Source organism: Syngnathus scovelli, chromosome 4 (genome assembly GCF_024217435.2).
Source record: "Syngnathus scovelli strain Florida chromosome 4, RoL_Ssco_1.2, whole genome shotgun sequence".
Taxonomy (NCBI): Eukaryota; Metazoa; Chordata; class Actinopteri; order Syngnathiformes; family Syngnathidae; genus Syngnathus; species Syngnathus scovelli.
This window is the reverse complement of record NC_090850.1, coordinates 15426669-15496761: the sequence shown is the minus strand read 5'-3', so window position 1 is coordinate 15496761 and position 70093 is coordinate 15426669. Positions and strand designations below refer to the sequence as shown.

General features: G+C 40.6%; 6 protein-coding genes and 1 long non-coding RNA gene across 12 annotated transcripts; 5 read left to right on the top strand and 2 right to left on the bottom strand.

Annotated features, from left to right (window-relative positions):
- Positions 1–13957: 13957 nt before the first annotated feature.
- LOC125967476 (GPI ethanolamine phosphate transferase 2-like) lies at positions 13958–19833 on the top strand. Of its 6 annotated transcripts, none has more exons than XM_049718619.1 (14): positions 13958–14161; positions 14429–14530; positions 14600–14805; positions 15192–15398; positions 15599–15787; positions 16212–16350; positions 16493–16705; positions 17036–17253; positions 17419–17700; positions 17778–18163; positions 18284–18472; positions 18570–18879; positions 19025–19188; positions 19285–19833. In XM_049718619.1, exons 1-14 carry the CDS (start codon positions 14143–14145, stop codon positions 19496–19498), a joined length of 2838 nt encoding a protein of 945 aa, XP_049574576.1. In that variant the 5' UTR covers positions 13958–14142; the 3' UTR covers positions 19499–19833. The 6 variants fall into 6 exon arrangements, with proteins under 6 accessions (XP_049574576.1, XP_049574577.1, XP_049574575.1 ...); XM_068650541.1 differs by having other exon boundaries at positions 13971–14095; XM_049718620.1 differs by having other exon boundaries at positions 13958–14530; positions 19348–19833.
- A 1656-nt stretch (positions 19834–21489) lies between these two features.
- Positions 21490–32619, top strand: LOC125967273 (chromodomain Y-like protein 2). The gene is made up of 7 exons (XM_049718206.2): positions 21490–21823; positions 26233–26809; positions 28096–28313; positions 29329–29501; positions 29754–29964; positions 30041–30184; positions 30260–32619. The coding sequence occupies exons 1-7, from the start codon at positions 21800–21802 to the stop codon at positions 30416–30418; spliced, it is 1506 nt and encodes a 501-aa protein (XP_049574163.1). The 5' UTR covers positions 21490–21799; the 3' UTR covers positions 30419–32619.
- Positions 32620–32816: 197 nt separating this feature from the next.
- cmc2 (C-x(9)-C motif containing 2) lies at positions 32817–34455 on the bottom strand. The gene is made up of 4 exons (XM_049718207.2): positions 34245–34455; positions 33735–33843; positions 33593–33664; positions 32817–33509 (listed from the first exon to the last, which is right to left on the bottom strand). Exons 2-4 carry the CDS (start codon positions 33813–33815, stop codon positions 33426–33428), a joined length of 237 nt encoding a protein of 78 aa, XP_049574164.1. The 5' UTR covers positions 33816–33843; positions 34245–34455; the 3' UTR covers positions 32817–33425.
- Positions 34456–34974: 519 nt separating this feature from the next.
- cenpn (centromere protein N) lies at positions 34975–38019 on the top strand. Its single transcript, XM_049718615.2, has 10 exons — positions 34975–35298; positions 35923–35968; positions 36052–36111; positions 36277–36350; positions 36435–36608; positions 36689–36790; positions 36899–36953; positions 37032–37141; positions 37202–37325; positions 37665–38019. The coding sequence occupies exons 1-10, from the start codon at positions 35128–35130 to the stop codon at positions 37766–37768; spliced, it is 1020 nt and encodes a 339-aa protein (XP_049574572.1). The 5' UTR covers positions 34975–35127; the 3' UTR covers positions 37769–38019.
- A 524-nt stretch (positions 38020–38543) lies between these two features.
- atmin (ATM interactor) lies at positions 38544–43965 on the top strand. Its single transcript, XM_049717954.1, has 4 exons — positions 38544–38832; positions 40223–40348; positions 40455–40654; positions 40744–43965. The coding sequence occupies exons 1-4, from the start codon at positions 38599–38601 to the stop codon at positions 42497–42499; spliced, it is 2316 nt and encodes a 771-aa protein (XP_049573911.1). The 5' UTR covers positions 38544–38598; the 3' UTR covers positions 42500–43965.
- A 236-nt stretch (positions 43966–44201) lies between these two features.
- LOC125967175 (uncharacterized) lies at positions 44202–48367 on the bottom strand. Its single transcript, XR_007480677.1, has 4 exons — positions 48227–48367; positions 47622–47796; positions 44975–45154; positions 44202–44889 (listed from the first exon to the last, which is right to left on the bottom strand). It is a non-coding gene; the product is annotated as an uncharacterized lncRNA (long non-coding RNA).
- Positions 48368–49018: 651 nt separating this feature from the next.
- LOC125967174 (protein phosphatase 1 regulatory subunit 3E) lies at positions 49019–52705 on the top strand. Its single transcript, XM_049717955.1, has one exon. It carries the CDS (start codon positions 49019–49021, stop codon positions 49943–49945), a length of 927 nt encoding a protein of 308 aa, XP_049573912.1. The 3' UTR covers positions 49946–52705.
- Positions 52706–70093: the final 17388 nt, after the last annotated feature.

Genomic DNA, 70093 nt, shown 5'->3' with positions numbered 1-70093 from the left:
TCTGCTTTTTGCAGATGACGTGGTGCTGTTGGCTTCTTCAGGCCGTGATCTCCAGCTCTCGCTGGAACGGTTCGCAGCCGAGTGTGAAGCGGTCGGGATGAGGGTCAGCACCTCCAAATCCGAGTCCATGGTCCTCGATCGGAAAAGGGTGGAATGCCCTCTCCGGATCGGGGATGAGATCCTGCCCCAAGTGGAGGAGTTCAAGTATCTTGGAGTCTTGTTCACGAGTGAGGGGAGGATGGAGCGTGAGATCGACAGGCGGATCGGTGCAGCGTCGGCAGTAATGCGGACCCTGTACCGGTCCGTTGTGGTGAAGAGAGAGCTGAGCCAAAAGGCAAAGCTCTCAATTTACCGGTCGATTTACGCTCCTACCCTCACCTATGGTCACGAGCTATGGGTCGTGACCGAAAGAACGAGATCTCGGATACAAGCGGCCGAAATGAGTTTTCTCCGCAGGATGTCCGGGCTCTCCCTTAGAGATAGGGTGAGAAGCTCGGTCATCCGGGAGAGACTCGGAGTAGAGTCGCTACTCCTCCACGTTGAGAGGAGCCAGATGAGGTGGCTCGGGCATCTTATCAGGATGCCTCCTGGACGCCTCCCTGGGGAGGTGTTCCGGGCATGTCCCACCGGTAGGAGACCCCGGGGACGACCCAGGACGCGCTGGAGAGACTATGTCTCTCAGCTGGCCTGGGAACGCCTTGGGATCCCCCGGGATGAGCTGGATGAAGTGGCTGGGGAGAGGGAAGTCTGGGAGTCCCTCCTGAAGCTGTTGCCCCCGCGACCCGACCCCGGATAAGCGGAAGAAGATGGATGGATGGATGGACATTATAGAGCGCAAACAGCAGTTCACAGTTGTAAGCACTTTATAATGGAGAGACACCTTTTTTACTCCACGGATCGATAAACCACATCGGAGCCTTTCTGTCTGTTGAGATTGAGAATATCTTGTCAGTCTTGAAGGAAAAGCTCATAGCTGGGTACATGGCACACATGAATGGCTGTATGTCCCTTGAGCTTTTTAGGTTAAGACAAATGATGAAAAAGGCTGAGGGCTGAGCTAACACTTAATAGCAAACACACAAGACAATACAAGAATTGATCATTTGTGCCATCAGAGATTAAAAGGCTTGTAAATCGCCAGAGACCATGATACATCGGCTTCATTTTGAGACAATAAAGTAGATGTCAATTTAGAAAAAAAAAACTACGACCTGTGTTTTTTCATTAGTTTTGTTCCATACCTACTATTTTATAGCTAGACATAATGACTGAAAACAATATCTGACACGCACACACATACACATGACTTTTTTTTTTAAATCGCATTTCTCAGATTACGTTATTCCATTTATCATCAAGCTGACAGAAATTCTCTGAAGAAATTAAAACAATGATATTAATGAAGTTAGAACTCTGTGCTGTGACTGTATAAGGTCAAAAACAAATAAATATGATTTGGCCTATCAGTCTCACAGCTACGACTGTTCCGTCATTCTTATTTCCTGCCTGGTAATAAGCACCTGAATGCATAAGAGATGTTGCTCAAGTTCTTCCTGTCTATATTAATGTTTTATTTAGTGTTTTATATTATCATAATCAAAGTCCCAATAAAAAATAGCAAAGCAGAATAAAATATACATATCAAGTGACAGCCTAGTTCCGTAACCTGTCCCACACAGAATCTTGATGTTATGTTAACAAATAAATTAGCATTTAAATAAGTCCTGCATTTTATTCTTCAAGGTTATGTTGTTATAGATATTAAATTAGAGTGGGCCTGCGTGTTTGGATGCTTGTGTCTGTTGGAGCTTGTAGGTGTGAGTCCGTGTGTATTTGTGTGTGCGTGTCTGTGTGTGGTCCGTACGCTGCCAACCGACAAGTCCCCCAGAGAGGTGTTAAAGCAGGTTTATTTTGGGCGGGTTTGGAAGAGAGCCCGATGGATATGTGCATGTTTCAATGTGTGTGGGTTACTGTGACTTCAAGCAAAGCTGACCGGACCTTACTACGGGGTTATAGTTTCTGGAGTTAAGTTGCCTTGTGTTTTCAAAAAGGCAGGTCCAGTGGCTTAGCTTGCTTTGGAAGATTAAGTTGGTTCATCTCCTAAAACGGCTGTCATAACAATTAAAATATGAGCTCTGATTGCACCAGTGCTGCAGTCATTGTTGGAAGAGCAAACAATGACTCAATGCAAACAACATCCCAAAGGGTGCCTCAGTGGGAAAAATCAAAACAGAGTTTTTGAAATTAAAACAAAGCTTCAGTGCTACCCCAAATGCAGTTGGTGAATATTTTTAAACTAGCACTTGAAATACATGGTCATTACAACAGTAAGATAGTTTGCCAGAATACATTTTACATATGTGAGGGTCCTTAAGAACTCTATACTATACAATAAATACTCTTCATTTAAAAAGTACTGAAATTTGGTACAATTGATATGTTATGAACACAACATAAATTGCAAAAGGTCGGTGATTATCATGTGATTTATTTGGGTTAAAAAAAAAAATCACACAAAGTATTGGGATTGGAATTGGCAAGCATTATTATTGAATCAAATAGATTTTTTAGCTATCGCCCATCTCTACGATTTGATTCCACTGGGTTGCATTAAAATCTACAAATGTTTTTTTGTTTTTGGCCACAGTTCATTGTAACATTGAGCCCTGGTTCATAGCATTAATTGTCGTCTTTTCGTCAACAAAAGGCCACAAAATAGTTGTACTAAAACTGTAACAGAAGGTCCAACCAACTGATGGCAAGAAATTGGCACAACTTTGTTGTCACACAATGACGTGGCATTTATGTCAGCAGTACACATATTAGATCGATAAGTTGCCAACAAACACTTGTTCAGGGCTCACCGAGTTTTAAACGGTAAGGTTCTAGGATTACCTTTAAAACAAGTGTAAACAAACATCCAAACTTTGATTCCAACAGTGAGTTTGCTCAGTGCCGGAGGGATTAATGATTGAAGGAATAGATTTGTTCATACACTGATTGCATTTTTTGCATGCAAGGACATAAAGTGACAGCAATAAACCGTGGACCAGATTACTGCTGTCTACATGTATGATATTGTTTTCATCAAAAAAATCCATGATATGTGAGCGACCGGGACGCAATGTGCCCCTCCCCACACCCCCAGTCTCATCCTACATGTGTTTGAATCAGCATAAGATAGTCCACAATTAATCTCAGAGGCAAACTAATCTCTCCTTTAATATAATTGATTCATGAACCTGCTCAAACCATGTTGTTTTTAATCTACCCCTCACCGGCTGAGCAGTCATAATAAAATGTGGATTAACTTGTAAACTGGATGTTTTCTCTCTCTCTCTCTCTCTCTCTCTCTCTCTCTCTCTCTCTCTCTCTCTCTCTCTCTCTCTCTCTCTGTCTCTCTCTCTCTCTCTCGAATCTTAAGGCAGATCATGGCTCACAGTCGACAACAATAAATATGTATGCTAATTCACATCCTCATGAAGTATTAAAAAAAAACACCCATGATATTACACATGCAAAAAAGCAAACAAACTCATATAAATGCATCCAGAGACATTCACATATAGTGCGTACCTCAGGCAGTTTACAAATTTATGTCATGTATAATAGATCCAGGCTGGTTTTCAAATTGGAAATTTGCACAAGGCATTTGGTCTGTTTAAATTTATCCCCAATCAAAAGTAATGTAATTCCCTTTAGTAAATTAATTGCATTCATTCAAGCTTAAATATCATTTTATGCTAAGAGACCATACAAAGTGCAGCACAGATAACTCAAGAAAACAACAACCCTCAAAACACAATTTAGAAAACAATTTTCCAAAGAAAAGGAAAAAAACATTTTTAATTCAGTATTGTGTCAAACATAAGGCAGAGGGGGCAGATCTGGCCTAACTAAAAACTAAAAAGGCCAAACTGAAGATAATTTTACCACCAAGTACATTTCGCCACCTTATCAGCAGGCCGAAATGTTATGGAATTGTGATCTTGTTTGATTGAGTATGTTTAGCAAAAATAAAATTCCTTGTCAGAAGGACGTTTGTTTTTATATACAGCCGCTCCTTCGCTCTTCAGTCAGTATATGCTTTGATTTTCTGTCATATGACATAAATAAGATAATCTGGCATCCTTGGTTGAGAAGGACAAGAACAGCATTATATTCGCGTGTCTACTACGTGTCATCGCTCCCTCTAGAAAAGACGCTACCTTTGAGATTCTACGAAAAAATGTAAGTTGAAAAGGTGGATAACATCAACCATGTTATGGTGAACCTCCAACCTTTAAAGGATGGGTGGGGTTGGGTGAACTGATATACTGTAGATTGTGTGGAGCTGCAATGATTGAAGCCATGTGAATGTGGTGGTCTGGCCCATTAATCCATCAGAAATCAGACCACACTTCACATCACCATTTGCACATTCCAACGCTCACTGATCCATCACAGGCAAAGACAACCTGGAAGCACTCAGACCCCAAAGTAAACCATTTCCTGAAGCCCTATACCTCCACCCATGGCCCAAGCCAGACATTTATTTGTTTTGCATCGTTATCCTGCGTAGTTTGGGTCATTGCAAAAACTAACTAGGGAATTTACAGGGCCAGGTTTCAAAGTCTGGGTGCATAGCGGGGCCGTCTGATATGTTCTCGTGGGTTTGGGACAGGAAGTAAAGATTTACAAATGGACTGGAGTTTTCTTGAAGACTTGCCAATGTTAGGTGGGCTACTGTTATTCCAAAGGAAGAAAAAATCCTTCCCCACCCTACAGACGCATATCCTGTACGTCCATATTCACGACACGTTATGACGGGAAACACTGTACAAAAAGTCGGCCTTAAGATCTTTACATCCTCCTGGTACAAAAAAAGGGTGGGCATATATCAATGCAAACCATCTCAGCCACATATTTTATTCAGCTACGTTGTTGTAGATGCGAATGGGAGTTGTCTAATCAAATAAAATATCTCTAGTTGTTTTGTTTTTTTGTTTGTTTGTTTCCTAACTAAAAAGAATAAATAGATAAAAAAGCCATTTAGGAATTTAGCAAATTCAAAATCAAATTTTAGGGAATGTAGACAGGCAACAAATGACGATTTTTATTTTCTCAACGTGGAGGACACTTTGCATGATTAGATTAAAAAATATGTATATTTTACATTTCATATTTTTGTGACTTTAGACATGATATTTCCTAGGGATGCAAACACGGCAGTGATTTCAAAGAATGGCCCAGAATGTATTTTTGATTCACCATTACAGACACTTCCTTTTGTTGCACTTCAGCGACAAGATATCTTTGCAACAAATGAATATGATACATATATCAAAATGACTCAGCCATGTTTTGGGCATTCAAAATGGGTTACTGTGATATTGTGGCTTTTTTAAGGGTACATTTTTTCTACTGCAAAATTACAGAAGAAAATAATTGTAATAATGTTATTCTATAAGTACTGTTTTTAATGCTAACGTGCTTGAGGTGAGGAAAAGGGCTGGCCACACTGCTTCCCTTTTGTATTTATATTCACCTCTCTACCCGAATGTTTCCCACTCACTTGAGTCACACACACACACACACACACACACACACACACACACACACACCCTTCCATCCCTCAAGTTCACTCTTACACATACACGTGCACACACACGCACAAAAAGTAAAAGAGGACTTGAAAGACCTGTTTCAGGTGTTTGAACTCATCATTACCAACTCCAGCCTGGGGATCTGCTCTACTTGACAGTCTTGTTGATAGATTGTAATTGTGCAGTGGCAATTGATTGACTGGCCCTCACTTGGCGTAATATGCATTTATTGGAGGTTACAGGTAAAGGGAACAGCAGTAATGACTTTCCTCCGTGTCCTTTGGCAAATGACCCTGGCGAAACAGACTTCTTTACAAGCTCTGATGGACACTTTGCAATATTCAACGAGGGGCAGGATATTTTTGCATTTCACTCTGAGATGTAACTGCTGACAAAGCAAGAAAATCTTCAGTTTCCCTTTTAATCAAATTTCAATTATTCCTACGGCAAAGAGGTAACACTCGTTTTGGTTGTCTATGTGTTCGTTATTTTCCTCCAGTAGCTGCAGGTAATTAATCATCCATACGTTTTTAAATATCTCCTCAGTCAGTACTTTGTCGCCTGGGAGTGTGAGTGATTACCAGCGAAATAAATAAATGACATATTCCAAAGTGCGGAAAATACACATATGGCGTCTTCTTTGAAAACGTGGTGCATTTGAAGCGGAAGCGGAAAAGAAAAAAGGGATATCATGAATGGAAGTGGAAAAGAAAAAAGGGATATCATGACTGGCGACTGACTTGGAATGTTTAGGTGCAGCTAACGAAGTTGTAGAAAAAGAAATGTGCAGTAGTGGGTCAACTGTTTATTTTCTTTCTTTGTTTTTTATACCTTTTTTTTTATTATTTTTTTTTAAAAAGCCAGGAACATAAAGAGGGGAAAAGATACTTCCTAAGCCAAATCAGTTTGGAACAACTATGAAATAGTGCCTGCATTGGCATTTTTTTTGCGTCGGTTATGTGTCTAAGAATATTCAAAGACAAATATGAGTAAAGAGTGAAGGTTTAAAAAATTGTAATCATAAGCGAGCGGTAGCCAGCCTGAGTTGGAGGATGTTGAGAGGGCATTAAGGTCACTAGATGAAAAGATCAAACCACAAGTCACATTAAATATCTGGAACACTTGTGGATTATGTTCATACCATATACAAAAAAAATATAGTGCATATTGAGTGGCGAGGACATTTTGCACAAATCATCATTCTTTTGTTACAAGGAGCAAGGGTGCTTAGAGTGGATCTAAATCCAGAAACCAAAAACCTGTGAGTCTGAGATGTTTGTCATACTCTGTATAACACTAAAATGGTTATATTTTATCTTTATGATGAGTTTGAGCAGGGTTGACCATGATCCCTGATTAATATTATACTAACACAGGCGTATAAATGGTGTCTGGTTATTGTATTAAGCCTCGGCCTCCTGCTCTCTTTACTGGTCCCAGAGGAGGATGGGCATTGAGTACTAATTGGTTCCACAGCGAACCATAACACGCACCCCACCTAAGAATGCCCGCCTTGATTTTATTTATTTATTTATTTTTTTTTATTTTTTTTTTTTACAGGACTCTAACGAGTGTTTTGCAAACAAAATAAAGGGGTTGATAAGAGGTCGAGTAGGCAATTGATGCGGTTACTAAGTGGTTAATTTGCATTCTTTGAGAATATTCAACAAGGGGAGATGGTGGGTAAATTGGCCAGTGTTTGGGGGATTATGGTCATAAATGAAAACATAAACTCAGATACACATTTAATGAGGGATAGGCTTAATTTGGCGAATCTTACAGTTGTATAGGCTTTCACTTTAGTCAATTTTCATATATGTCACAATATGGGGAAAAAAACATTCACCATGTTTGTACTTTACATTAGGGTTGCTGGGATACCAAATATTACATAGCAATTTCTAAAAAAGGATATAAATCCCTACCAAAGGAGAGATTTCATAAGATTTTTTCATAAGATGAAAAAAATGAAATGAAATGAAATGAAATGGGGCTCTTTAGATAAAATGAAGATGAAGGTGCTCAATCCCATGAAAACCAAGACCATATCATTCAAGGTTATGAAACTGCTGCCCCTGTTTCATCTGCTTCTCACTACTGTGGTTGGTCTTTGCTCTGTTGTCATTTGAGGAGCCAACTACTAAAATCCCTGTCAGGAGTGAAAGAGTGCTTTCTATTCCAGTCCCCTGTGGCAAATTTCCTAAAACATACATATAAATTGTGAGATCATTTTCATCAGATGTCTCCCTGGGGGGGAATCTGTTATTATAGCTTTCGTCACAAGCATGCAAGTGTGATGAGTCTGGTTTTTAAAACTGTACAGTAAATATGCACAATAAGACAGATTGATACTGGCGTGTGCACCCGTCTTTTTCACTGTCTGACATCAAATATAAAATAAGTCATTTAAAATTTTCAGCGTGTAAATCTTTGTGAAGACACACAGGCCTTAACTGGAAATGTAACGTAGCATTGACAAACTTGCCAGTAATGCTCGGTTCAGAGTTGCGTGCTAAAACAATCCACCAATTAAAATTAAACTTCCCAACTCTAGGAGGAGCCTGGAGCAAAAAAAAAAAATAAAAAATAAAAAAAAGAAGTTATCCCTTACTGCTACTTTAAAAAGAGAACACGGGGACAAGTTACAGCGTAATGGGACATTCCAAGCAAAAGACAAAACGGTCATATTACGACGTACAGTAGAGCCTCCATTCAGCCTCTGAGATTTGGTAATTTTGGAGCCACTTGTGTATTGTTTAATCAGCAGCGTTATCATCACCACTAGTCCTCCTCCCCTTCACAGCAAAAGTGCTGAAGCAGGTGAATTACTAGGCAGAACTTCACAGTCCTCTGGTGCATCTGTCAATTGTGCTACTCGGCTGAATCCACAACCCCTCGGTAACCTTTTATGACCACCTCGCTCACAATATTGCCCCTAAAAATACATGTACCTTGCAAACGCAGCTCTACCGTCGGTATTTATTTTGGATGCCTCATATATTGAGCCTTAATTCTGAAATTAATTATGTTTATTGCTTTTGCACGGCGATGATGCGAGACCATGTTGGTGGTTGGCGAATCATTCGGGGCAATAGCCTTATCTAATGGGGCTATAATGCAGGCTTGATTGGCTCGATCTGTTGGGGGGAAATGATGGCCCCCTCCACGGCCCCTCCGGCCACAGCGCCTCGGGTTTATATCTGAGAATGTGTTGCATAATTTCCGCTTGTTTTACATGGCTGACCTACAGGATGATGTCTTTATTGCAGTTAGATAATCATAAGGCTTCTGATCCTTAAAATCATCCCCTGATTCTAGTAACGGGAAAAGAAATTGACTTGTCATTCTATGCTTGTCACATGTGTATTAGAAAACTACTTGGGCAGACATGATCGGGGAATACGGCAGGAAAATTTCCACTGTGTAAAGTGATGTTCCATCGACAGTGCACTTAACCCTCGAGCAGTGTAGATAAACATGAAATGGCTCCTTTATTCCATTTTGTTTTATTCCTTTATTCGTGCACGCCGCTCTCAGAGGAGCACTGGCATCGATTGCTGATTTAATGAAAGCGGTCCTTCCACTCCACCATTCCTCACTCTTCCTCCTCCTCCTCCTCCAGGTCTGCTTAAAATGGCTCTGTTAATCAGATTTCTGTTAAAAGCTGTAAATAGAACCAGAGTTGTGGTGGTGAGAGAAACTCTCGCTCACTCCTCTTGACAAAGTCTTCTTTCTGTGATTTGGGTTTATTTTTCCTCTTTGACACTATCCCAAAAAAATGGATAGACACTTAAGGGATCATCTCTCAATGTTGTGTATTAGTTTGGTGAATTTTGATTGACACTGTCAAAGAAGTAAAATATTTATGGTAGTGGTATGGATAAATAATTATTTTAATCAAGACATACATTTGCAAAATAATGTCATTTTAATTTATAGATTAGAACATGTTTTCTTACGTAAGCAGCTCTTCCATTTTTCTTTTTTGTAGGTCTAATCATCACATCGTTTCTGATGAATAGCCAGGCAAAATGATCACGCACTACATTACAAAAACTCTTAATTAGCAGGCGCTTCCTCAATCAAGCATCTAAATTACATTTGTACAGTCCAGTGATTACTGACCAAGGCGGATTCTTGAGCTGCGTAGAATAGGCGAGGCCAATAAATGGCCCCATCCAATGAGTGACCACTCAGTGAATGAATCATGTCCCAATAATTAAATTGTATGGCATAGTAGAGTGTTAAGTTTAGTGGATGCGCATTGAGCTGCTCTGACTTCTCAATTGGCTTTTAAAGAAATTAAGGGATGGATTTGGACAATAATTACTCTTTTGCGGACCATTTATTCCATCTAACACCACCACTCTTCTTCTTTTGCCTCTCCCAGTTCCTCTACAGACTTTAATCACTTGGAAACACTTACAATGTAGTGTCAACCAGTCATTCACTCAATAACTGAAACTTGATTACGTCAGCAACAACAAATGTCACAAACAAATGTGTGTTTGTTTGTTTGTTGTGTACATATGATCATACTTAAAATGTAAAAATAGCCTCAAGCAAGGAGTGTATGTTTTCATTGTTTGTTGTTGGCAGGATTGAGCAAAAGCTACTTAATTGATCTCCACAAAACTCTGTACAGGGGTGCGGTGCATGAGCCAAGGAAAGAACATTAAATTTTGGTGAGGATCCAAGAGAGTTCTTTGTGACTCATACATTCATCTTAATTATAAAAATTCCAGCATGTGCAGGAGATTTGATATCTGGGAATGTGTAGAATTTGTTGGTGATCGGTCCTTGGCGAAGTCAGTGCTCTACTCAGAGTCGAATAATGTAGTTTTTTTTTGTTTTGCTGTTCTAACAATAACTGCTTTTTTGTTTTGTAAAATTTAAACGGGTTTTCCTGATCAATCAGTAGGATATAAGCCATAAGAATCATTCAACTCTGAAGAAGAATACCGTCGCAATTTTGTGGTAGCGTTCTCAACACTCTGCAGAAATTACCCATAAAGACATCCTGGAAGGGAAAAAAGAAACAGTTATTTCCACTCCTCAATACAGTAGATATAAAAAAATCGGCTTCCTGAAGTCAAGTAGCCTTATGATAGACGAGCACTTCTTTGCACGAGGCCGCTGTATTGTGCATGCTGTGAAGTTTATTTTATAGTGTCCATGATAGATGTTGTTTAGAGCGATTTAAGCGGCCCTTATGCTGGTGTCAGCATCTGACCCCTCCGCAGTGATAAAGCTATCAGTAAGAGAGAGCCCAACCAGAAGTGAAATATGGAGGGAGGGACAAGTGTGCCAGATAAACTCCTGCATATTGGGCACCCGCCAATTGTGGGACGGGAAAGCGTTCACTCTTATCTACATAAAACTTGGGAAGTCGGCTAGTCGGGGGATTGGGTGGAGGGAGCAGTTAAATATCTCCCAGAGATGAGTTAAAATGAGGTTTTACAGGTTGTCAAAAAGAGGACTAAGCATAAACCAAATCTTCATTATAGCTGAAGTAAAGTGGCTAATTAAATAATAGCATGTGTCCCATTATAGTATTGTATGCATGTATGTCCAGTCAAAAAAAAAATATATATATATATATATATATATATATATATATATATATATATGTGTGTGTGTGTGTGTGTGTGTGTTGGGGGGGTGTTACCCAGAAAAGACTGACCATACATGCATTCAACATGGAGCATAATATTAAATGTAACCAATGAGATAATATTACCAACAAAATTGTGATTGACACACAATTAAAAAAGAAATTCCAAATGGAAAGCAACATGTGACATTATCAAATATTAGAAACAAGTCAACTCCTTTACTATTGCAGCATAAAAATAATTCTGCAGATGCAATTTAAATTGATACCTAACAATCGAGAGTAATCTTGTTGTGACATAATGACTTCTCAAGTGAACATCAAGTTTAACAACTCAGTTTTGCCCAACTTTGGAGTTGTATTTTTCTCCCAAAATGTGCTGTTATATTTACAGTAGATACAATTTCAGCAGAGGATGTAAACTGTAAAGGCTATAGAATTCTTACAAACCCAGTGGGACGCAAAGGCTACCGACTCAATCTCTCCTGCAAGCTCTCTAATACAGACACTGCCCCAAATGAGTAGTTGGTGTTGTTGTGTGAAATTGAGACTTATTGGTTGTAATCAGGAAATGCGACAGGCCGGCTTCTCCTTGGGGGGGGGGCAGGTCACCTCTAATCCCCAACCATCTTCCTGTTCTCATACTCTGTTTTATTTCACATTTCTGTCCACACCCACAAGACTCGTCATCTGTCGACCAAGTGACTCACTGGATACACCGGTCGACCAAATTTCCTGCTACGTGACTTTATTGTGTGTCTTTGTCCCAACCGCCAATACTGCTGGGAGATATACTGTATCAATACAGTTTGCACTTTGTCCACGCATCTGGAACACATTACACACAATGTCACAGTGGTGGAAGAATGGCAGTTTTGAATACTCATGAGAATACATTGTATGTGTAGCAAAAATATTTTAATTCAATATGTTTTTAAGCAAGAGTTGCTAGTCCATCTACTATGACTGGTTAAGATTTCCAGAATTAAAAAAAAAAATTCAACTGACATTGAACACTTAAATAATTTCAAGTGACTTGAACAATTCAGCAAGTGTGTGTGTTGCTTCCAAAGGCCAATTTTAACATGACAGAGGCATCGGTCTCACCACGGGCCTCCTCAATGTCAGAGGATCACTGCACTGGAGGAAGTCACTGTTGACACACTAATTATAGCTGAATTATTCATTTGTACTTACTTGCACCTTTAAAATGAACTCCATATGGCAAGTTACTTTTTTTTTCTATTAGTGGACAATAATCACTTATGGCTATTCGGGTCACATTTTCAAAGACAAAGTTGCTGCAATGAGATGTAATCAATGTAACAGAATACTGATTAATAACGCTAACAATTTGAATTCAACTAAATGGGAAATGATCGGCATAGAAAGCTGTATTAATTTGCTCTCAAAATGTAGTGTGTAGTGTTTTTGAGGTTTGGGGGATTTTCATAATATTTACAGTACTTGTATGCCCTCTACTGGACAGGAACTGACCGATGCACTTGTCGCTTGCTATTTGTAGTGTTTCTCTCTAGTCTAGATGACTGACTTTGACTCGCAACCAAATGAAAATGTGGATCTGTCGGAGGGGCCATGCAAGCATTTATTTTCTATATGGTTATGGCCACTGCACCCTGGATGAGGCTAAACAACATAAACATTTTGGATTTCCATTGAACAAGTCTCTGCTGGATATCTCCTTGTTAGTGTGTATTATGCATGTCAAGTAATAATGATAAGACAACAGTTGCCCCCTTTTTATTTTGTCAATACAGGACCATCTTTGAATCAAAACCAGCAGGGAAGCTGTGACTCCAGTATTTCGTAAGACAATATTGCCATCTAGTGAAACTAACTGTAAATTGCTCTATCATGGGAAAAGACACCGTGAAGAATTTGTGGACAGAATGGCGACTCCAATTGGACAGAAAAAAATAAAGCCTGCATGGCACATTCAGTATAGGCCAGGGTTCGGCAACCCAAATTGTTCAAAGAGCCATATTGGCCCCCAAAAAAACAAAAAACATACCTGTCTGGAGCCGCAAACATCTAAAAGACTTTTATAATGCAACATTATGTAATGTCCCACATTACTTATTCTGATTTTTATTGATAATACTGGCCCTGTAATTACTTTATATGGGATCCATGTTTTGTAATTTGGCCCACGACTAATGTTTAATATCATCAAGGAATTGTACTGCATTTATTTTGTCAGAGGGAATTGTATAGAATGACTTTATTGACATTGCACAATAGGTATACAACGAAGTATTGACTTTGTATCTTTTAGCTCGGAATCACATCAAGTCAGTTTGTTGATTGGTCATATCCCCCAAACTGGCTAGCCTAATTTTTATATACTATATTGATTACGTCTATTGAGAATATTTGATAAAATAGTACAAACAGTTTTTGATGATTAAAATAAAAATGTATATGTGTTTGCATTCTATTATCTCAAACAGATATGATTTTGAGTGTTTTATCACAACTGTGTGTAATTTATAGCTGAAAATCACATCAAACATTATTTTGCCAGGCAGAATATATTGTAGTCTTTTTGTATCAATGTTATATTTTATTTAAATATTATATTTTGGCAATGATGACGCCACACACTTCTCGTCATGCTTTGTAGTGATCGTTCTTTGTAAATAGCTAAAGAGAATCAAGGTAAACAATACTCTTTGTGTGTGTCGTTTCCTATGAGTGTGACTGTCATGTCTTTAAAAATTACACAACTAAAGAAATATTCCATGTGACAGACCAAGAAGGATATATATAAGCTTAAAGCCTAACTTATGTGAAGCAGTCCCATGTGTGGGTTGGTTGGATGTGAGCTGTGGCCGATAGCAGCTCTTGAATGAATGTTTCTCGTGAAGCGCCTCAGGTAGTTGTGTCATCCTTACGGGGGTCCCTCCATCCATTGCTCAGTCAATGATGACTATTAGCTGTTGTGAGTCCATTAATTCTCCTTGCTTTGGGATCTTCATTTCTCCACACCAGATGGGATCTTGACTGTTTCTAGGGTCAACAAACAACTTGTATATTTGCTATAACGAGACACCACCTTTCTTATCTGTGTAGAAGAATTTAATCACAAATTCCACAGGATCAAACCGCATAGAGGCAAATTAAGCATAAATTGCATTGAAGCGCACTAAAACAGACAAAATGGAAGTCAGGTCGTCTGTGTTTGCCTCATGGATTTTAATTTTTCAAGTTTTGGGAGCTGTCCTCTTCCTGAGGGGGTTTTTCCCAGAACATGTCAACTCTTCACCATTCAAGAGCAACCTCACAGACCTACCCGCAGAGCCACTGCCAGGTAAGTTTACCTGGATTGCTGCCATCGAAAAGCTGCCGAAACTCATGAAATGTGGCATTTGCAATACAGGGGGCTGTCTCAATTCATCTTACATCCCGCAGCCATTGTTCAAAAAGGTGATCATTATGTTAATCGATGCCATGCGGGCGGACTTTGTGTTCGGAGCCAGTGGTCAATTGAACATGCCATACACCACACACCTGATGCTCTCTCCATCAACTCTTAGCTTTGTGGCTAAAGCTAGAACTCCAACTGTCACCGCGCCCAGGCTCAAGGTAAGTAATAGCAGGGGTTCTCAACTGCCCTCAACCTGGGACCGGCATCTTTCTATTGGTGCAAAATCGAAACGCATTTGATTGAATTTGGAAACACAAAATTAATATTTGGGTGAAAGGCAATCTCCAAGTTTTCACTTCTGACTGACGCTGGACTGTCAACCACAGAAAACACGAGCATATCATGTTTTTTTTCCTTGATTGATTGATTGATTGATTGATTGATTGATTGATTGATTGATTGATTGATTTTTTCCATTATTGATGGGAACAAAACCATCCCACTTCACCCTAATGATAAGTCCCATTTATTTTTGTGGTGCAACGTCTGTAAACACTACTATTTAAAGAAAATGACCCAAAAAAAAAAACATATCCCTCCCCAGGCTCTCACCACTGGCAATATCCCGGTTTACATCGATGTGCTGATGAATCTAAATTCCCCAGCCGTACTTGATGACAATCTTATTTGGCAAGCCAACACAGCAGGGAAAAAAATTATCTTTTATGGAGATTGCACATGGTTGCACCTCTTCCCCGATCAATTCATGGAGTATGATGGTATAGATGGCCCTGTGTCTGACTTCAGAGAGGTAAGTTTGTCTCTAAAAATATGCAAATGGTTATTTGTCTATGTGTACCCTGTGACTGGCTAGCAACCAGTTCAGGGTTTCCCTTGCCTGCTGCGCAAAGTGCTGGGATGAGCTCCAGTTTTTTGGTTTTGTTTTTTTGTTGTTTTTCAATTTTTGGTTTTGTTTGTTGGTTTGTTGTATTCTCTTCTTGGAACATGCAGGTTGACAACAATGTCACCCGCCATTTGGATAGCACGCTCAAGAGAGATGACTGGGATATTCTGATCCTCCACTACCTTGGCATTGACCACATTGGTCATAGCTTCGGACCCCACAGTTATTTCCTTCAAACCAAACTGTCGGAGATGGATGATGTTCTGAAGAAGATCCACAGTGCCCTCAATTCAAAGGTAAATGAGATAAATTTTGATAAAGCATGTAATCAGTGACAAACAAAATTCCGTGGCATGCTCCCCCCTTTTCATAAAGCATACTGAGTTCTCAAGTGCTCTTTTGGATGAATTGATAAACATGACCAAAGACACCATCCGCAATTCTGTTGTCAGAAAAATGGAAGGGAAGACTGACTGATTCAAACATTTTCCCATTATTTAATGGTAGAATAGTACCAATAAGACACGATATGATACAATACAATATATGATATGCCAGAAAATGCAATGGATTCGATTAACGTCGTAAGCGTTGCCTCATACATGTCAATGAGGCAACACTTAACAGCTTCAAAGATGTTTTCAGGTGAAGAACCATAGTTTGTGTTTTCACTTGGGAATTTGATAAGTCCATGAAATTTTGAATTTTTCATCATTTTAGGAGGCAGGAAAATCTTTTCCCTATCTGTTAGTTCTGTGTGGGGATCATGGAATGTCAAACACCGGTAGCCACGGAGGATCCTCAGAAGGTGAAATCAATACGCCCCTGTTGCTCATAAGCCCTGTCTTTAAGAGGAAAGGTAAACAAATTGGTCTTGGTTTTCATTTAAAGCGCTGATGGGTCCTATTGCTGGATCATGTGCAGCTGTTTTATTTCCCCCAAAAATCAAATGAGATCGATTATTTGAATGTTTGTCCACCTTTGCTTGTTTTGTTTTTTAGCGCCGATGAAGAAGCCTGATGAAATTGACCAGGTTGACCTGTCTCCCACCTTGGCCTTGTCTCTGGGCCTACCCATCTCTCAAAGCAGCGTAGGTTGTGTCATTCCAGGCGTTTTTGAAGGAGCCTCACTTCGAGACCAGCTGCGTTATCTACAGCTCAATGGTCATCAGCTAAGCTGTCTGCTCAAAGAAAAGTTTCCAGACTATAGGAAAGGTAAATTTGACTTTTCATTTAATGTTTAACTAGAACTTGGGTGATATTGTTGATAAGTAGTTTTTTCAGTATTTATATCTTAATTGTGAGCACAAAATTGAGAGTGTATTCAGAACAGAAAGTTTTTGTTATATGATCTGTACCTCTGAGTTGGACAAATATCAATTGGACTTTGATTGAACCAGACTTCAACTAATTCTGTTTGCAAACAACTTTAGCCAACAGCATGAATTTTATCTTAAAGCCAATAATTGAGTTTTTCCTCTTAATATGCCAAATTCATAAACAATTTAAAAAATATATATATATACTGCCTTTTTTCTAATCCAGATACAAAACTTGAAGAATATCATCTGGCAGAGAAAGCACATGGCAGATGGATGAAACTCTACCTGGAGAGAAACACATCAGAAGCATTAGCCTACATAGGCAAGAAGGTCATGAAACAATATTTGGAGGCCCTGTCCACCATGAGCTCAGCCCTCAGAATACAGCTGAACAAAGACGACCTGTACTCCATGATTTTTGGATTGGTTTTGGTACTTCAGGTAAGTACCAAGGACATTCTTTCATTCATTCCATGCACAAGAAATTTGTAATTGATTTTAGCTGTTTAAAGAATGTGGAAAAAAAAACTTTTACAACTTTGATGATTAAAAGTAAAAATAACACTTCTGTGGCAGTAAAGTGAATTTTACTCTGTTCTTTCCAAGCCCCTGTTGGCCTTGATATTGGCCATGCCTGAAGCCTTGAGTGGCTCAGTAGCTGTGGACCTCGTCACCTCGGCCCTGTTCTCGTTACCTTTTTACCTCCTTTGCCTGCTCCTTGCGTCCACGCATGTGCTGGTATGCACATCTGCTGATGTCTCCTGCTATTTTTGCAGTGTCTCCTGGAGTTTCGTGTTTGGTATTATTGCCTTTATTTCAGCATCGACTTGTTTTCTGCTCTCTCTGATGACCAGAAAATTGCCTTTGGGAGCAAAGTTGAATGGCACGGTGAGTTGAGTCTTATGAATATCATGTCAAAGTCAGGTTGAGTATCTTATGAGCAATGGATTTCTTTCTTTTCACAGTCACTGTTGAAGCAGATCAGTAGCAGAAAATGGTCAAAGTTGGACATATTGCTACTGGCAGGCACAGCCAGTCACATACTTAGTTTGGGGTCTGTTAGCTTTATAGAGGAGGAGCATCAAATCTGGTACTTCCTGCTCACCACCCTCTACTTCATAGTCTTCCAGGATGTGTGCGCTAAGTATTTCAGAAAAGAGAATGGCCCAATTGAAGAAGACGAATATGAACTCCTTTATAAAGAACACCCTAAAGAAGAGATTTACGCTGAGAAGTGGCTAGCTTTGGCCACACCTGTCTTTCTTTTGGTCTGCTGTCGACTGCTGCGCTCCCTCAATCAGACGGGCGTGCAATGGGCTCATCTTCCTGATCTGGCCACATGGCTTAACAGGTGGGATTGGCCAATATTGAAAAATTAAGTCAAAGGCGACGATGTAACCTCACTACTGTCTCATTTATTCTAATAACAAAACATTCATGTTTTTATCTGTGCATCTTTTTTTATTTCTAGCGCTGAACACAAAGTGGTCCTCTCCTTGCTGTCCACTTTCTGTTTGGTTCTCATCTACTTCCTGGTTCAAAGATGGTGCTCGTTGGTGTCCAAGGTTGCTCTTGCACTTGGACTTTTGAGCATCTACTGCTATCGGGCAGCTGTCGGCAGTCTGTTTCCCTGGCAACACTGTTGTCTGAATAAGTCCAAGTAAGTTTTATCACACTGGTTTAGAATGTAAATAGGAGTGGAATAAATTGGATATGCACCCTTAAGAATGACCCCCATCTGTCACTCTTTCTTTCAGGGGCATTTTGGAAGCACGCTTTGTATATGTGTTGGTTTTCAGTATCCTCTTCATGGGCACAAAGAACATGATACAATCCCAAATCAACATAGCTAATGCCAAATCGAAGAACAGGGGGCTATGGGAAATTTACAGTGGCCTGGTCTTATTGTTTTCACTGCTGTTTCGTGCCCACAACTTGCTAGTGTTGTGCTGCTGTCTGCTCATCCAAACACTTATGGCTCAGTTCATCTGGAAGAAGCTCCACTATGATGCGGTCCAAATCACCATCATTCATTACTGGTTGGGACAGGCCTTCTATTACTTTCAGGTAGGAAAATATACAGTTCTTTTAAGGCCATCAGTGTGGGGGGACTGTGTCATGAGTGGAGGTTGTTGTCCTGGGAAGAACTCGGAGCTTGTTCTTCCTATTTGGTATATTGTGCCTTTTTTATTCTATATCTGTGCTCTTGCAGGGTAATTCCAACAGCATTTCAACTATCGACATCTCAATCTGGTCTATTGGTTTTGACACCTATGCAGAAGTTCCAGCCATCATTTTAACTGCCCTTAATACATATGCAGGGCCACTGCTTTGGGCTTGCCACCTTGTCTGTTTCCTCAGCTCGAAGAAAAACAGGTGAGTGTTGAAATTATGTAATGTAGCATTTTAAAAAATATATATCTCATAGTGCTTTCAGTTATTTTATGTTCATAACACAATACAATGCAATAGTTTTCTCCTCCACAGCAGTTCGGTTGCAGTTGGCCACGGTTGTTACTTTTGGGCTCTGCTCAGGTCGATGACGGCTGCAGCCTATATTGTTGTGGCGACTGGCATGCGCCACCATCCCTGGACATGGTCCGTCTTCTATCCAAAATTACTCTACGAGGCCATGCACCTACTTATCATCACTGGTGCCAGTCTCATATTCAACGCTGTGGAGTAAAGCCACAAGTCTGCCACATCATAGGGCAATTTTTTGGAAAAAAAGAGGGTTTGCACTGATTTCTGAAAAGAAAGTCAAATTATGATTTATTTATTTTTTTTAAATCTCTTAAGAAGTTTTGCTTCATCAATCTAAGTTGGGCCAGACTCGCCAAATTAAATCCAGGTTCGTACTTGAGCAGAAGTAGATGGGAATAGACTCCCTATTGTTTTTAAGTTTTTAAGTAATGGTGCATCATAATGGATCTTTTTCTTCTTGCCCACGATTATCATTGTCATTAAAAGAACTGAATGGATTTTGGCAGTTAGCAAAATATATTTTTTTGAATCCCTTAATACAGCTGTTTGTGTATTTGTTTTTTGTTTCTTGGGCTGTTTTCTTTTGTTCTGAGTAATATTGCTCAGCTGTGGCTAAAAAATGTTAATTCACTTCACAGGATCCTCGCAACACCCTGGCTAACAGCAGAACCCAGGGTGTTTCTGATTTGTGACATACTAGCTGAATAACCTGTGAGAGTTCATTATCAAGTTCAAGTTTGCAAACACCCTTTGTTTATTGCTGTAAGTATAACAGCACAATAGAGAAGTAAAAACAAACTGAGATGGAGATAGGCTTCGTTGCCCATTCTGTTTAAAACTTTATGAATTATCGCTCTTTGAGGACTTGCGCAAAGAAGTTGAGTGCAAGTTTTCATCATATCCAGGTTGTCTTCGAAAAACCAACACATTCTGCCAGAAATGCTGCGGAGGTCGAAGAGGTGGGGGGAGTCAGCCTGTCAATGCTCAGACTATACGCCGCACATTGCATTAAATTGGTGTGCATGGCAAGAAGGAAGTTGTGAGAAATGAGCCATACAAAATAGTTTTTCCCTCAAAATTAAATATCTTTTAATTACAGTTGCCATTTCATAAGCACAATACATGCTGCATTGTACATTATTATCTTACTGGGTTTTTATCTATAGAGAGGAGAGTAAAAGAAAGAAAGAAAGCTGAAACCATGACAGAAATTCACATTTACAGTATTTAATGATTAGTCTTGCAACTCATGTAAAAGTTGCACACAGGTCTGTGGACACACCTAAGAATGACCCACTCGAATTGTGTGCATATTAGATGTGATTTCTTTCACTACCAAGAGAAGGAATGCATGCAACATAACCACAGGAATTCAATCTTGTGTCCTGCAGAGAAGTCAGAACATGTGGGAGGAATACCACTGCCCAAGTGTGAAGTCCAGTGACAAGGGGCAAGAAGAGTGTGGGGGAGTGTTAAAACCAGAGAAGGATGGTATGGATGTAAAGTAGGCCAACACACAATCCCAAATTATACTAAATATAGTATATACTAGTGTCACTGGATTTGAAATCCGAACCACAAGTTTTTCCCCTTTGCAGTATTCCCCCTGGAGTCTAAAGGACTGCGGGGGAAATTAAAAACCGTCAGGTCAAGTGAGTTGTCAGGTTTCTCCAGCAGGGCAATGTTCTTCCCGGCCAGGAACTGTAGGATGCTCAGGGCAGTGTGAGCAAGCGCATATGGTGAACCAGCCACAGCTCTTGACTCTACTGGCCAGCAAAAGCTGCAAGTGCCACAGGATCTCTATGCAAACGTGTAGGAACTAAGCACTGCTGCAAATAGCGCCCTGAAATAGTAGCCTACAAAAAACTAAGAAGTTCGTGTATCAATAGTTGAAATCATAAATATGCCAAAAACTGCAAGCCCAAAACACCATTTCAATCCCATATACAAGTGCAATTTAAATAGCATAGTAACTTGCGTGTTAAAGTTAAAACAATGTCTTATCTCTAACAGTTTTGTTCTAATGCATTCTTTTTTCGATCGTGTATTCAATTAGATTTTATCATCACACACAAAAACATTTGCATAATATCATATATGACGATTTCACTTGATCGTAAAGAGCCGTCATTTGGAACGTGTGCTCTTAAATCAGGTCTTGTGAACAGGTGGAGCGGACCTCGACACGGCTCAGCGTCGTCACAAGACACCTCTCTGCCCCTTCGCTTAGGCGAGGAGGAGGTGCACGTTTCTCGGCCATCCTCGCCTATTAGAAACTCATCTTCGGTGTCGGTTGTTGCGCCGCCCGGTGCTTGTTTGTTTCAAGCGCTTGAGCGATCCATCGCAACGCGCCGGGCTCGATTGACACTGTCTGCTGATCTGCGTGCTGACTGCCCATCGCTCGCAATAACAAGGCTGCTCGCTAATTCCCCCTTCCAAAGAGCCTCCAAAAAAAGCCCACAGGGCAGGCAAGAATAAGGCGTCACGGTGCCAGCAGCCGGCTATGGCTTCGGGAGACCTTTACGAGGTGGGTTAAAGCTACGTCCACTCTATATTCTGTCATTTTGTCGATTATTGGAATTAGGAAGTAAAGGGGAAGGCGCCGCGTACTGTGCCTGTGTGAGGAGAAAAAAAAAGAAAAAGAAACGAAACTCGACAGTTAGTCGACTTTATGTCGCTCATGACACTGTTTGGACTGTTTTCTGGTGGTTGTTGCGAGCATGTGAGGTGTATTGAACGGGCCGAAGTGCTTGGGGTGTCGCCGAGTTGGTAAAGTGACAGCGGACATGCTGTGCACGGCTGCTGACGGGAGGGATGGTCGCGGAGGTGCGCGCACATGCCGCGGGTATGAGCTCCTCATCACCGCAGTGACACACAGGCCCTTCGCCTGGTCACACAGCTCCGCATGAGTTTATATTTATCAGTTGAGGTAGCCAAATACCTCCGGTTGATGATCATACACTTTAATGGGAAAATGCATAATTGTACCATTGGGCGCTTAATTGTCACTAGGGGTGCTGAAATGAAGGATATCGCTGATCTGTTTTTGTTCTCTTCAAACTTGACTTTTTTACAACTTGAGAAAACACCTCTACCTATTTGCGAGTGTTTTATATTATGTAAAAAGTACCGTGGTGCATTGAGATTGGAGTGACCCGACTGAGATATGTGCCATTGTTTTTAGGGTTGGGAAAACTCCACAAACTCGGACGGATGTGTCAACCATAAAATTTAATTGACACAAAAATGTGTACTTCAAAACTATAATAATGTTTCACATCATTGTGGGGACTAAGCAAGATGCACTTCTCGTAATGCTCGATTACAGATTACTCATGGATGTTTTATTAAATGGCACTGGTTAAACACACCACAGATGTCATAAGCAAACTTCTAGATCCAGTTTGCATGCTCAAGTAGATAACATTTATCTGGCTGCAGCAGTGACATGCATCAAGTATTGATGAGTCATAGCCATTTGTTTCTTATTTGGTTTTGCAACCGCAGTTGAAATTTTGTATGAGCATGAATGTTATATAAAATGTAAACATTGTCAATATCAAAAAGAGCATCAGTCACACATAGGATGCCGCCTACCTCCTCTTGACAGTGATGGAATAATTACTTGCTGTATAGTCACTGAAACCTTTGTGGTGGAAATCCATTCATTATTCTGGTTGATTTGTTTGACTTTCATTTTTTTAATATATATTAAAATGGAAATAGTATCATCCATGGCAAACTGTTAAGATCATATTTTAAGAGTCACTCTGGTTTTCCAAGTGTAAAGATAAGTTAAGCACTTTTAACAGTACTATGTTATTGATGTGTTGCATCATAGATGCATCTCTTAAAAATGGAAAAATAAAACATCTGAAGTGTTTTAAAGTGTGTATGATCATGATTCATACATGACAGTAGTTAAAACTATGACAACATTTTATGTTTTTCCTTAGAAGTTGATCGAATGCAACATGGAACCAGTCAACCATCTTGTACATCTAGAGAACTTGCACTAGACGTAATTGCTGCTGCTTGATGGTTAACAGTTGCAGTTAATACTGTTAAATTTAAAATGAAGTGGTCCCTGGCTTTCATAAAACATGCCATGACCAGTGATCAATATCTATTGATAAATTACGTTCCCACTATCCCACGTGACAAGACAGAGTTCACAATGTACATACAAGTAAACAACACAAGAAAATAAAACAAGAAGGCACAAACAATGAATAAATAAGAGTGATGAATAAATAAATAAATAAATAAATAAAAATAACACAATAAATAAGTACAGGACGCTACGCAGAAGGGGGAAGAGAGTTCAGGATCCTAACAGCCTGGAGAATGAAGCTGTTGGTGAGTCTGGCGGTGCGGGAGCGCAGGCTCCTGTACCTCTTCCCAGAGGGCAGAAGATCAAACAGAGTGAGCAGGGAGACTCATCACTCACAATCGTGGTCGCCTTGCGGGCGAGATGGGAGGTGTAAATGCCCTTCAGGGAGGGGAGTGAAGCACCAATAATCTTACCAGCCGTGTTCACTATGCGCTGCAGAGCCTTCATGTTGTATTCAGTGCAGCTACCACCCCTGACAGCGATATAACTGGAGAGGACGCTCTCAATTGTGCCACGGTAGAATGTAGTCATGTCGGCCGGAGGAACACTTGCTCGCCTGAGTTTTCGCAGGAAGTACAGGCGGCGCTGAGCTTTCTTCGCCAGTGACGCGGTGTTGGCGGACCAGGAGAGGTCCTCACTGATGTGCACCCCCAGGAATTTGGTGCTGCTCACCCTTTCCACCACAGCACCGTCGATGGTCAGCGGCAGGTGTTGGGTGTGACCCTTGCGGAAGTCAACAACAATTTCCTTGGTCTTGTTGACGTTCAGCAGGAGGTTGTTGTCCCTGCACCACGCGGTCAGATGGTCAACCTCCAACCTGTACCGAGTCTCGTCGCCCTTGGTGATGAGACCAACCAGAGCCGTGTCGTCAGCAAACGTCACTATGCGGTTGTCGCTGTAGGACGCAGTACAGTCATGCGAAGATGTTAAAAATAGAAGCTGACACTCCAAGGCAAGTTTCAACAGCAGAGTTGAACTTGTACTGGTTCTGCAGGTTTTTTTATGTCCCAAATTGAGGCAAAGGTACTATCATTCTGACCATCCATCCATCCATCCATTTTCTGTACCGCTTTGTCCCCATGGGGGTCGCGGGCGTGCTGGAGCTTATCCCAGCGGGCAGTAGGCGGGGGACACCCTGAACCGGTTGCCAGCCAATCGCAGGGCACACAGAGACAAACAATACACAATAAAAATCAGGAACACTGTTTTGATATTTTTTTTAATATTTACTTTTTTAAACCCCCCCATTTTCTACCATTTTTTTGGGGCTAAATGCATATTCGAGATTTATCAACATTTCCTAAAGAATTGTTTAACTTAATAACATGTCTTTTTCCTCCAATGCAATTCAGTTATATGCACTGTTTGTGGGATGGCCTGGTCCCTATCCTCCGCAGATAGCTGGGGTGCATTGTCTTGCAATTTTGAATGCAGCTCTACACGTCTGCAGTCTGGACAGGCTTCGTGAACCTTTGGAGCTGCATGGTGCAGGGAGACATGCGCAACGCATTTAGCTTTAGAGGTGTAACGCTGAATCGAATAATTGACCCATCCTAACCCTAACCCTAACTAATCGATTATCAAATTAATTGATTATTTTTAATAATCAAGGCAAACTGTTGTCCTCTGTGTCCTCAGTGACATTCAAAATATCAAGTGTTGACTTTAATACAATACACAGAAACATTGTTTCGCCCAAAAAATTTCCACTCGCTCCTATCTAACGAGTTAAAAGGACCGTTGACATTGCCAATTAATGTATGATAATATGATATAATGACTTTTATCTTCAGTATTTTGTAAGGGTCTGGTTTCATTGCTTATGAAATTGTTTAATGGTATTATAAGTTAATCAAAGGTTCAAGTTCAACAGGTTTTGATTTTGGTCAAGAATTTAAGATATGTTGGTGTGTATGCATCTGTGCGTGCATGTGTTTTTATTTTTGCTGTTTGGTGTTTCATTCTGAATACCTGTCACATTTATTGTATCTCAGATGGTGAGAGAACAATGAGCCTCAAAAGAAAGGAAAGACAATTCCAGAAAAAAACATATCTTTTCATCATTTATTCTCCTCACAAAGAAGGCAGTGATTTATTATGTTGCCTGAAACGAATCTCGATCACAGTTGGGGTTTGACAGGAACAGCAATTAAAGGAGCTTTGAACTAGGAGCATCAAGGAGTGACAAATAGCAGACCACAGAGTTCGAGTAACCACACTGTGCGTCAACAGGCCGCTTTTATTTTAGAACCCACCAACACAGACTGTGTTTGCTGAACTTCCTGCTTGTCATTCTCATGCTACGAAAGGCTACGGCCATTTCTCAATATGAGGAACACAAGTACAATGCATCTTTGGTTTAGGATGGCTGAAAAGAGCAACATCGGGGTATTCCGTTCATTTCAGGAGATCATAAGGACGTAAGATCAGACAAGCGTGCTTATTGAGAAATGGCTCCAGACAGCTTTTGTGTCAGTATCTCCCCCTTGGTGGCAACAGAGGTCTTTAAGGGAGGTGGACCAAAATGATAAAAATACAGTTTTCAAAACCTCGTAACTTCATCGCTATATTAAAGTCAAAATTCATATATTTCAGATTTTGCCAATATGTCTCATGAGAGTCAATATTGCAAGTGTGTGATTACAAATACAATAGTCAATATTCTGATTAAGGCCCAAATTCAGATTTCAGAAACATTCGTAATATAACCTGTTTAGATGTACGTGAGCCATCAGAGTTACCCCCTGCATTTGAATAACCCAATTAAGGGGTGTCATGATGCAAATTGTTACTTTCTACCGTCTTCTGTCTCTTGTTTTCAGGTGGAGCATATTGTAGACAAGAGGCGGAATAAGAAGGGAAAATGGGAGTACCTGATTAGGTGGAAGGGCTACGGAAGTAAAGAAGACACTTGGGAGCCAGAGCACCACCTGCTGCATTGCGAGGAGTTCATTGATCGCTTCAATAGCATCCAGCTACATCAGCACAAACAGCCCAAAATTTCCAAAAGTGCTAACAATGGCCTCCCGGCAGCAACAGACAACCCCAGAGCTCGGTCTGATGCACAAAAGAAGAAAAAAACCAGTGAGACGGCTGTCGGGGTTCGAGGAGGAACTCTTCTAGGTAGCGGGAGTAGAGGCTCAGATTATGTTCATAAACCGGGAAATGGAGGCATTGGGTCCGGCAAGCATCCGGTGCAGGTGAAAATGGGCAAAACCATGACATTCAAAACTCCTCCAATAGGAGCCTCTCGCTTTGTGGCCCAAGCGAGGAAACCTCATAGCGGACTCTTGAATGGCTATGCGGAGCCACACGTTTACAGGAGCACTTCAAGGTCACACAGAGCATCCTCCAACAAAGCTAATGGAGGTCTGGATGAAATAGTAACTACTGAATTGGGTAAGATTTTAAGAAATTCAACAGCATGGATTTTTTTTTTTCTAATCCATTGAAAAAACAAAAATCAATAGGTAGCATTGTGTATATGCCAGTGGTAAGTTTGTGTGCCTGCTTATGTATCTGCGTGGTCGATATGTTAGTCAAATCATATTTGCATGGCAACACCGAAGCTCATTGGATGAGAAAATAAACAAAGAAACTCAACGACAGCTAAGACATGCTATAAAATGAATAATTTCTTACCATTTCATGTCATTTGTAAATGTAGGCCTGTGCTTCTGGTATTGTTTGGATAATCAGAGAGGGCTTTAAAGACCCTTGTGTTCTTTTTTTTTTTTTTTTTTTGCATCACATAATTGGCATTGGAACAGGCAGTGTGGAGACTTATTAAATCCACTGCATGAAGTTCCTACCATGATTATTTGCTGCAGTAGCTGATAACACTTTTGCATGTGGTCACAGTCCAGACCCCACACCATCTTGGTTAATCATTGATATACATTTCATAATGTCATCTCCGCTTAACAATTCAAATGCTTAAAATAGATTGCAAACCATTAAATGACGATTCATTCATTTGCACCAGCTAAAGCTGCTTGCTATCTCTGTTATCTCTAATGAGAAGTATCTTTGCTGTTCACCACAACAACAGAGGGCTTTACCTTACAACAGCATTTATATTCATTATATTAAAAAAAGAACATATAAAATATAAATAGTATAAAATAGTGTCCTTGTGTCAATTGATTGCCGTGTGGTGTCCACATGCAACAAGTACTCCAAATAGATGACTCTTTTTTTCAATCCAGTCAACAACATCTTTGATTTTGTTGGTTTAGCGGGCCTCATGTCACCATTCAGGGACATAAGAATACGTTTAGAACTGTAAAATCTAAGGACTGCATCTGCACGGAGCAATTCTGAAATCACATCAGAAATCCACCCGATTAGAAATCTCCAGCTCCAAATTTAAAATAGTGGCTAGCACACAGGCAGCTATTATTGATGCTAATCTCCTAATCCTTGAAAGACTCCTCTGCTCACCTCACTTAGTTCTCTCAGCGCCATCCATTAGCCTGCTACTCGTGACTGTGCAGGCCAATAAAACGGTCTCGGATTGTGCACACACACTTCCACAATGTCAATCGTGTGAATGCTCAAGTCCGATTGCCTGTGCTTAATATTTTAATTATTTAGTGCAAGCAATTATACTGGCTCTTCAAATTTAATTGAAATATAATTGTATGTTTGCTAGACTAAGTCAGTCTGTTTTGCCCCCCCATCAGACTCACCTCTGGCCAATGGCAAGATGCATTTGCACAGCTCAGTAAAACGCAAACTGGCAGAGGAGAAGTGCTACGTGTTTGACAAGCGGCTCAGGTACAACGTGCGACAGAACGAGAGCAACTGTCGATTTCGGGACATCGTAGTCCGGAAGGAGGATGGGTTCACGCATGTTCTCCTCTCCAGCCAAACAACGGATAACAACGCTCTGACGCCAGAGGTAGAAAGGACAATGTCTTCCCACACAAGAAATGGGGACCTACGTACATGTTTTTTTTAACTTGTTACATTTAATATGAGGCACAATTGAATGCAGACTTTTGTAAAATAGATCAATATTGTATTGTATTTAGCTCCATAACTCACCTTCCTTCCCTTTTTATCATTTGCCCTCACTGTTGAGCCAATGCTTATTCTGTTTTTTTCTCTTTTGTGTTTGACAGTGTATACCTGTTACAATTTTAAAACAAAATATTGCTCACTGTATATTTTTGTACATCTCTAAAAATTACTGATATTTGAAGTAACCATGATTTTCCTTTTGATTAAGAACAGTGCAGTATAAAACTCACTAAACCCTGGAAATACGTTTGCTCTAATTTTGGAAAGTATAGAGGGAGCTGATAAACTTGGCTCAGGCTTAGAAACTCTTTATCCACACACCCATTTTCCGAACTGCTTAAAATATCCTTTTATTAAAAACTCCTCATTTGACAAAGTTGTGAATTGATCCTCTTGGAACATTTAAATTCAAGCAGCAGTTCATTCCATTTAAAAACAAAATCAACATTCGCTTCTTTCCTTCCCCCAAACATTGAGGTTCTCTGGAGGTCGTTGCGTAATATTCCCGTTTACTATTTTTTGTCTGCTTCACACATGGCAAGGAACATTTGGTCATTATTTGAGCAGAATTTTGAGTTACCTACTTTTGAGGCATAAAATTTCACCCAAAAACAATGACAAATAAACAATAATAAAAACAATAAAATATAGAAAGACCTACCCATCCAAATATGGCCATTTATTAATTTCTAGTTCATGATCATAAAAGGGGCGACCCATACTGATACCGAAAGTACCGATACCTTGAAATGAGGCTGGTATCGTCACCGATACCTGGTATTGGTACTTGGCCATCCCTAGTTAAAAATAATCAGGGATTTTACAGAAACTTTGACAGTTATGATATCATTAGTTTTTCTGACATTTCACATGTCCCTTGCATTGCTTTTTAGATCATGAAGGAAGTGTGTCGGGCTCTGGGTAATGCAGCTGCCGACGACAGTAAACTGCTATTGCTCAGCTCTGTGGGGACTATCTTCTGTAGCGGGATAGAACCATCCTACCTGATGGGCCGTCTGTCCACTGACCGCAGGAAGGAGAGCAGTCGCATTGCAGATGCTGTCAGGTAAGTTGGAAGGACTCCCACAACTGCGGAGATTTCACTTTATTTGACTCGGGCCAGTTTCAGGATGTCTTTTTATCCTGTTCATTTTATTTTCAATTTAAAAAAGAATTCGTTCCTACTGCTTCTATCAATGATGTTATCATTTCATTCAGTGCTTGAAAATGATCAGAGGGCAGGAATGTGGATGGCTAAATCAAAAATTGTTGTTGGGTAAATATTTCCTCAAATTTTACAACTCTGTACCTCATGCAGGGACTTTGTGTTGGCGTTCATACGCTTCAAAAAACCCATCGTGGTGGCAATCAATGGGCCAGCCCTGGGCTTGGGGGCTTCCATCCTGCCCCTGTGTGATGTGGTGTGGGCCAGTGAGAGAGCCTGGTTCCAGACTCCTTGTGCGGCCCTCCACCTCACCCCCTCTGGCTGCTCCTCTTACACTTTCCCCCAAATCCTTGGTGTGGCTTTGGTGAGTCCAAGCAGATCCAGTTTACGTTGAAACTTCTCTCATTTTTTTTATTTATTTTTTTAAAATCAAATGGCAGGCCAATGAGATGCTGTTCTGTGGTCGAAAACTGACAGCACAAGAAGCGTGCAATCGAGGTTTGGTGTCGCAGGTATTCTGGCCAACCACATTTAATCAGGAAGTGATGCTACGTGTGAAGGAGATGGCGTCGTGCAATGCTGTGGTGCGTACTGAGACAGAGCCACAAGGTCTTTACGCTGGAAAATAAGCTAACAAACCTACTTTCATTGCCCAAAAGGTTCTAGAAGAATCCAAATGCCTGGTCAGGAGCATCCTCCTACGTGTCCTGGAGGAAGTCAATGAAAAGGAGTGTCAGATGCTAAAGCAGCTGTGGTGTTCCACCAAAGGACTGGAGGCACTCTTCAGCTATCTACACAACAAAGCATGTGAGAAATGACCTCAAACGAAAGATGCAGATTAAATGTAGGCCTTTGTTTCCGTCCATCAGCAGAGAAGAAGCCCGGGATTGATTTTACTTCCAACAAATCTTACTCGATCAGGGTTTTAAAAGACATTATGGACCATTCAGATGATGCGTCCACTTCCAAAAGTGCAGTTTCATACGAACAGGGTCCTGAAGGATATAAAGGGGGTGTGGGGGTTAGGGGTCTGAAATCCAGATTTAGAGGAGTGAAAAAAGATTGTCCGATTGCACTTGAAAAAGTGATGATAATATATATGAATGTGAATATACACACTTGAGTGTAAAAAGAGTTTAGAAAGTTAAGTGCTGTGTATAAATAAGATCTTTATTTTAGTTGCCTGCTGTTTTAAAGTGAAAACCAAAGTCGGCATGAGGACGCTGTTTATATATCCCTAACTTGTCCATTCCTCTCAGGCTACCTAAGATGTTCTTGTTGTTTTAGCAACTACACAAAACATGAGTTTTATCAGCAAAATAATCCATAATTGGAAAGTCTGGTCATTGTATGGAATTGGCACTGCTGACTCAGAACAACAACATGTCAGATCGTAGATGAAGTACTTCACTGTGACTATTCAGTGAACTAGTTAAGTGAAAGAATTTTTCAAATGGTGATTAAAACAAATATTTGCCAAATGTACTCTTCAATTCACACTCTTTTCAAAGGTTTCACACAAATAATGGTTTTCTTTAATAAGTATTTATTTTAAGACACATAAATACTCAGATTTGAACATTAAGTTAGACATTGCATTTTATACACAAAATGGGTTGTTTTGTTCAAAAGAATTTCGATTTTAACCCAAATTGGGTTGGTTTTTAACCCTGCATTTTAAGCCTGGTGTCACCCCTTTCCCCCATTTTTTTTTTTTTATAATTCATAAAAACGTTTTTTCAGTCATGGATACAAACATGTACTGTACTTAGTACTAAAATATCCATGATTCGCAACTTGAAATTCACCATGAGCACATAAAACAACGTCAATGTATTTTGCATTAAAAAGGCAGTATTTGGACTGACATCTTGAATTTTGTGGCATCCAATTTTGCCTGGCCAGTGGTATTTTTGAAGAGTGAGATTTGAAGAGTACGTCATGCTTGTATCACGTTTTGAACAATTCTCAATCTATGCATTGTAATTAGCTGCGATACAATTTTCACGCTCAACAAAACAAGTCAACTTGATTTCTGCTTGAACATGCTCTTTTGTTTTTGTTCCTTGTTCTTTCCATGGGACGGATATAAAAAAACACTAAGTCTAATGAAAGCTTGTGTAAACGTAGTGTCTATAAATAAAATGAGAGTTTTAATGAATACACAGCATGACGTGTAACTTCAACAATGGAAGGATTTGCACTGGATTCCATCCCTTTCTGCCACAGAAACATGTCCACATTGCTTAGGTTCCGGTTTTAAATGGAGGTGTGAAACGTATGACGTATGTACAATCATTTTTATTGACAGTCTTTTTTCATTGATTGTCAAGGAATCAAATTGTGGTTCCATTAATTGTCAGTGATCAGTGTTGTGTCGTCAAGAATTTCCGTATCAGCACGTGATGAGAAAAGAGAGGTTCTATTTCGATGTGCGTCATGATTATTTTGTTTTACCAAAAATATGTGTAGAAGCTATTTTGTTAATTGATAACTAGAGAAAATGCAGTACATAGTACAGTTTTAGAACATGTAGACTGTTTGCATGTGAGATACTGTAAATTCTGTGAATGTGTGGCCTGTCCTTTTCTGGGTAAATTTTGTACCTGCATTGTAAGTAGCATTGGTGGATGTTTATTTTTGTATTTATTCAAGAAAAGGAGTGCTTTGGTTCTGAGACACCCTGACTCAAAGTAACTCTTTATTAATTAATCCTTTAAAATGGAGAAACTATTTAACAGAAAGCATTTGAAAAGTGGCTAGATTATTTACACATCAGGATAGGTCTGACTATAATTACTGAGAGCAAATGCGACTGTACATACAATAATGTAATGTTTACCGTTGAAATGAAGAATATTTTGTGAATTTGTCAAGGCATGTCGAATCATTTCATATATGATGTTTTATTGAAGTTTATTGAGAAAATTAATAATTTATATGAGGCCATTGCAGATGAATGATAATGAAAAATAAATAACAGCATACTTCCGCATAATAAAGATAAGGTAATACATGATTAGTGACTCATTTGTCTCACTTTTCATATTGAAATGCACCTGACCTTTGTGTTGTTGGTTCGGATGTTTTTGATTTTTACGGTCTTTCGCAACCAGAACAGTCCAGTTGTGATTAAGGCTGGTTGTGAAGAAACAAATCCCATTGTCATTCTACTTCCCATTGTCATCCAAATCACTCACCAAAAATGCTAGAAAGTTTCTTTGAATATGAACACACTTTATTTGAAAGAAATACCATGAATCAATGTGATTCGCCATCCATACATTGAGAGTGGAGCAACTGCTTTTCACTGCCTAAATAAACCATCAGCAAAAATATATAGATGCACATCATGAAGAGGTGTTACTAATATTTCCTTCTCACTTAACTAAAGAAGAAAAAGATTAGCAGCAGCTCTCAGTAGGATGCATTGCAGTTTGAGATGACAAACAGGGGTAGTCACACATTTTGTTGTCGATCAAAAATTAAATTAATTAAAAATTATCTAACTTTTGGAAAGATCTTTTGGATCACTTACTCCTCACCTTTTGATCATACTTAAAGCCAGGTTTTGTAAAGACACCAAAGTTAATTCATTTCAAAATGTTTTCATCATTTATGTGATGCAAAATCTGTGCAAGTACTGATTATTGGTCACATCGGTAGAAAAAACTTTGAAATTGTTTTTGTTGGTCTCATTTTCATATACAGCAGGATGTAACATGTTTTTGCATCCACAGTTTGCAAACCCCAAAAACTGCAAGGCATGCTTATTCCCGCATCTCCTCTAGACACTTGGATGCAAATCTGGAGTATAAGTGTCTTTCAGAGCTGCTCCTTGAGTCCTTCTTTCAACCTCTTTTTCATGGCTTGTGCATGCTGTTTGCTGCGCTCCCGCCTTTCCAGTGCCTGTTAAATGACAACAATGTAATGAATTGATGAGTACGCCACACCTAAATGCTTCCCATTCTTCATACAAGTGAAACCTTCACCTCATTCTTAAGGCAGTGACGCATGGCACGGTCAACATCATTACATGTCCCAAAGAACCTCAGGACGTTATGCTGTGGGCAGAGAAATTTAGTCTCCAAATATGTTTATCAGGAAAGAAAAGGGGGTGAGTTTCTTACTGACCTCAGAGTGGCACTGCTTCAAGCGCTTTATGAGCTCATTACACTCATCTGTGTGTAGGTGGGGTGACAGGTCAGGGTGCATGTTGAATTAAGGTCCTACTGTATAAATACTGTACAGAAAAGCCAGAAACAAAAGTACTCAGTTGAATACTTTGGTCATTAAGAGGAAATGTCACGGTATAACTACAGTACGTCAAACAGGGCCATACAAATAATTTAATTAATTAAATAATTGTCTAATTTGACATGAAGGATACTCATGCCTCCCCATCCCTCTCCCTCCTGTGATGTCATTGAGATGCTGGATCCTATACACACTTACCTACACACAGACAAGTGTTAAAAATTAAATCAGTTTCGATACATGACAACTCGCACTCAAGTTTAACACGAGTCTAGATTAGTGAACCTTTACTAGTAGTCCCAGTAGACACAGTAAGAGTGCTTTTCCACAAGTCGGTCAAACGTTTGGTAAGCTACAACCTAGCAAACGCAACATAAAAACACTTACAAATTTGTGTCGCTTGTATCATCCCTTTTTCTTGTTCTTTATGACTGACACCACGCACTACCACAAATCAACATATTACCACGCACTACCACAAATCAACATATTACCAATTTATCACCGTTGTATAAACTCGCAAGCAAATCGACAGCTGAAAGACATGACAGGTTTGCGTAACTGAAGGACGACCGGTTGAATGACACACAGAAACAACCAATCAGTTAACACTTTCTCATCAGTTCACCAATGGAGTTCGTTCTTTATCGTGGGCGGGACTTCAAAAAAAAAGACAGCAAAACAAAGAAAGTGATCTGTTGCTGCGTTAATTGAGTTTATTAAAAACGCTCAACTATGCCAAATACTGAACACGAAGCTCTGGAAATGTAAATTCGCTTGCACATTTCTTATGTTTGCCTTGCACACACACGATGACTTCCTCTTTCTCCACCAATCACACACGCCACACGCAATACGTATAATGTGTCTTCAAAGACCCTCGGAATTTATATAAATCGACGTTATCCAAATACGTCGAGCACTCAAGTTTCACGGCTGTAAACCGATTTACAGAAATAGGTTTTTTATATGATTAATTATAGATGTGTTTACTTTATGGATGTGTGCAGGATACAGTGTACAGGTTCAGTTGTTGAATTCGAAGAAAACTCATCCTCATTTAATTGACCTCCAGTTCAACAGAGGGCGCTTTATCAAGCTCCTTGACTATTTTGCCGTTGTCTGATTGGTCCGTTTGTTTAATTCACGAAGGCGGTTTGTTTGGAACTTTTAGTTTGCTGGAATAGCGTGACAGAACCTATATTTATTTACATTGGATGTCTCTTTATTTCTTTAGCAGAGTAAGAAGTCGATTACGGTTCTGAGAAAGATGGAGAACCAGATGAAACATTCGTTGCGTCAGCTTGTACGACGGATACCGACTAAAGTTCTAAAAGTGACGCTGGAGAAGTGGGGCCGTTTGACCTCGGTACAGCTGCAAAACATCGATTTCACTCTATCCAAATGGGCTTTGACGGACGAACTAATCACACTTTGTGAGGTACTCACTTCTGTAAAATGCACTAACCTACTAACTCTCATTCATCCATTTTATGTACTGCTTTGTCTCCACGGTGGTCGCGGGTGTGCTGGAGCCTATCCCAGCCGTCATCGGGCAGTAGGCGGGAGACACCCTGAACCGGTTGCCAGCCAATCGCTGGGCACACAGATACGAACAACCATCTGCACACGCACTCACACCTACGGGCAATTCGGAGTGCTCAATCAGCCTACCATGCATGCACGGGAGAACATGCAAACTCCTCACAGGGAGGACTGAATCAGGGCGGAATCAAATCCGCACCCTCTGAACTGTGAGGCGGACGTGCAAACCAGTGTTTCACCGTGCCGCCAATTTACCAATTATTTACAAAAATACATTTATACCAACTGTGTCACCACTCCTGGAACCTTTCTGACACAACTTGTATGCCATTAATTATTTTATTCATTCGATTGAAAGATTATTTCTGGACAAAATAATAATTAGTTCATTACTCAAAATAATTAACCAGTTTGGACTGATTTCATTATTATTCCCTTGCGAGAAAATGGAGGGAGAGGTATAAAGCAGCTACTTGTATGTTGTGTGGTTTGTGGGTCACGTTCCACTATTTTGTTGCAGGAAAACGGATGCAATGTTCGTCATATAGCAGAGTTAGAGATGATATGTAAGCCACTCTTACATTCACGTTCTTTGCTCCTAATTTCTCTACCACTGCAACCTGAATGTTCTGTTTTATTCATCTTGCAGATGTCATTGACAATCCAAACCAAGGGATGTGGTGTGCGTTCCAACTCATGGACCCTGAGTGTAAGATCTTGGTCTGGTAATCAATATTGCTTAGGTTTAAGATTGATTATTCAAGCACCCTCGCCCAAAATGAAACTCTTTTGAACATTACTTTATTATTTTTGTCATATTAGTTTGCTTTGGTGCTGATCCATGTTTTGTCATGTCTCTCTCCATACTATCCAGCTGATGCTGCAGCTGTTGAGTTGATGCAGTTCAAGGAACAATTCAAATGTCACCTCAGTGAGCTTGTAAGAAATGTAAGTCAACTATGACAGATTTTTTTTTTTGCGAGTCCTCGTGCATTGAGTATTGTCACGTAATCTTCACATTTGAAATTCAAGGTGTCTATCAAGATGAAGAAGAATACAGATGAAGCGGTTTGGATACGCATTGCATGGGAGGACAACTTCTCTCGGCCAAACAACATGAGACCAACTTATGTTGTTCACCATCTTCAAACTCCTTACGTGTTTGTAACTAGACTTACGTCCAAGCAAAAGCCCCTGTTATCCCAGGTGGTCAAAAGGAACAAAAGAAATACATTGTATGGGTACCCTGACTTGAGTTTGTCTGAAAATACAAATTTGTTTTTCAGGCTCTGATTATAGCCACCCGACATCAGTCTATTAAGGATGCTAACCTCAGTGGACGAAAACTCTCAGCAATTCGGGACCTGCTGATGCGGCAGTATGAACAGGTAAGCACCATATTCCGTTTTTACCCTTGAATGCTGTTGATAGACATTAAATAATGAAATTAACTTATGTACTGTAGTTTTGTAAAAAAAAAATGTTTTGTTGCGTAGGTGTTCCCTACAATGTATCCCAGCCCACTTGTAGAAAGGAATCAAATAGCCTCACGTATGTACAATCATGATCTTTTTTTTTTTTTTTTTCAGAACAAATTTTAATTTCAGTCAACTAACTTCTGTTCCACAGACCCCCACATAGAGAAAGAACAAGCTAAGACAGACGTAAACCGACGTCAGATGGCATGTGAAGCGTTTGGTGGTGGCAGGTTACCACAGCTAGAATCTGTAGTTTACAAGGTAACATAAATTTTGCTTGTGATCATCATCATCATCATCATGTATTGACTTTTTGGGCAGATGGAGACTAAGTACAAAGGCCCAACAAACCAGAGGATTGCAGAACGAGAGACACCGTTTAAATGCGTCATCAAGTTTTCAAGCACAAATCTGTTGGAGTCATTCCGGCACGGCGCTTCTTCAGGTAACAGCACTGTTGGCCATACGTACAGATGTCACGAGTCAGTGTAGACAAGATTATCTTTGAATGTGACTGAAACCATTTTCTCATTTATACCACTCAAAAAATGTGTCATGTAAATTTAATGTAACACATTACAGTCAGTTCAGACTTTTACATTCATTTTTATGTTGAATTAGTTGATATAAAGATATTTAATCAAATCAATATCTCAGTTTATCCACAAGAGGGCGCGCATGAACAAACTAAAGGATCTTTAGGAACGTTTTTGGTTAGATTTTCTATTTTTACAGAGCAGTTTCATTTTCAGTTATGCATATTATGTATTGATATACTTCACAGGAATTGTTTCCACTCCTGTATCAGTTCTGCTTTCATCCATCCCCCGAAAAGGAAGGAATTGTTTTGTCGTCACAGACAAAGTCACAGGACCTTCTGTTAACTGACATTTTTTATACTTGAACGTAATTGAAATGTAATGTTTTTATTATTTTTATTTTGTAATAATTCCTAAATTTTAAGATGCCATGGTCTGTGGAGTTTCACTGTGATTTTTTTCTTTAAATAAACTGCAGCTGTAATAAAACTTTGTGTATGTTGTTCAAATTACCGTATGTGGCCAAGATACGTAACTCAAACATCAAAACGGAGCTATTTTATTTGTACTGTAAAATAAACTTTCATATTCTATAACTGATATTAGTGTGTTTTTGTACTTTTTTAGTAGTTGAGATTTATTAGATTATTCAAAAGCTCCTCCAGCTGTTCTGGTCAAAACGGCTGTTCTTCAGGCTCCTTTGAATCCTGTTTTTCATCTGACCAGTTATTTGCGTTATTCTTCATTTATGTGTATTGTTTCTGAACCACTTATCTGTACATGTAGAAAGGTATTGAAATAATCTGTACTTAACACTTTTATTGTAGGTGTGGTCAACTAAATCATGCCTGCGTCCTCGCTTTTTAACGGGGTCCAGACAAAACATTCGCTCTTGAACTTCTTTTGTCTCTGTCTAAGCTATATTTAGGTATTTATTTTTACTTGATTTTGTACTTTTATCCCCCCCCCCCCCCTACCCTTTTCGCGTTATGCCATTATTATGAAGACCAGAAATCAAGCGCGTCTACCGGAAGTAGCCATACCGGAAGTAGCCATAAAGTGCGTCACGGTCTCGTCCCTCTATTGGTCGAGTCAACTGTCAGTCAACAATCGAGCGACGTTATGTCACGGCCCATTCAATCGTTGCGTTGACACGGGAGTGACTGTCAACACAGAAACATGGCTGCCCCTTCGGCGAGCCACAAGACGAAAAACGGAGATAACACCACCAAAGACAACCCCAGTTGTCACGAAGAGCCCGTGTCGCAGCCTCGGGAGATAATTAAACCTTCCATACTGGAGCTGACCAAAGAAGTGAGGACGAACATCCTGTGCACCGTTGCAGGATGTGGCAAGATTCTCCCGAACACACCTGCATTGAACATGCATCTTGTCAAGTCGCACAGAGTGAAGGTACAATGGCTTACAAACCACCAAAATGTTCTTAGAGTCAACCGATCAATGTGGCTAACCTAGCTTGGAATACTGAAAACGTTGCTAAAAAACGCAAGTCATCCTTACGAACTTCGTCGTGTCGCCAAAATGTAGTGATGCTTCAGAGGTGACGTACTGCTGTTTGGTCACCCACAACAAGTTCCGACATTCTTTACCAAGCTGCAATAGGCTTGAATGCTAATTCATCGAGTGGTGATTTTGGTTCACGTGGTTTTTTTTTGTTTTTTTTTTTGGGCCATGTGTTGTCCCCGTCCTCATACTGATTTCTGAGTCCATTCTTCGTCTCTCCAAGTGCGTTATTCATTCATTGTTAAACAATGTGGAGGAGGCAATGAATGTGGCGACCCACGATCAGAGGTTCATTCGTAGGAGGCAGTGATTCACAGTCTCTTCACCAAGTAATTTCAGCATGCTGCCTGTTATGCAAAAGGACTGTTTGCACTGATTTGATGAGAATGGGAATTAGGCCTTTTAAAAATTAGAAGGTAGTTTTTAAAGGCTATATTTGAAGTGAAAAGTACACTTGCAGCTTAGGATGAAACACTTTCGAAATGATGCCCTTTTCAGTCGACAGCAAGTGGCAAATTGTGTCTTTAAAGGTATTGAATGCACATGAAAAATAATTAAATTATCAAATGGATTATTTTAGGATGAACACCTGGGCTTGCTATGCGACTGTATCTGAATTTTAGGCATAACTGTGTTAGTGCAGTATTTATTTTTCTCCACAAAGATCACAGAGTCCCATGAGCACAATGGCACAATTTGTACTTGCAAAGAACGTCTGATGGTAAAAACAAAAAGATTATCAGTATGTCGACTGGGGACATGGATTGTGTTATTTCTGATCCACAATGAAGTAGCAGTTTTGTCAGATGCAACAACTGTTCTCTGGTTGACATGACCAAGCACTTTTAGATGCACAAATTACCCTGTTTATGTGCGCATTATTCCCGAGGTTCGTATCCTAACACCTTTATTGCTCCACTGGATCATTGCATAACATCTATGTATCTGCTTGTCTCTACAACGGAACCCTTATTTAACATGACGCTGACTTTTGTATCAGATGGAGGTGACCTTGACCACATTTTGGCCGCAGCATGACGTGTTGTGAAGCCTTGATAGTTGTCAATGCACCAGTTTTTTTTCTTCTGCAATGAGTATCACAATGCTGATCATTTCTCATATTATTACCTTTCAATAAAGACAGGACAACCCGCTTATGTTAGCTTGTGAGCTGGAGACGTTGGGTAGTCTCGGGTCACTCACGCCGCATGCTGAAGAGGGCATGACTATCCTTGCAAGAGAAGTAAAAATACTTGTCTCGTGTCCTCTGTCGCCCCAGGATGGTATTGTAAACCCCACAGTCAGAAAGGACATGAAGGCCACAAAAAAGCTTTACTGCTGTCCCATTGAAGGCTGTCCCAGGGGGCCTGGAAGACCTTTCTCCCAATTTTCCCTGGTGAAACAAGTAAGCTTTTGCAAAGTTTAAAGCATGATCGCAAAGTTGACTTTTTTTTGCAATGGAAATGAATCCTTTGTAGACAGCTGCGTTGAAATAATGAATGTTTTCACAGCACTTTATGAAGATGCATGCAGAAAAGAAGCACAAGTGCTCCAAATGCAACAATGGCTACAGCACCGAGTGGGACCTCAAAAGGCACGCAGAGGACTGCGGAAAGACTTACCAGTGTACCTGTGGCTGCCCATATGCCAGCCGGGCTGCACTTTTGTCACATATCTTCAGGACAGGACATGAGATTCCTACGGAGCACAGGCATGCATTCTTTCTGCCGAACTTACTATTGCTCTTCAAATGGGAGAAGTAGCTGTTATTAATGATCTATGCATTTGTTCTAATTTCAGAATTCCACCTGTAAAAAAGCGGAAGATGGAGAAACTTTCCACGGGTTCTGAAAAGATTAAGATCAACGACTCTGTGATTATCCCTTCCACCCGCGAGCTAATCGAGGATTCGTCATCTTCTGACATCATCCACAGTCCAGACTCTGCCAGTCAGATGTCCAGTGGCCACAAGAGCCTCCAGAAGCAGCTTTTACCCAAACCCAACATGGCATTGGTCAGTGTTCCTGTAATGCAGCTGGCCCACCTCCCCGTTCTGCTTCCATCCACAGAAAGCGGCGCTTTAAGGTCGGTGGTGCTGGCGGTCAACAGCCAAGGCTCTGTTAGCACCCTTCAGCTTTTGCCCCAGGCCTCCGGAGCTGTGGTACCACAGCTGGATGCTACGAGCTTGGGTTTCCAGGATAGCATGCCTACTTCTCGCTCTTGCCTGGGGCCCATCAGCACAGGGGTACAGGTTGGACTTGACGGTCTGGTTGGCGTCCTGGGAACGCAGCGAGGAAGGAGCACCTCGACCAACATCCAGACCGACAAGTCCTACCTTTCAAAAATGCCTCTGGGTGTCGCGGAAGGCATTGGATTGTGTTCCGTGGGAGAATCCTCCGTGTCATCCTGCTCCCAGACGGACATCAGTGTGAGTGCCCAAGTCCTCCTGCCGGTCAGTGTTCAAACCCAAACGTTTGACAGCAGAGTTCGACCCACCTCCACAATAGGCGCTCAGACCGACTGCCAATCCTTAAACCAAAGCGTTTGCCCGTCCTCGTCCTCATCCGCGCCACCGGGCAAAACCAGGCAGACGCAGACCTCCTTCACAACACCGCAATCGAATGACAAGGCTCAGGATCAAGTCATCATGTGCTCTGACCTTTTCAGCGCCGATGCGCTCAGTGTTTCCACCCAGACTGCTCTGCAAGTAGACGAATCTCTGACAGCTTCGAGAAGCAGTTTATACGAGGCCGGAAAGGTAGCAGGCGGCATGTGTTTCGGGGTTCAGACCGATTTGCTGAACTCGAGCAACGTGGCGGACAACCAAACCCAAACCATGGCCTTATTAAATGACTTGGAACACATCCTCTCAGATAGCATGTCAGGCCATCAGGTGCTGACCGCTGCCGCAACCGGCTGCGGGTCCAACCTGGGTCCTGTTCAGGAGCAACACGGCGCCATTGACTTTGACTTTGAAGAGTTTCTCAGTTCTGTACACATTCAGACACAGACAGAAGAAAGCCATCTGGAGGGCCTGAACAGTGACGCTCCCTTGGAGTCTTTAGACATCCAGACCCAGACCGACTTCTTCCTGATGGATGAGCTCGATGAAAGCGAGGGACCAAGTAGAACCCAAGCCAGTGACTTGGAGCTGTTCGATACTCAGACTCAAACCGACCTCAACTTCCTTCTGAGCGCCGGAAGTAACGTGCCCCTGAGCAGCATTCTGCGCCATTCAAGCTTTTCTATGAGCACGGAATCGTCCGACACTGAAACGCAGACTGACCTGCATTCATTGGCTCCCTGCCTCCCCGTTCAAACCCCCGTCAGTCACGGCGAGCAGGCGAGGCTTTTAAACAGCACAGAGACGCAAACCAGCCAGGCGGAAAGCTTCGGACACCTCTTCCTCACGAGCAACGAAACGCAGACCGTCATGGATGACTTTTTGTCGGCCGACTTGCTTTGGAACATGGAATCCCAGTTCAGCTCAGTGGAAACGCAGACGTGTCGGGAGCTCTGCGCTCTCTTCCAACAGCCTGAGAAACCAAACAGTTGACATTATTATTCTTAATGGACGCTGCCTGATCTTTGCAACACGTTGCCTGTGTCTGCCTCTATCATTGGAATGAGCGAAGGATGTCCTCCAATGGTGCAGCAGTGAAGGTGGGAGAAGTCTGTGAAAATGTCTTTGAATCATTCCACTCTGCTCATCTTGGCAAGAGCGTTTCCGGGTCAATCTCCCGACTGCTTTGTGCACTTTATTAGCTCTGTAGGCAGGATGTTTCCATTCCTGACAGTTTACCAGTTTATTTGCACATACATGTAACATAATGTGTCTTGTCTGAAATGGTGTTTATTTCAGTGTTAGCCAGTGTCCCTTTTTGGTGTTTGCCCTGAACCCAGCAGATTAAAACCTAGCACACCAGTTTTACATACCAATGGCTGAATTTAGAGAAGCATCAACTGCATGGGAAAAAAAATAAAAATACTGGGCTGTAAAGTTAAACGTGCAGTCACGTTTCGTGTGTTTAAAATGTGCATGAGCCTTCAATTTGTCTTCAGTAAATATTAATTTTGCTTTTATGCATTTGATGGCTGCTTAGCCAATGTGAAGGTTAGCACACAACTGCAGAGCTGTCCAAGTGTTACGGTTTCCATCTGAAGCCGAGACAAAAAAAAAAAGATAAAGCAGTTTCACAAGGAAAAATATAAATGTCAGCTGTATTTGTCCTTCGATAAAATCCTTGACTTATTCATTTGCCTGATGTCAATGTATACGCTGACAGCATTCGATGGCTGCACCCAAACACAGCTGACTAACATTAGCTGCTTTTATGGCACAAAGTTAAGAAAATGATCGAATTCATTCCTTTCATTCTGAATTACTTTTTTTTGGTCATTCAAAGCCAGTTTTTTTTGTTTTTTTGTTTTTTATATATATAAACCGGGTTGCACTGAGTTACCTCCCATTGTGTCATCTGAAATTGCTGAGGTGCGCCAAGCATTGAAACCTCTACGTAAGAAACAAAGAGCGATTATTTTAACTTTTTGGTGCCTTAACCGTAAGTGTTTTTTTGTTTTTGTTTTTTTTGTAACTGAACTATTTGGAAGACCGACATGAGCTCATGATAGCTGCATGGTTACATATTTTTATTATGGTTGCATGCTGTACCTCGTGATTTGCGTTCAGGCTTAAGCTGTCTCACTTGAAATGTTGTATTTGACTGAAAACATTTTTTTTTTTGGGATAGTTCTGGAAGCTGATAACCAATATGGTCTATTTTCCTATGTTCATGATTCTTGGCAGATTCAATTACCACATTTTATTGAGTACTTAGGTTGCGTTTCGACATAAGCATAAGAACAATTAGACTCATGTTACTACTTTTGTTCTTAACTACAAAGCATTTCCTTGCATGTATTTTCATGGCACAATATGCTTTGTTTAGTATAGAATTGTACATGTTGCCTTGATTACATGTTGCAGCTTAACAACAGAAGTTCCTAATAAACTGCTGGAATAAAATAGTTGTCCTCATTTTAAACTATAGAAATTGCCTTATGTGCTCTTTAGATTAAAACAAATTAAAATAAGCATTTGACATTTTTCAGTAGACATTCTGAACGCTTTTGAAGAAAAGATGTCCACAATGGTTCTCAACTAAGAGACTTTCTGTGATGGGGTGGTCTGACAAGAGCTCATATCCATTTTGATGTTGCGTTCTAATTAAACCAACAAAGCAACGGGGGCTTAGCTGTTAACGACAATCCCAAATCAGTCTTTATAGTTTATTATGCGTGGGCAGGAAACATTTGTGCTGCTAAGTGACAGTCCAAATCATATTGTAACTGTTTTTTTTTTAGGTGTAAAAAGCTCAGAAACATTGGCATGTGAATCTTTGTTTAAAAAAAAAAAAAAAACTTGCTGACATCTTTGGTTTTATTTTGAAGTCCACACTTCAAATAAATGTTCCTGAGCTATTTATGGCATATAGAGCTGACTTGGTTGGTCCGTCATTTTATTGGAGGTAAAAATGTGAAGTTTGTGATGGGAACAACTTTGCTTTTGGTTTGGCGTTTTATGGGTTTGGATGGCCTGCCCTTGGACATATTTGGGGATAAGTGTTGGAGGTGCAAAGGAATCCCGCTGACATGCCCCCTCTCTTCATGTAGAAGATGTGACAAGTCTTCTTCTGCGCCATCCAGTGCATGGCATTCTGGGGAATCCGGCTTTTGACTTGACGATGTGGATTTTTTAAAGTAATGAGGGCTTGATTGGGATTCGCTACAATGCTCTCCACTGATGGCTATTGTGTCGCCATGAAATGTCTCCGCGTGCGAGGAGGGCGGGTTGTCTGTTGTCTCCTTACGCAGCTTTGGTTTCTTGTCTTTCTTTTGCGGAAGAATAATGCAGCTAACTGGAGCAACTCTGTCCCAGCCCCGCACCTACCGCAAAACAAAATGTAATGTTTTTATATGACCGTCATCAGAACTACAGTCGCAATTGACTTAAGAATTGAAAAGCACTCACGGCCTCTTCCCAACCGCAGTAGCAATGATACTCGTGTGGCTCCAGTTCTTTTAAAAAGGCCTCCTCGCTCATCTCGAGCAAGACATCGACGTGCATCCTTTGTGCTTTGTAAAGCTGCTCCTCAATGGCATCATCTTGATCAGGGGTTTCTTCATCTGATCCATCCATTGCTGTGGGGTCCTTTATGTGAGACACAAAGGTGATTGAAAAAATAAATTAAAATGGTTGTTTACCAAATAAATACCTCAGATTTTAAACAATGTCAAATAAAAATGTGATTACTAAACATTTATGAAGAAAAAGAAACATTTGTGGGATCTGGGGTTGTTTTCTTTACCATTCTCTTCCACCCAGCAAGCATATAAGAAAAACTTAAGTTTGCTTATTTCAATGTATCTTTAAATTCTGATTTCTGCTGACATTATCAAGATCTAGTGGTTGTCAAAAACATTTAAAACACTTAAATGAATAAATGAAAAAAATGCCCATAACACTAAGGTCATTTCAGGTAAAGTAGACATTATAAAACACGTGCATTGAATGAATTGCAGAACTTTTTCTGTACTTTCTATAAAACTTTAACGAATGCATGCACAAATACATAAATTTTAATTTGCAGCTCACGTGAACATCATCAGATGATAAGCATCTCGAGTCTGTGCAATTACCATTCATGCAGACATGCACCTTTGCAGTCATCATATCCTGTTCACGTTGACAAGAGCCGGTCACACGGTGGATGCATTCATACATACGTCAGAGGGTGATAATGGCCGTGGTGACGTTTCGTGCTTTAAACGCTACGTTAAAACGTCGTGACGTCATGCTTAAATTTCGCCGGGTGTTCGTCGATCTCAAGTCGCCAAATATGGCGTGACACCGGCAAACACGGTTGCGTGATAAAACGCTTGATTTTAAACGCGAGCAAAGAAGCAGTTGTGTTACTTGGTCACTTGCAAATGGATTGTCTTTCGAAAGTTGTCTCACTGCGAATTACATTCGAATCTAATGTCTGCAAAGTCCATTTGTTTGGATAGCTGCAATAACGCGCGTGAATGTTACGTTTCACACCTTTCACGTATTTGAAGGCGGATTCCACTTTTTCACATCCTGGTAAGTGCACAAGTTTACAATTTCCTTAGAGTAATATCATTAGTTTCAAGGAAAGCTTCTTTTGTGCTTTAGATGATTATTGAAGCATTGGATTCCAACGCAATTAAAAAAAAAAAATGTTTTGTTTGGGTGGGTTACTTCAACCTGTCCAAACAATTTCCCTTTCTCTGTATTTTAGATCAACGGCACGATTTATCAGCATTTGCTCACAATTTATGAAAGAATTGCAATTTGTAAGTGCAGTACACCCAAACTAAAATGTATTAATTTTATTTTGTAGTTGTGCAGGTAAGTGTTTCTCAGTCTTTATTGTGCCAAGGAAAAAAAAATCTCGTCACACTACCAAACAAAAAAAAGTCACAAAAAGTATGACTACTGAAATAATGTTAGTCTTATCCCAGTTTACATGTTAAATCTGGGCCTGTTGAATTGAGCACCAAGAGGATTGGCTCTCCATGCCTGTTCGTATGAAGGGCAACAGGTGGATGCACAGATTAAATTGCACCTTCTACTGTCTAAGTATTTAATTGTTTGATCGTCATTGTACATCATTTAAGATTGATAAATGAAAATTTATTTTATAACTGACAACTGATCATTTTTAGACAAATAACATGAACTTAGATAATGATGTTCCTGATGAGCTCTAGCAGCACACGAGTGTAACCTCTTGAAGTCTTGTTTCTTCCGATTGGAGGAAATAAATTCTATATGAAAGTTTTACAAATGGGAGTGTGGATTGTTGCAACTAAACATTTCAATGTGACATGTTTCCCAGGGTTCCCTGAAACAATAAAACACCAATTGGCTTGTATTTAGTTTGGGAGGGGGTAATGGTTGTGCTTTTTTTTTAATTGTAACAATATATCCCTAGTTCTCAGATGTGATCACAGCTGATGTGAAATGTTGAAACCAGGCAGAGCAGAATTTGATTTTAAAGCTGTTGGCCAGACAGATCAAGGAAGTTGAGGATGATGGAATGCAAGCAAAGTTGTAAGCAGAAGAGGAGGTAAGTGGGTGTATTGGAAAGCAGGCAAAGTGTAATGTGAAATGACAAAGAATGGAATAGCACTTATTTCAGAATGATTGTGTGAGAAAAAGGAGCTCAGGTGCAAGCTCAACACTTGAGATAGACCAATTACAGTGTCTTAAAAAGATAATACAGTCAAGGGGCAAATGGTATACAGGGACGCCACGTTTCTCCCATTTCAAGCACTATTCTAACTGGACAATGTTTGGCCTTACCACTTTCAATGAGGGTGACCCTTTTCCAAACAGTTTTATTGACTGCTCTTACTGAGGCTTTCAATCTTCCTTCTGGCCGAGCACTTTGCCTGTCTGTTTAATGATTCATGTTGTAGAACTTTTCCCACTACCTTAACTGCCACCATAGAGATGTCTCTTTTGAGCCTTTGGCACACTTAGGCCCTACATGAGCAGTCTACATGATTTTGATAGCTTTAAATGTATCATGAATGGGCTTACCCACTTTATTATGGTTTATGATGCTTTGTCAGCTTTAGATTTAACCTACCAAGTGTAACGGGTTTCATGTTGTTACTTGACGTAATAAAATAATAAAGATTGCTGTTGGTTGTATCTGTCCGAAAAAGGTCTTATTTTCCTTGCATGTTTCAGCTACTGCCGTCGCCTTCGTCTGATGGCATAAAACGGATGAAGAAGATGCGTCAAAGTAACCTCGTGGCCCTCTGATGAAGGAAACAGTAGTTGCAGAAACATGTTAGTCAAATAGAAACCCTGTACAGACCCTTAAACAGTATTATCCTACAAAGTATCTGAATAACTTTCTTCTGCAAAACCTTCAGCATTCTATCCAACCCCAATTGCTGGGTCGCTCCATAAATTTGAGTCTTAGTGAACTTTAAATTGCATGAATTGCTTCATGTTCCCATGAATTAGTAGTGTGATACAGGAGCCATTCACTGCAATCCAAAGGAAAAAGTCCTTTCTCCAATTTCTGTTTGCTCCAATTTCTGCCGTCGCTCAACATGAAAGAAAAATATCTATAAGCTAAAGTTGGCGTTGCTGTTTACCTATTATTTCAAACATGCCCCCCCCCCCCCCTTCATGGACAACAGGTACGAAACACGAGGAAGCGCCATTGGAATGTCGCCTTACCAGTCTGCGCAAGTTCACAATCTCCGTGGCATGCAGATTGCTGTTTCCTTGTCAGACACGCTTGTATAGCCACTACTATAGGATAATTTGTATTCACCTCAAACTGTCGTTCTTGACCGAATGAGTTCCCTTTCAATCCACTGTGGGGCGAAGTGACGGCTTGTCGGTGAGCGACGCGGTCGCCATGGCAACACCCCTTGCAGTCTGTGACGCAACAAAATAGGCGTGGTGGAGGTTTCCCTGCTGCAGCCTGTTCGAGCACGGACGGCGGATTGACAATTGCTTTATGTTAAATACCTTTGTAGCGGAGCAGTACGGACGAAAGCCTGAACGCTTTAAGGATAATAGTGTGGTAACGTTAAAGGTACTTAATTGCACGTGAATTATGGCGTTATAGCCTCAATGTGAGAACCATCTCATCTCCAGCGATGTAACGTTCAGATCTGCACGTAGACATCACATTTAAACCACGCCACTGTTTACGTCATATAGACAACACACGCAAGAGGGCGGTCTTTACCCGGTGGAAGTGTTATGAATTTACAACTATCAAGTGTGAAACGCCGTTTTCTTACCACCCCCTCTTTATACGTTTAAACTGACAGATTTGATGAAATAATCGGCGCTCAGCAACACCCGCGTCAATTGGTCCCGGACTCAGAAGTCGAAGTGACGCAGCGACGGCGCCAATCCGCGAGTGGGATACTGACACCTGACGGTTTGGTTTCCCCAGTCGCCGGTCTCCACACGACCACCGAGTTCGGCTCTGCAGTGCAGGGGCTGCGCCGTTGTATGGAAGCAGAGCGTGCGCGCCCTACCGTGGACATGCTGCCGCCGAAGACCTGCCTGCCCAGGAACTACAGCTGCATCGCCGGGCTCTTCGGAAGCCTGGCCGCGGCGAACCCTCGTCTCGACGATGGGGACGATTTTGACATCATGAACGGCACCTGCGAGCCTGCCGAGAGCCCCGTAGTGGACGAGAGGCCGCGGGGCCGGGAGACCTTCCTTAAGCCCCCGCAGAGTCCAAGCCTGCGCCGGAGGTGCAAGTCTCTTCCCACTCCCACCGAGAGGGCCAAGTTGGAAATCTCCCGCAGCAGAAGTCCAACAAGTCAGAAAAAAGTGCGCTTCGCGGACTCTTTGGGTCTCGAGCTCATCTCCGTGAAGCACTTTGACGACTCGGACGAGCCGGAGGTGCCGGAGCGCATTTTGGCCAAGTTACCTAAATCCACGGACTTTAATAACCACATGGCTACTACAAAATTCCCCCGATCCCTCGCGCAGTCTGTGTTCATGGAGTTGCAGTTCACCTGCCCGGGCACCCTGCCCGGTTTCGAGCAGAAAGTGCGGGAGGTGAAAGTGATGCTGGAGAGCGTGGAGACGGACGACTTCACCCTGTCGGGCTTTGTGCGCGTCTTGAACCTGGCCTTCGAGAAGAGCGTCTCTTTGCGCTACTCACTCAACAACTGGATCACCTTTATGGACAGTTTGGCATCCTATGTGCCCCACTCGAGCGACGGTGCCACCGATCGTTTCTCCTTCAAGGTGGTCATGCCTACCTACATGGAGAACGGGGGCACGCTGCAGTTCGCCATAAAATACACGGTCGACGGAGAGGACTTTTGGGATAATAACAACGGGAATAACTACAAAGTGCGGCGTCACCGGTTCAAGATGTCTCCACCGAAGGAATGGGAAAACGGATGGATCCACTTTATATAAGCTCACTTACAACGCGTGCGTAATTTGTGCGTACATTGAACCCCCGGGTGCCGTTTAAAATCACTAACCGTGTTCATGCGTGGGGGAAATGCCATGAAATGTAGCGTGAGCGTTTGAGGTGCCCGCTGAGGGTAATTTGCCTTGATGTCAGGGCTCTGTACAGCTCGGTGCCCTTTGGGAGGGCACGTCCACATTATGTAACATGCAAACACGTGACGGAGGGAAACGTGCCGGGCCATTCCGACCTCGGGCATCGTTGCTTTTTTTTTTTTTTTGCAGGAGATGCCGCAACATTAATTGTTATGGTGAGGTGCCAGTTTATTCTTGTATTTTTTTTTTTTTTTTTTTTTTTTTTTTGCACGGCAACAATAATATGGCTTATTAATAGGCAGGAAACGCACAATGTGGTGGCGCTGCCTTGAAAGTATAGCTTGCGTGAATGGGCTAGGGTGATAAGAGGTTGTCTACCACTATCTTCCAAAGTTATTAGAATATACTGTAGCTCATTCATCTATTATGTGATACCATTAATGCCTTTATAACGCATGGAAGCAGAGCAGTTTAAATTCTGCTAAGCAAATATATTTCCGGTGATTACATTGTTGCAGTACAACTCAAACGGATGGATCCCCAATATCCTAATTTTGGTCATTATAGTCATAGACTAGATTGTATCTAAAACACTGAGATCTTATTGTTTATTAACTCATTCCCTTTTGAAATTATTGCAAGAGTAGAGCATAAAATTCCTATCTTTTGAACGTTATTGAAAAGATTGCTATTTTTCAAAACAAATATTTTCCCTTTCAAAGCTATTTTTCACTGTTGGTGATCTTTGCAATGTTGTCTATAGAAGTAAGCAAGTATGAAAATCATTGTTTAGAACTGCTATGTCTACTGTCGCTATTGAAGTGCTTTCCAATATTGTCTGCACCGCTGACATTTTTATCAGGGTGTCCCAAACTTTTCAATTCTCATTCCAAATTACGAATATGGCTCTCCTTTGATCCAAGCTGACTCAAACATATCAGCCTTAGCAAAACAGTGACATGATGCACAAACCCGTGACAAAAAAAAATCATTTTTATTACTACTACAGAGGACTTCCAATTCTCCAAGAAATAGTCCTACTTCTTGATGATCAGTATAATTTCCTTTCTGCATTTTAACTCTGAGTGACCCGATACATTTTGAAGAAGTTTGGCAAACCCTGCTTTTTATAAATGAGTTTTCTATTCACTTGTTAGTTGTCTTCCAAATGAATCTTCTTATCAATAATTGACTTTGCTCTCACACTGTATTGGTTTTGGTGTTGCTCACATTTGGTGTGGGTTTTTTTTTTTTTGTGTGTGTGTGTGTGTTGATGCGAGTACTAATCTGAACACTTCTGAATCCTCTCTGGCTGCAATCTGAACATCGCTTTGTTTACATTACAGCAGTCTCAGAAGGGAGCTCTCGATTTAATAATGCAATCCGGCTGATGTCTACACAGACAAAAAGTTTTCCAGTAAGCACTTAGCTTTTGAAGTACTTCCCCTGTAAAGCGCCCAATCAATCTCAGAATCAAAATGTTTGATGGTTCAATGTAGGCCTGCTAAAATAAGAGCTCGGCTGCCTGAGTTGACATTTGTCTATGCATAGCGTTAATTTGCTCTGAGCTCTGTCTCATTCAAATGTGCCGTACATGTCGGGTGATGGTGTTAGTTTTTAGAGACTGCTTAAGTATCCATAAAGGAAAATATCAACAGTTAAGAACGGATGCATCGGTATAGCAACACAAGAGGTAACATAGTTGATTTAGTAGTCTAAATAAATTCAACTTTATGCAGTTGTTAGCGGTACTGGGACAATTTTTGTTTCTACAAGGCACCATCCATGTTTGCTAGCTGTTCTTATTGTTGAATCCCTGATGAAGGGCTGTTGTCAGATTGCGATTTTCATTTAACTCTTTATGTAATGCTTCTCATCAGAGTTCACTGATAGTGATCTATGTAACAATGTACTGTATTGTAAGTGTCAATGTCTCATATTGAATGTCTTCATTGTAATGTGTGTCTTAAAAGTAGGTTGCAGAGATGCAACTGGTCCAGTTTTTGTCCCGTGATGTTGAAATATAAAAAACAACAACTTGAAAGCACATAATCAGATCTTAAAATATTAAAAAGCAAAACGTGTATTAGGGAAAATGTGAAATTTACAACGTCACAGAACAGAGATCGTTTGCACTGTTTCAAGTGTGCGCACACCGCCTTAGTTTCAAAAGTTTACCAGGTGGAAGCTCGCAAGTGCTTAATTGTGAAGAAAATGTGATTGGCAATGGTTGGAAACAATCGTCAAAAGCACGTTGGTATATTGAAATGAGTGTGAGCGACTTGTGATTGTAGCTGCTACTGGGTGAGTTGGCTCGGTGCCACTTTATTGCACTTTGACAGAGGAAAGGGAACGAGAGAGTTGACAGGATGTACATGTGGAAATAGTTTTTGTTGCGAAAATAACTTCAGAAATCACTGCTGTGTTCTCTCACTGAGTAATGCCTAGAGTCTTTTTAGAGTCAAATATGGAAAACTGTATGCCAGAGATTATTTTCCCATCAAGCATTTTAATGTCATCTGCAATGTCCTTAACCTGTACTGTCCCCTCCGAATGTTAAATCGTCTTTGTCTGCATGCACAACTAAAAACAAACCTTTATTTTTCTGTTGATTTAATCATAGGACCACTATTTTATTAAATAAATGCTCAATAAAATTGTTGAAACAAATACTTTTGGCAGTCTTTTTTTTTTTTTTTTTTTAAACACACATTATGATATTGTGGTACAAGTGGTGAGAGACCTCAGAGCTGCAAATGCTGCAAATGTGATCCTATCTGGTCATTTGAGCGCGTCATTTTTCAAAGCTGCTGGTCCCCTTCGGCCAAGCCGCACACGCACTGCAGTGTAATGTCGCTCTCTCCATTGCCGACATGGCTGCAGACTTGTCCTTGAAATGACGCCGGACTGGGACTGATGCGCCACCCCCCTTTTTTTTTTTTTTTTTTTTTACTCAGACACAGGAGGTGTCTATGTTTATCAAATGAATATTCCCAATCAGTCAAGCCTGCCAAATGTGGCACATGTGCGAAATACCGTGATATATAAAAACATAAAAAGGGGGGGGGGGGGGGGGGCGGAGGCGTCAAATGTAAGTACGGTGTGTTAGGACAAACAGTCACATCTAGGGATTAGAGTTAAGAAAATAGCTACTTCTTCATTATGGATGTTTTAATCCTATACCTTAACGATTCTCATATTGAGTCTAATTGGGTGAGGCAAGTCTAACAATGCAAATGATATATTGTTCACCATTGTTATTTATTGTACATCAATACATAAATAATGCGAAAGAAGTTTGTGCAAGTTGCAACTAGTCCCATTAACCTTCTTTTTCAAAATGAAAAATTTGTGTTTCAAGTAGCCCCATTATCACCCTTTCACATTGAATGTTTAGCAAATTTTTCTAGTGCTTCTGCTGTGATATTTTGGAAAAGTTCAGAGCTGAAAAGCACCTATGCATGATGACAGTGCTGTGCAAAAAGTCAAACAAGAGATGGCTCATAACCGGAAAATGTGAAAGTAGGGCAATCGTTAGACAAGATTAGAACATCGATAGGGTTCTGGATGGCTCTTTGTTCACCGAATCGTGCTTTGGCGTTGTAAAGCAAATATTTGGAAAAAGTCTCAAGTAGAAATTGAAGAAGAAAGATACACATTTTTTTTTCTATGCAAACACCAATAACGATGGTCTAAAACTAAACGTTGAGTATTTCATATGAAACACTGGTGGTTTACAACCATATTGAATTAAATGAATGAATTAAAACTAGAGTGATTTTATACGTATTTTATGTCCGGGGACTTTTTTGAGGCAAATTAGATTAATTAATTATAATACTAGTGGATTCAGACTTGCCACAAAAAGAGGAAAATACTTTTTTCTTTTTAAAATTAATTTTCCAATTATTTTAAAACTTTTTTTAAATCAAGTCTTTCTTTTTATGAACTTTTTTTTCTGTAGGTTACTTGAGGATCCTGCATTTGTTTTGTGTATTGTAACTGAACAGCTGATCATGACTCCCTCTTATCTGACCTTCACCCTTTCTATTTTTACGCTGGTGAAGGGTCCTATTGAAATAGTTTCCCAGGGTGTTGTTGACCTTTATCCTTATTCGTGCTTGTGGATAGTAAATGTATGGTCTTGTTGATGAAATTGATCAAGTTGATAGATTAATTTATGTAATATGTGTAGCGAATTAGACACCAAAACACGACACAGCACTGGTATGTTTTATTCTGAAAAAGCATGTTGTGGTAAGCAGTGCTGCTATGCAGTAGGGTAACAGCTGCATCACCTCTGTGTTTGCCGGACTGTTCACTCCCCGAGGGGTTTGCTGTTGCATGCCTGAAAGCAAAAAGATGTTTGACATCCCACCTGCACATCCTTTCTGCCTTCCTCTTGAATATGTCCTTCAATTTTAATGTCGCTCCCAAGTTGGTGCACGCGAGCTTGTCATTCCACTTGAAATGATTCATGTGAGGGATCTAGTGAATTTCCTTTTCTTTGCTTTGCCTCGGCAACGGAGGCAGTCTCATTCCCGCTGTGATCACTCGGCCTGAATGATTACATTGCAAATGGATCTTTTACAACATTGGAACAGAATTACTCTTTGTTTTCTTACTTTGGTTTCCTTATTTCTTTTTTGCTAGATGATTTTTTGATGTTTTCTAGCTCATTGAGACATCAGGCACGTTGGGCTTCATTGGTTAGACATCTGTATTTTTCATAACGGTTGTAAAATGTCACACTCATCACCCTGGGTAAAGTTTGGTAAATTTTAAATTAAAAAGTAACCCTCACAAAACAAATAAATGCTCGTTTTCATCATTTCTACTCATGTTTAGTAACAAAGTTGTGATAGCTTAATTGTTTTATTGTTGATTTACCGTTGCACTGTTAGGTGAATTATAAAAATAATGTAATAATAATAATAATGTAAAAATAATCTTAATGACCCTCTTCATTGCTTTTTGTTTTTTTTATACAAAACCAAATTCTCAGTCAGACTTGTTTCTCCTGTTTTTAAGTAAACATTTTAATAGTACATTTTGGAAGACAACCAATTTTGTATTTTTTTTTTTTTTTTCAAGAGACTCCCTTTGTTTCCCAAAACATGGTGTAGAAACTAAACTAGTGTTACACTCGCATGGATATTCCTCCTTAACAAAACAATTACGGAAAAAACAGGTGACGTTGTTAGGATCATTGCGCCTGAGCTCTGCGAGGGGGGAGGAAATGTAAGTGAAGCTTGTGTCAAGATTGAATGACCTCCTAGCGTCCTTGTATTCTTCAAGCACAATGCGCAGGAAGTCAGACAATTTATGAGTTGAGGATACGTGACTTGAAAATTCAGTGGACCTTTTTTGGAAGGTTTTTTCAGAGGGCCTTCATGACCTTTCCCAATAATGCTTTAAAATATCCATCTGTCCGTTTTCATTCACACTTATGGAGAGTTCATAGTTTTCATTTCAACAATATTAATAAAAACAAGCATTTTTAGACAGTCTTTCAGATGCAAACCACAGCTCCATCCCACAATTTTCTGTAATGCTAGCAGAAACCATGATATAATAAAATTAAGGTGCCTTTACCCGGCAGTCAGTCTGCAGCTTCACATACAATCACCGTTGCTTATTTTGTATGCCGTTGATATGCTTTGACTTCCCATTTCAGCCATACACAATAAACCCCCCGAGATTCTGCTTCATATAAGCACAGAATGAGTTATAACTCTACAAAACTTATGAATTAAACAAAAGGTAGAACATTACATATTTTTTCCTTCTGTAAATTATTTATGCCTTTTCCGTGACTTTTTCACCTTCTCCTTATGGCCTCTAATGGTGTGGAATAATTCAAATGTTACTTATGCCTGTCGTTTACTCTGGCCCCATTCTCGTTTTTATTTTTTCTTTGTTTACAGCTAAGCCTCACTCTTTGTTCAGCCACTTTTCACTCTCTCGAAATGACATTCCAATAAGACAATGAACACTTAATTGCTGAACACATTCTGCACATTTCCACCATAACAACTCCAGAGCAAGAGGATCACTCAGAAAAATGTAATCTACCTCCACCCTATTTTTAATATCCTGCTGCTTTGCCTTACATGGCAAAACAGAGAAAAGGGGAACCTCATAACTTACAAACAGGTGGAAAAACTGTTACGCAATAGGTCATATCCGAGTGCATGCCCAATTGCACGCAATGACCACGTGGCAAGAGCTCATCAGTTTCGCACTCAACGCTTCGCTGCTTCTCTTCTTTTTAACCTCATTGGTGTCGTTGTATTTATGGCTTTATGTTCATTTGTGGGGCCAAATACAAGAATCAAGACTTATTTATGTGCTGATTGAGTTGGCCCTAAATTGAGTATTTTGGCCTTGTGGATATGGAATCAAGAACGTGAGTGTGGCACTGTTGTTTTCCTTCTACAAGGCCACAGAGAACTCGGATATGTTTTGGGGAAACATGGCGTTATGAAGGGAAGGTGTCCTCAGTGCTCACTAAATAAACTGAAGTTTAATGCTACTTTTGGTTTAGTTTGGATGCCTGGAAAGGTTTGGAGCAGTGTCATCTTTTGGTAATTGTCTTTTGTTAATGTTTTTCCAAAAATCTATCCCATGGTGTACCCCAGGGTTCCATGCTAGGACCGCTACTTTTTCCTTTTATATAAATCACATGCGGCTTACCATTTGTATGTAACTTACATTTAAGTTACACCTTCGGTTTAAACTAAAGTTCAACTCTTGTTTGTTAGTTTTTTTGGGGGGTCTGTCCTTTTCTCTCAATCCACTCTTCAAGTGGAACCAACATTTGCTTTGATTTAGATGGTTGTCCCCAGAGTGTGAACCAAATGTTGAAAAGGGGCAGATAACTATACTTGTCATTTGGCACTGAATGAACTCCGAAAGGAAATCAGATTGACAGGACTAGCAATTATAGGAGAATTTTGAAAGACGATAAAGCAGTGCTGTCAAACTGTGCGACTTTGATAACTTGCCTGTAATGTGAGCTTGTTAAGATGTTTGTAAGCACTGTTTTATCTTTGTCTTTTGATTCCTTTCTTGATCTTGTTGGGGATTTTAAGGTTCAGTGCTCCTCATCTGGTTGACAAAAGGATCTCAAATCAAAATATAAAATAATGAATGGAATTGCAGGAAGGGGAATTGACCTGAGGCCAAGCAAGAGAAGCCACTCCTTACTTAAAACCATTTCCTGATGGAGCATTATCCTCCTTATTGACGATGGGTGGAGGAGAATGGGGGGGATATTTCAAATTTGGAATTGTACCAAAGCCTGAACTATCTGCTGTACAGCACTAATATTTCCATTAGACTTATACAGACATAGAGAAAAGATGTTGAAGCAAATAACAATGTGCACACAGGAAAATATATTAGGGGACCAGAGCCAAGGGGTGTGTCCCCGAGGATGATATAATATTGACTGAAACTTTGCTCAGCCTTTTAAAATATTAGATGTCACAATATATTGAGCTGTTGTGATGAGTTTCTTGAAGGTGAAAGCTCTAAATGCATGGTGGGTCTGACTCTAGTCACCTCAGGCCCAATAAATGACTTAAATACAGTTGGTTCTCTATTGTTGTTGCACAATCTATACCAGGAATCCAATCGAGTTCCGATTCGCTCAGGATTTTGAAATGTTTTCCTATAATAATGAGAGCAGTTTCAAATGTCGTCATAAAAAATCCTTTAAGATGCTTGTGAAGTGAAAATGTCATGCAAGTTTGACACATCAGCGTTTTTAACGATGGCAATTTTAATGATGACAAAATTCATGATATAAAACGAAGCAAAGAAACAACCAGGTTCAGTTTTTCAGTTTCTCCCCAGCATGCCTGATACTCACTCTTCTCCTGTCTCATGCTGTGCATCCATCCATGTTAGCCCCCACCCCAACGTACCTTTCCCCCCTCTTCACCGTCGACGCTCCATCGGCGCCATTGCTACTTTTTCATAGGGAATGATGTCATTATACCCCCTCCACCCTCGTCTCCAAATAAAACCCAGTCTGCTGTTCAGAAACAAGGCTTTGCACGTGCATGATTCAGCAAAACGTGACCGTTGACCACATTTGTCGGCTTGTTTAACGTCTGTGCGCTCCATCAGGCGAGTGTGAAATGAGTCAGGCGCAACAGCACTCATGCGTGCTGATGAGAGTTTGCATGCACGTGTATTTTTTTTCATGCAAGATTGATGTTTGGCCCCTCTTGCTTTCTGCGTTATGATATCTTGGCTCCTTTCATCTCTCAAGGCTGTGTCTCCAGAAGGCCTGTTGCCTCTGAGAGCAGACATCTCACAACAGGTCTCATGAAATAATGATGCTGCTGCACTCTCGCACACCTCTCTGTGTATCTGGACTCTATCCCAAAGCACTCTCCTGTTTTTCAGAGACTTTGCTATCGACACTGGCTGGTCACATGGAGTGTGTGTGTGCGACTGGCTGTGCCCTGGTCTTCTTTTTCTTTCTTTTCTTTTTTTGTAAACCCACTCGCTTCATGCATAAGTGTGATCTTATTTTCTCAATTTCCAGTTATTTATTGAGACATATCACCACAGTTGTTGCTTTATATACGTGCACGAGAAACTCTTTTTAATGAGCAGGAACTTGTGTGCACTAGGAGCATATTGCGTTTGGAGAAAGTGCTATCTCATTGAGTTAGATAAACAGCATGGCAACATGACACCTGATTCCTGCTCCCTGCCTCCCTTTGTTTACAACTGGTTCTCTGCTGCCACCTCCTGACTGAAAGTGCAACATTAAAGCTTTGATTTTGCTGCTTGCGTCAGTCAGAGGAACATCTCAATGATGCCTCTGAGGGTGAACCTATGACAGTCAATGTGTTTTACATTGATACAGTAATTCTTAGTAGTGTGGTATCATCCAGCACTGGAAATTCATGCACCACATTGGTGAGGTGTCTATTGCTAATTATGTTAATTCTTGAGACATTGCTTTGGCGTTTCATCTAAAAGCACAACCTTCAAAATGTGTCCAATCTGCTCAGATGCTCCACAGGTTTGCAGATCAAGAAGAACAAAAGCCTCAAAATATGCCCGCTGCCAGAAAGGCACGGCCATTTGGCCCCCGTCATCAGGGATGGCATCAGTGCCTCCATCTGGCTGGCTTCTCTTTTAACACTCTAACTATCCATCTGGTCTCTAGTTCAGTCATAAGTAAGCCTGAGGATGAACTGTTGTCAACATTGTCAGTCACTTCAGAGAGAAACCTCAACTCATATGTTTCTATAACCAATGTGAGCAAAAGCTTGACCCATCATCAGTGGTAGAATTCCCAATATACGCAGTTACACAATCTTTCCATCACGGAATTAGTAGTAGGTTTGTTTAGTATAGATCAGTTGTATTTAACTTTTTAGTATGTTTGTATTTAATAGGACTGTTAGTTTTCAAACATTAATGTAGGTGCGATTTCAATTTCACTTACATGAAACATTTTATTTGAAAAGTTATACACATGTATTTTTTTTATTCTCCTATATTTAAATGCAGTGATCATATTCAATCGGCATCTTTATAGAGGCTCACAATAATGTGAAATATATTTTTGTAGGAATAAAACGTTTTTGATGAACACAGGCCTATGCTATTTTAATGGGAGTATATGGAGACTCAAGTATTTCGGTGGTGGCACTTGCCTGGTGTTTGAAAAGCACTGCCGTGGAGAGAATATAAAACGCTGCCACATTGTGATGTAGTTCATAATCATGTACACTTGATGGGAGCAAAGTAGCAAAAATGTCTTGCTGAAGTCAAAGCAACTTCACTCCTCGGCTCTTTAAATCCCCTCGTTAAACTTCCTCTCCTCCTTTCCTCCTATTTGCTTTTGTGGAGTGTACGGCTAACTGTTAACGAGGGCCTATGTGTTGAACTAAGGCCAGCTTAGCTCCCAACCTGAAGAATGTGTTGGCATATACTGCACAAGAGGCGCCACGGCAATGCTACTTTAATTAATTTATACAGAAACCAGGACGTTAATAAAAACTCTTCTGTTAGCAAAGTTTGGGACATAACACTCTCCTTTGTGTACATTCATTTGTCTTCTCAGCAGACATTTTGCAGCCTAGACACAAACATGTCTTCAGGTAGTGGTTATGACTGTTAAGGTGTAAAAGGGGCTACAGACGAATCTGCTACTGTGTATTCTGCCAGGTTTCCCCAGTGGACAGTGCTTGTTATAAAAACACAGTCTGTCTGGTAGCAGTGTAGACGCCTCGCAATCCCACCAAGGAGGATCCACACCTCACCTCTCATCTCCACTATATTCCCCCACTTTTTCTGTTTGCTCCTCAGGCCATGTTGAATGGAAGGGAAATGAAAACAATTGCCCTGTCAGCTTCCAGTCTAGCAACAGCTCTGCCAACCTGACAAAAAGTCGGAGACAGACCTCGACCACATTATGCCAGACACGGTCCAGTCTGCAGTTTCTCAATGATGGGTGTTACGTGGTGGTGTACATGATTGAATTTAAATTTGATTTGAAGTCTTAACGCATCTATCTCTTGTCAGTGATCCCACAGGCCCTTTTGTTAGAGAATATCTGAGAGTAACAAAAGAAACTCTCACAACAGATGATTTTAAATTTGTGATTGGTTCCAACACTGCAGGTCACCTTTTTCTGAAGAATTTGGGGGGGTTTGTTAAAAAAAACAAAAATTGCAGACCCCCTTGAGATGGCCACCCGATTGCCACATCAAGAAAAAAATCTCAGCTCCGCCAGTGAGTCAGAACCACATAAAAGAACAAGATGGACTATAAAGCTACAAAACACTGCATGATTAATAAATTAAATAGTTTTCTGAGATACAAATCTGATCAATTAAATTATTTTCTATTTTTCTCTCTGAATAAACAAAATTGACATGAAATATACAATGCCATCCTGGAAGGCATCACAGTTTACAACGCAAACTGTCTTCTCTTGAGAACGAATCTTGCATGTTTTTGCCTGCGTTAGAGATAAGACTTTTAAGAGTTAACATATCAGTGAGTATGAGAGGAGTGAAAAATTCCCCCCCCCCTTCCCTTCCCCAAAATGCTCCTGAGATCGAAACTGATCTCGTCTACTTCAGTGCCAAGTTCGCTATTTGTGACAAATATCAAGCGCTGTCAAGGATTAAACTCCCTCCTCGTCTAAATGTCGCATTTTTAATGCTGATCTCATCCCAATATGTAAATGTGTGTTCTTTAGCAGTCTGCTCTCATGCTTCAAATGTCTTTTTAATATATAGTTTGAAACATTAGATGGCCTGTCTTTGAAAAACCAAATTGATGCCTTTCTTAAAAACACAACAACAAACATAGTTGTATAGCTCTGTGAACTCAACAGCCAGCAACCACTTTACCATTTACCAAAAAAAAAAAAAAAAAAAAAAAGGAACATATTGCGACAAATAAGTCAATTTTCTCAGCCAGCAGCTGTAGTGCATTATTATTTTGGCCCAAAGTTCCCATGTCTTGGTGAAAAACAAGTAGTGGATGGCCATCCTTGAGGTTGAAAAATGTTTTCCAAAAAGGTCACATGAGTGTTATCTTGCTCTCACCTCCTGACACATCTGCTCCAGTCCCTTCCATAAATAGCAGCAAATCCAATGCAAATGAATGCCAACGATCTGCTTCTGGAATCTGCCTGTCTGCAAATACAATTATTTTTCATATGCCGCACAACTAATTCTTAAGAGCCACTATGGGCCTCATCGAGCTGTTGAATTCATTTTCAAGAACTGCAGTTCCAACTGAATGCATGCAATCAGATATTTATTTTTATTACTGCGAGGGTTTTACTCCTGGATTAGACTGGAATATGAAAGTTCCCTGTGGTTTAGTTGGTCTTCCACTAGACTCGTTTACAGAGCTGCTGTGTGTAACTCATATGCACTTATAATGATGAGGAAATGCTTAAATTTCATAGAACTTGTTCAGCGGATGACATAGTCGAGTAGTCCCATTACATCTAATTAACCAACACTGTTTTTCTTTTACTCTAAGCCACCATGTTGAATCACCAAGGAACTGTCAGTACCAATAGTACAGTATGATGCTGCTTGTAGTGTGCCTTGCCAAAGTCGCATTAAGGCTGCTAAATGTCTCTGGACGACTGAAACACATACACATTCACCATAGTCACCGCTGAACCCAAACCACAGGCACTCGTGTCAGATGAGTCCGTGAACAGACCTTTATTCTCGCACTGAGTTGTTCTGAGCAAGTGTGTGCCTCAAACTCATCCAAATATCACTTTCTGTGACTTAGCCATTCAGTTGCATTGTGCTCTCCTCTGACCAAATGTGTCTCAAAGCTGCAAATTTATTATTATTATTATTATTATTATTATTATTATTATTATTATCGTATTTTCCGGACTATAAGTCGCTCCGGAGTATAAGTCGCACCAGCCATAAAATGCCCCAAAAATACAATATAGTACACCTATGCATACAAGCAACACAAAAAAACCCAAGAAGGCACAAGCAATGAATAAATAAGAGTGTTGAATAAATGATAAATAAACAAATAATAATAAATAATAATAATAAATATAAGAGGAGCAAAAATGGAGCAAGTGTACATACAGCAGACAGTGGACTTGGATATGGTGCTTTAAAGTGTTAATTGCTTTATTTGATGTTTTCTCAATTTTTTATGTTTTGAATATGTTCAAGATAAAGATATAAAAGCATGTGACGTGATCAACTATACTAAAAATAACATGGGAAGTGGTCAACTATACTTGTAAGTGATGTCTTAATGATGAAGTAAAAATTTGTGAAAAAAAACATAAGTCGCTCCTGAGTATAAGTCGCCCCGTCACCCAAACTATGAAAAAAAAAAACGCGACTTATAGTCCGGAAATTACGGTATTATTATTATTGTCAGCTCCTTGACCTAATAAGGAACTTAAAGTGGGGCTTGTTGCCTTCTGAAGCGTTATGTTTGAGCCAGGTACTTCCCCTGCTATCCAGAGGCCCTGGTAATGCAGACTTGTCCAGACATTTACACAAAGATCCTTTTACTTTTTCCACTTCCCTAAGTATGAATCCCCAGCACCCATGTGGGCTTGTATTCACAGTACGTATGCAGGCGTATAGGCTTACGGAGGTAATAAGATGGGGTTAGTGGGAGGTCAGTTTTTCACTTATTTTGTCTGACTGCTTTCAAATGAAATTGTTTAAAGTCAACGTGCCTTGGAATGTTAGGGAAGTAACTTAGTAAAAAAAAAAAAAAAAAAGTCCTTCACCTGTGTGACCATGCTTCCATTAACCCCAACGCTCTGTAGTAAATACACCCAAGTGTGCACACATCACTTAAGCCCCCTTCAGCCATCAGTTACCAAGCCGATTCATCTTGGGTAGGTTGTTGGAGAGAAGAGGAAAATTTGAGAAGAACACAGCGAGAGGAAAAGGGAAAGGAAGGGAATAGGAGATGCGGCACCCCTATCACGATGATTGATGAAGAAGGGGATGTTGATGAATGGCTGCCAAGAGTCTGGAGAGGAGAAAAAAAGAGAAATAGGACACAGGCGACTTGTCACGGCTACTGTTAAAATAAGCCCTTTGTTTTATGTCAATAACAGATACCACCTATTTATTGTCTTTATCGCCTCCAATGCGGTTTTGTGATATGGGCCACCCTAACGCTTAAAAGAACAACAAAAAAGGCTAAATTACTTTTCCTGGTCAGGAATGAGTCAGTGAAACCACAGAACTGTCATATTAGCAGTCCAACAATGGAAGATTGGATAATAGTAGCTGATGGACTGCAGGGACAAGCAACAATGTATGACAGGCTTGACTACAACCGAGACATTTGGAGAGAGGAAAAATAGTGCATGAAGGTACCCGAGGCGCTTTGACCGTGGCTTATCATGGACACTGCTGTTATATAAACCTGGAAGCGAGCAACAGTTGGGCAAAGAGGGACAAAGGCAGGAGCGAAGGAAGCGAGGGGGTTGTGCCAAAAGAAGTTTGAAAGAGTGGAAAAAGAGAAGAGGTTGCCCCTGCGGGCTTGTGTGGCTGGCTGTGTGCTCCTGTTATGCTCAGCGGCAGCGGCTGACTAAATAAACAATCCTAATTGGCTGTGGAGCCCCACTAGTCTGGGGTTTCATTCGCTTTCATCCTCGGGAAGCTGTGGGAGAGCCAAGGTGAAGCATCATGACAAACCCACGCTTAACCGCGCACGTATAAAATCTCAGCGTGCATATATGTTTTTGTGTAAAGCTCACATTGGATGGCCGCCCTTTGCCCCAGTCTCTCTCTCTTTTGCTGTCATCACATAAATGTGATGTATTTGTATGTGACCTGCTAGTGGCCTCCTTTAATGCAAGCTCAACAGAGAGCGGCCTCATGTGGTCTCCTGCTTCATGAATCTGGGAAGGAACATACACCAAGTACAGCTCATGCCCTTAAATAATTACTCGGTGCCGAGTTAAGACAAGTGGGAGCGAAAAAAACATTATTGTGAAGACATTTTTTGACTTGACATCCCCCTTAAATGTTCACGTGCACATACACTAACTCACATGGAACTGCACAGAGGGGTTAGATGTGGATTATTTGTTACACAGATCAAATTCAGGTGACGAATGGATTGTCCACGTGCCTTTTTTTTTTTTTTTTAGCTGATTTTTTTTTCTTCTTGCTTTGCCCTGTGACTCACTGGCGACCAGATCAGTGTTTATCCTGCCTCGTGCCCACAGTCAGCTGAGATAGCCTTCAGTTCCCTGTTACCCTGAACAAGATAAGCGGGATAAAAAATAAATAAAAACACGAATGGATAGGTGGTTGCTTTGTTTACATGACTACAGTGTTTTGAATACCAGAGTAAAAACATTTGAAAGCGGCTTCCTTATCATTTACACCTTGACAATGACTGTTCAGTGAGGTCATGTGCGAATATGTCACAGCAAAAAAAAAAAAAAAAAGACAGTAATGATGGGCGCAGCTATGTTCTCGCATTTGTCTAACACTTACCATCCATCCAACTAATTCTTAACTAATTCTCAACCAGAGTGCTGTGAGAAATCTTCAGAGGTGTTGTGGGAAATTATCCAATTTTATTTATATCCAATTTGTTCACTGCTACCTGTCCTTTCTCTATGCTTTTTTTTGGCAGTGGGTCTCTCAGCCCCAAGTTGCCATGGAAACTGCACAAAACATTTTTCAACTGGGTATTTGCCCACACAACTGTGATAAATTATTTGATATAGGTTACGGCACATTAAATTATGCAAACTATTTATTGCATATGGACTTTTGTACCTATTAATTGTAAGTAAAATATTTGTTGGTCAAACTGTTGGCTCTGCTATGACGCCATCAAAAGAACTCAGTGTCCCACCATGATTTTTTTTCTTACCATACAAAATTATTGACCAGAGCAAATCCAGTGAAATGAATAACAATAATTTTCATAATACAGTAATTGAGACCTGTCATGTACGGAGCCTCGAGAAAAAGAAGCATTTGTGTGTTCCAGGAAAGAGAAAAAAGGCTCTTCTGCTCTCAAACAGACCCTGGGCCCTGTCCAAGAATGGCTTGGGAAAGAGAATTGTGAAAGTGGTTGTCATGGAGGATTGAATGAAAAGAGGATGACTTTCTGTCTTGAGATGTATGTTACTACTCTCCTTACACGCCCGCTAGCGAACAAAAGAAGCTAACGAATTCCGGAGCCGCAGTATATAAACTGTCACGAAAACGGGACTGGATGACAATAATAGATTCAGGCGGAAGCAATCCGAAGTGGCAGTACCCATTATGAGGAGACAGACCAAAATGGCAGTGAGTTGTACTTTGATCGAAAGATGCGTGACAGCAGCCACAAAAAAGAAAGGTGCATTTATTTTTAGAAAGGTCAGGTCAGTTGAACATCTGGCATATCTTCAAAAATAAGACAAAATAGTCACAATTTTGCAATAAACACGTAACTCACTCTATTTATGTGTCTAGCAAAAGCATGCCAAGGTTTACTGTCTCTGAAGGCATCCTCTGAAATTTTTGCATTCTTGGCGGTTTAGTGGTTCTGGCAACGGGAGCAAGTCAAAAGGCTGAATGTAAAGACGGTTCAGACCCGACGGCAGCGGCCCTGACTGCTTCCACTCTTTGCATCTTTTCCTCTTTTTCTGGATCACTACAGTACATATGGAGTCCATGCAGGCATCCTGGTGATTCCTGATTAGGTGCACATTAAATTCAAGGCTACTTAAAAGAGTCATCTCAGTGGCACTATTGGCTCGTGTAAAGTAGACAGACATGGGCAAACTTATTTTCCCTACTGGTTTGAATCGGTCAAACACATGGAAATTAGATGGGAAGTTATATGCGGAGACTGGAAAGAAAATGTTGATAACTGCAAAAGTCTGATTTGTTTAGCATTGTATAGCTTGAAGTCTCTTTTTTGATGATGGCTCAATATCTGCCAAAGTCCTGTTTATTGAGACGTGATTTATATTGAGTTCCCTGCTGCCATAGAATGTTCATGTATCAAATCTGCACTCACAAGTTGAAGCAAAAAAAACAACAACCTGTGCCTGTGTCACACATTCACGCTCAATATAGTTGGATATCAACATTCTTGTGTATGAACTGAGCGATATGATCAGGACAAAACTGGGCAGTGACCGTTTTTTTCCAAAGACTTCTCTGAAGATGTCATTTTATGAGCATTTGCCTGGAAGTTCAGTTGAAGTAAAAAAGAGGGAGAGAGAGGGGGGTGAAGGGAAGAGAGGGAGAGGCTGAGGGTGTGCTTCTTCCGAAGGCGGCAGGCAGCCAACAGCAGCCGACTCCAGTAGGTCGGCACAGGAAGGGAGTTCGGGAAGGGGGGGGGGGTGTTAGTGTGGATCTATATGTGTGTGAGAGTGAGTGGGTAGGCTGTTAAAAACTCTCACGCGCGCACCCCGGGCTCTTTAGGAGCGCCGTTTGTTGTTCCCCAGCCACAGGGCTTTCGACTGGACCGTTCCCAGGAGAGTCGTTACTCCACATTCCTTTCCCATTATTCCAGGCATCCCTTTATGAGCAGCAACATCCTCTGATTCGTTTGGCCTTTCCGCTTGCCCCTGATGTTCTGTGTTTTTATCCTCATTACTTTGTGGTTATTAGCTGCTGCTGCTGTTGCTCATGCTGAGGTGTGAGATGGTGATGAATCTCAGAGCTCTGCTCCTTTGATTCTTACTCGCGTGTACTCTTTAAACTGGCGATTCACAACCACTTGGGATGTGGCAGCGTTCAGAATGTACCAATTGCGTTCAAATTCATTTTTAATGGGAATCATGTGCACATCCCATGATCATCAATGAAGTCACGTGTTGTTGGCTGAAAACTGGAGGAAAAAAAAGCACAATGAGGTCAAATTAGGTCAAATCGTTGCATCTACTATCCAAGAATTGGACAGCAGAGAGAATTCACCCGCAAACATCTGCTATGAGGAACAGGTGTCGCAGCTGCTCCATTTCCTCATCTGATGACGAGACCACCATGTCTGTCCTTTAATTCTTTTATGTCTTCTGTCAATCTTCCCATTCTCCTTATGGGTCTCTGCGACCTGAGAAGAGAAGAATGTTCCTGAGGACCTTTCAAGGTCTCGGTTTGGAAGGGGGGTGAGTCAGAGAGGTGCATGGAGCACTCAGGCACTCCATGTGGCGTCACATTGACTGACACGTACAGGTGAAAGTGAATTGGGTCAGCCTTAGCGTCACTGAGAACACACGCAGCTTGTTTTATAGTTTTAAATACAGTAGCCAAAATGTTCGAAAGAAAAAAAGCTCTATGATAAATAGTAAACCATTACAAACGATTGCCACAGTAAACTTTTATTGTTTATAGAGTCAGTAAAGAATTTGTATATTTTTTAAAAGCTTTTCAATGTAGCTCATATTTTAACAGGTTTGGGCCTATTGATTTTAGCCATCAAGGGAAAAATTGTCACGCTTCAGGATTTTTGTTGAAAAAACACTCAGTGAGAGAATACTGCCAAGAACACACAAACTGGCCTTGTCTTCACGGTTGGATGTTTTTTTCTCCCTTATTGTGAGGAGACGCATACTTCACTCCAACCTCTGACCTTGGAGACAGGCAAGAAATCCTGCAGAAATAATTGGACAAATAAACAAGGAGGAGAAAGTCCAGGCCTCGATACTTAGAGGTTGCATTTTTCGCCTGAGTGTGAAGTGTGCGTGACACACTTCTTTGTTGCTGTGGGCCCAAGATAACCAAACACTTCAACTCTTCAATTTCAAAGCGGGCCATATTGTAACAATTAATGAGTATCAAAATCTGTTTTTGAAATACTTAAATCCACCATGTGAGAGAACTGAACTGCTGATTCTTTGACTTGGTCTACTTCCTGTGTCACCTGGCTGGCTGCAACGGCACAAACACCCGCTTCTTCCTGCTTGTCCGGATGCAGAGCTGTGACTGGCAGCAAAGCGTTGCTGTTATTTCTGGCATCAAAAAGTCTCGCTGTCTCTGTGAACACAATGGTGTGCTAAACTCAGCAATATAGACTCAAGGTTATCTCTTCTTTTTTTTTTGGGGGGGGGGGGAAATAACGGTATTTGTTTTGTACAGTATGTACAAGCCTATTGATAACATTTTATCTGCTCCTCCATCCTCAAACTATCCACTAGATGTCGCTAAACTCCCCCGACCTACATTACTCATCGACTCACTTTACGCTGGTTCTCTGGTCTAGTCGTCTGTTCCCAGTCCAAGCCAAAATCTTCCAGGACTGTTATCCTTTCATTGTGGGCCAGATATCCAACTAGCATGTTTACAAAGAGTTCTTCCAGCGTTTGCTTTGTTCAATACGTGAGAAGAAGCAAGCAATGTAGCTGGATGGCTGCATCACCATGACAACACATCTGCTCACAATGCCCCAAAGCATCCGACAGGTCCTGGCTGAGAAAAACGTGATTGTGCTGGAACAACCTTATTGCTCACCTGACTAGTCTGCATTTTTTTTCTTACTTCCTCAGCTCAAGACATAAATAATGTTGTGGTTTGGATTTACATCTCACTGCCAATTCTCTCACATCCACCATTACATTAAAATTTCCCCTCTCCGTGATGCTCAATAGATGTCTCTCCTGAGGAGCATTGAAATAATTTTTCACAATGATGAAAAAAAAAAAAAAAAAAACCACATGCCATATGGCCATGAAAGCGCCACACATACACATGCAAGATGCTATAGGTAATATATATGCACGCAGTGTCTGATATATTCTCCGCTATGGAATCAGGTACATTTATGAGCTATTCTTTCCGTTTGAGTTTTTGACAGTTAGAAACAAGCCAAAATCTTATGAGCAAATGTTGCAAAGGGGATCTTTTTGTATGTGCCGGCATGGAAGATACCGATCCCTGAGTTCAGGGATAATATTGTATATTATATCGCCATAGGTTGCGTGTAAACAAAATTGTTGAACATTTTTTAAAGGACTTAAAAGATAAACATTGGTTTCCAGATATATTTTCAAGCCTGCACTCCCATCTGGCCCTTGTCATCACCTGCTGATGAAGCCCCACAGTCAATAGGAGCATTTTTCTTGTATTTCATTCACTCCACCCTTCCCAATTTCTTTTTATCAAGACATCTTTACATAGAGCCCTCAGATCCTCATCTAGTCTAGGGTCATTATCATATATATCTTATTTCATTTCCCCATATAATCCGCCCCCCCGTGCAGTTTTTAAGAGACATAGCTGTAATTGCTCTTGGAGGTGAGATGAATAAAAAGAGTACTATATTGAGAGAGTATTTAAAATGTTTATTCACTGTCATATAATCTTGCCAGTTCAGTAAACATATCAATGTATTAAACTCCATCATTGGATTGCTCTGTAGTACACATTGCACGAGATAAGCATGAGCGTGAACACTGTGGTGCAGTACCAAGGTCTGACACAGTGAGGTGGTGTTGTTAATATGACCGAATTGTTGTTGTATCATTATGACCGCTGTACTGTAATTAAATGCACCGACAGCACCAACCATGATTGATTTGGGAATATTTAC

Excerpts from the sequence above, each read along its gene's own strand:
- LOC125967273 (XM_049718206.2), top strand. The coding sequence starts at position 21,800 with ATGGCTTCGGGAGACCTTTACGAG. Across the intron at positions 26,810-28,095 it reads AATAGTAACTACTGAATTGG|ACTCACCTCTGGCCAATGGC; the intron begins GTAAGATTTTAA and ends CCCCCCCATCAG. Across the intron at positions 29,965-30,040 it reads AAATCCTTGGTGTGGCTTTG|GCCAATGAGATGCTGTTCTG; the intron begins GTGAGTCCAAGC and ends ATCAAATGGCAG.
- cenpn (XM_049718615.2), top strand. The coding sequence starts at position 35,128 with ATGGAGAACCAGATGAAACATTCGTTGCGTCAGCTTGTACGACGGATA. Across the intron at positions 35,969-36,051 it reads AGCAGAGTTAGAGATGATAT|ATGTCATTGACAATCCAAAC; the intron begins GTAAGCCACTCT and ends TTCATCTTGCAG. Across the intron at positions 36,609-36,688 it reads AAAAGCCCCTGTTATCCCAG|GCTCTGATTATAGCCACCCG; the intron begins GTGGTCAAAAGG and ends TTTGTTTTTCAG.
- LOC125967174 (XM_049717955.1), top strand. The coding sequence starts at position 49,019 with ATGGAAGCAGAGCGTGCGCGCCCTACCGTGGACATGCTGCCGCCGAAG.
- LOC125967476 (XM_049718616.1), top strand. The coding sequence starts at position 14,380 with ATGGAAGTCAGGTCGTCTGTGTTTGCCTCATGGATTTTAATTTTTCAA. Across the intron at positions 14,531-14,599 it reads ACCCGCAGAGCCACTGCCAG|GGGGCTGTCTCAATTCATCT; the intron begins GTAAGTTTACCT and ends TTTGCAATACAG. Across the intron at positions 16,351-16,492 it reads CCCTGTCTTTAAGAGGAAAG|CGCCGATGAAGAAGCCTGAT; the intron begins GTAAACAAATTG and ends TTTGTTTTTTAG.
- atmin (XM_049717954.1), top strand. The coding sequence starts at position 38,599 with ATGGCTGCCCCTTCGGCGAGCCACAAGACGAAAAACGGAGATAACACC. Across the intron at positions 40,349-40,454 it reads AATTTTCCCTGGTGAAACAA|CACTTTATGAAGATGCATGC; the intron begins GTAAGCTTTTGC and ends ATGTTTTCACAG. Across the intron at positions 40,655-40,743 it reads GAGATTCCTACGGAGCACAG|AATTCCACCTGTAAAAAAGC; the intron begins GCATGCATTCTT and ends TTCTAATTTCAG.
- cmc2 (XM_049718207.2), bottom strand. The coding sequence starts at position 33,815 with ATGCACCCTGACCTGTCACCCCACCTACACACAGATGAGTGTAATGAG. Across the intron at positions 33,665-33,734 it reads TGAAGCAGTGCCACTCTGAG|CATAACGTCCTGAGGTTCTT; the intron begins GTCAGTAAGAAA and ends CTCTGCCCACAG. Across the intron at positions 33,510-33,592 it reads GTCACTGCCTTAAGAATGAG|GCACTGGAAAGGCGGGAGCG; the intron begins GTGAAGGTTTCA and ends GTCATTTAACAG.